At 46.3% G+C, this 56816-nt stretch overlaps 2 protein-coding genes across 2 annotated transcripts; both read right to left on the bottom strand.

Moving 5' to 3' along the window:
* Positions 1 to 12604: 12604 nt before the first annotated feature.
* On the bottom strand, positions 12605 to 31601 carry ZNF180 (zinc finger protein 180). The gene is made up of 5 exons (XM_044911368.1): positions 31574 to 31601; positions 27061 to 27146; positions 19892 to 19966; positions 15438 to 15564; positions 12605 to 14379 (listed from the first exon to the last, which is right to left on the bottom strand). The coding sequence occupies exons 1-5, from the start codon at positions 31599 to 31601 to the stop codon at positions 12638 to 12640; spliced, it is 2058 nt and encodes a 685-aa protein (XP_044767303.1). The 3' UTR covers positions 12605 to 12637.
* Positions 31602 to 41681: 10080 nt separating this feature from the next.
* On the bottom strand, positions 41682 to 52429 carry CEACAM20 (CEA cell adhesion molecule 20). Its single transcript, XM_021681062.1, has 7 exons — positions 52378 to 52429; positions 50104 to 50256; positions 49330 to 49608; positions 48581 to 48862; positions 47082 to 47360; positions 44088 to 44366; positions 41682 to 41800 (listed from the first exon to the last, which is right to left on the bottom strand). Exons 1-7 carry the CDS (start codon positions 52427 to 52429, stop codon positions 41682 to 41684), a joined length of 1443 nt encoding a protein of 480 aa, XP_021536737.1.
* Positions 52430 to 56816: the final 4387 nt, after the last annotated feature.

The following is a 56816-nucleotide window of genomic DNA, read 5'->3' as shown; positions in this document are numbered from 1 at the left end:
CACAGAAATCTGGAGATGGTTAGAGAGTAGCTAGGTGACTTGGGAGATTCTCTAAGTGACGTGGGTGAAGTGCTTGGTGATGAAAGTAAAAGATACAGTATATTGTTGGTAGATATGATGACTCCGAAGAAGCCCCAGAAGACAGAGCAGACCCCAGTGGCTTTGGTAATTGTCTAGCATCTTTGGAGAGGGCAATGTGAAGTGGAATGTGGGTAATGATGGGGGTGAATTTGGTGAACTTCTGGGGGAGGATGGTACATAGACCAGCGACCCCAGGGAGGAGTTTCACATTATGGATGTGTTCCTGGTAGAGGGGAATGAGAAGCTGCCTGAGGTTGGCATGTAGTTTGCAGTGTCTGGGCTGAGGGACCCTTCAGAGGAGCCAGATCCACTCTCCTCAGATGCAATCACGACTGCAGCTCCCTTCCTGCTCCTTCTCTGACCCCAGAAATGGAGAGTAGCGGTGTGTGTGTGTGTTGCGGGGGGTGGTGGGGGTGTCCTCTGAACAAACGCGAGAATAAACGAACGAAACACACAGACAGACTTACTTACGAAGTGTTCGGTCCTGTCCTCTGAATTAGATTCCACGCAGGTAGAACTCTGGAAGAAACGAGCGCAGGGAGCTCGGGCAAACGGCTCTGAACGCCGCTCTCCTGGGGAAGATCTGAGCGGAGGAAGACCAGGGCGAGCTTTAATACCAGTGGGCGGGGCCTGGGCGGGGCCTGGGCGCGGCTTTACACCTGCTGCCCGCACATCACTTCAGCGACCAGACTCCGCCCAGCAGAAACTTGATGTCATGTTTAAAGTTTGAGACAAACTTTGATTTGATTTCATGTTTACAGTTTGGAACAATTTTTTTTTTAAGATTTTTTAAAATTTATTTATTTGACAGAGAGAGACACAGCGAGAGAGGGAACACAAGCAGGGGGAGTGGGAGAGGGAGAAGCAGACTCCCCGCCGAGGAGGGAGCCCGATGTGGGGCTTGATCCCAGGACCCTGGGATCATGACCTGAGCCGAAGGCAGTCGCTTAACCGACTGAGCCACCCAGGAGCCCAGTTTGGAACAATTTAAGGTAAGAACTTAGAACTTTTGTGAGCCAAATATAAATTAACTCCATTGAAACATTTAAAACCATTCTAGCGCTGTGATTCTGATTGTGAGCCTGGACCAAAGGCATTGTTGCAAACGCTCAAACCCCAGCCAAGATCTGCTGAATCAGAAACCCTGGGGTCGGGTTTCTGGGGACTCAGAAATCTGTGTTATAAGAAACCCACCCTCCTGATATTGATGCATGGCAAAGTTTGAGAACCACCTGTGTGAGGGAAAATAAATTTTGTCTTTTAAAGTTAAGATACATTTGTAAAAATAAAATTCTTATCTGGGGAAATAGGAGCTAGGTGGGTAGGGATTGATTGCATTCGGTGATTAGGTTAGGAATTTGAACCAGTGGTTCCAGATAATCAGATCCTCTAATTCATTGTTTAAATTATACGAAATTGTTTTAAATTGTTTAAGTTATGCTAATTACTGAGAATTGCAATACTCAAGTGGGCCAGATAAGTGATTTTTTTAAAAAATATTTATTTATTTATTTATTTATTTGAGAGAGAGAGAGTGCAGGGGGGCTGATTCCAGGACCGTGAAATCATGACCTGAGCCAAAATCAAGAGTCTGCTGCGTAACCAGCTAAGCCACCAGGTGCCCTGTGACAGCTAAGTGATTTTATGTAAATATTTACATCAGAACGTAAATCTTATTTTCCACCCTCATTTGCTTGTGGGCTCATTCAGGGTCAACCCCTTCCTGTTCCTTGGGTTGGTGTCTCAATTCCAAAGACTTTCAGAGACATTAAGGGGGAGAAGGAGGTTATGTCTGAAACTCTTCCACCATCCATCACCTTGTTAAAGAAATATCAACATTTGTTTTATTCTTTCATTATAATTATTTTCCAAGCTTCCTGAAATGAATTATAAGACTTTAATTTCTGCTTCTCTGTTTAACATATAGGATAAATGTTGGTGACGTCCCATGATCTGCTGTCATTCTATTTTAAATTTGATGAATTTTCTCAAAAAAAATTTTTTGAGATTTTTTTTTTTTTTTAGATTTTATTTATTTATTTGACAGAGACACAGCAAGAGAGGCAACACAAGCAGGGGGAGTGGGAGAGGCAGAAGCAGGCTTCCCGCCGAGCAGGGAGCCCGATGCAGGCCTCCATCCCAGGACCCTGGAATCATGACCCGAACCAAAGGCAGATGCCCAACGACTGAGCCACCCAGGCGCCCCGAATTTTCTCATTTCTTTTAACCCTAGATCACAGCTGATATTTTTAATCTTTATTTATTGTGTCAAATCCAACTTATGAACCATGAAACTTTTTAAAGATATTGGAAACATTCTTTTTGCTTAGTAAATGATTCCTTTTACATCAATAGGCATTTATAAAGATGTCCATCACTTTTATATAACATTCAACACGTTAAATCAGGATCTCTAATATTCAACCACATAATTCCTTCCTTTACATGATACATATAATGAGTATGAGGTCAGTTAAAATATCCCCCCTGAGCATCTGTTTCTCTTTACCCCCTTTGTGCTTCCTGGAGATAGGGCAAAGTGAGCCGGACAGACTTGGAACTTTGTTCAACCCAGATCCATCTCTACAATGTGGCAGAAATTGATCCAAGTTCATTTCAAAACATGACCCTCTTTTATGTTTTCCAGTACTAATGACATTATCTTCATCTTTTCCTAACTTTCAATATTTTTCTGTGATTTGGGGGTGCAGGGGGATTATTTAAATACTTGGGATTAAAATCATAGATTATACTGCATATTTGTGAAAGACAGCCCTGGGCTATGTGATTGTGTCCCTGCTCCCGACCAGACCATTATTTTCAGAATTCAACAACCCTGCATCTACTTACTCTACTCAGACTTCTACTTTGCAGTGGTTGCGATCTCTGCCTGATCATGTCAGGTAATACGTGGGCTTCAAATCCTGAGTTGCATATTTTGAAGATTCCTCCAGGCATTCTGATGCGTCTTCCTAGGAGAATATTCTCTTCTGATTAAAACTACTAGACCACAGAGAATGTGGCAGAACAGGGATAGGGATAAAACCTGGGAATTATAATTGAATGTGGCAGACATGAGGCCATTTGGGTCCTGTTCTACCAGGAGCAGAAGGTAATTTTTGGCCAAGGGGGAAATAACAGCTCCACAGAGGAAATTTTTTGTTTGTTTCTCTGTTAAGCTGAGTAACAGATTTTTATCCCATAGACATGTAGGATCCGATGTCAGTTGTTGGTCAGACAATCCATTACAAACTCTTTGTAAAACATTTTATCTAATTTTATTTTAAAGATTTTATTTATTTGTGTGTGAGAGAGAGAGCACACAAGCAGGGAGAAGCAGAGGCAGAGGGAGAAGCAGGCTCCCAGCTGAGCAAGGAGCCTGATGTGGGACTCAATCCCAGGACCCTGGATCATGACCTGAGCTGACAGCAGATGCTGAACTGACTGAGGCACCCAGGCATCCCTTTGTAAAACACTTTAAATGTCTTCATGATATTTCTATCATGGATAAGCCAAATTTTTCTATCCATTTTGCTAATGTTGACATTTCCTTTTTTCTTTACCAATTTTTCATTATTATATTGTATTGATGCTCCATGGGCATTTATCCTCGTCAAGAGAAATGACTGGAGCAAAGGATCTAAGTATTTGAGTGGCTCTTGATTATATTGTTAAATTACTTTCTAGGAAGGCTTTCTCAACTTCCGTTCTTTTAGCAGCATGAATGGAAGTGTGGGTCTTACCAAACCGTGCCTTCTGTACCTCCCATCTCTGGAATTGGACTACACAATTTTAAAAAACCCTTTTTTTTTTTTAAGATTTTATTTATTTATTTGACAGAGACAGAGACAGCGAGAGCAGGAACACAAGCAGGGGGAGTGGGAGAGGGAGAAGCAGGCTTCCCGCTGAGCTGGGAGTCCGATGTGGGGCTCGATCCCAGGACCCTGGGATCATGACCTGAGCCAAAGGCAGTCGCTTAACCAACTGAGCCACCCAGGCGCCCAAAAAACCCTTCTTTTTAATTTGATATCACAAATGAGGTTAAACCTTATTTTCATACATCTTATCACTGAGTCAGTTTTGTGTGTGTATATGTGTATATGTGTTCGAGGAAGGTGGATAGGTGATATTTTCATTGTAGAAAATGGAGTCAAGAAAAGCCTTTTGGACTCATCTCTGAAGCAAAACTTTGCTGGAGAGTCATCTTTGGTGATCATACAAGACAGGTTCTGGCCCCACCTGTTGAAGGTCCTCAAAGGGCTGATTTTGGAGTGCCTGGGTGCTCAGGGACTGACTCTATTTTAGCTCAGCTCATCATCTCAGGATCATGAGATCCAGCCTCACATCAGGCTCTGCATTCAGTGCAGTCTGCTTAGGATTCTCTCTCTCTCCTGCTGTGCCTCTCCCCACCCTGCTTGCCCGCATCCACACTCTCTTTCTAAGACAAATAAGATAAAAACAGAGAGGGAGGCAAACCATGAGACCCTTAACTATAGGAAACAAACTGAGGGTTGCTGGAGGGGAGGTAGGTAGGGGGATGGGGTAACTGGGTGATGGGCATTGAGGAGAGCATGTGATGTAATGAGCACTGGGTGTTATATGCCACTGATGAATCACTAAATTCTATCCCTGAAACTAATAATACACTATATGTTAACTAAAGTGAGTTTAAATACAAAATCCTAAAAATAAGTAAGTAAAATCTTAAAAAAGGGGGGGGGGTAATTTTTCTCTCCAGTTCCTGGGGTGTCGGCTAGATGCTCTCACTTACTCTACCCAGTAGATATTAAGGACAAAAATTATGGAGCAAGGAGACCTTGAGATGGGAGATTCATTTTTAAGTTGCTTTCATTAGTAAGTTTCAGCATCGTGATTACAGTGGATCTAGGAGGCATTGCAAATAGCCCTACTGATTTATTTAGATGAACAGATACAATTCTTTATAAAAATGCCCAGTCTTTTCCCCTCCCCAGGAATAACATGGATCTTTTCGGGTAAATTAAATGTTTTTATCAATGCTGTGGTGACCTGGATTCAAAGGGTGCAAACTTTGCCAGTAAAATTACACCGAGAGTCAGCTGGCTGACTGGGAAGAGATGCTAACCACATATGCTCCAACCCAGGATAGGGTAGTAGAAAACCAATTATCGTCTAATTTGTTCCAGAGGGGTGGTAGATGGTGTACTGTTTTCCTCAAGAGGAAGTAAACCCATATTTCAGTCAGGTTCTTGCGTATCTGGCTGGGTGATATGAGGTCCTCCAACCTTGAACAATGGGAGCAACTGTTAGAAGCAGGGGGATTAAGGAAACCATTCTGGAAAGAGAAACATCAACTGGAATCCCATTTAGATATTTGGTTCCTAAGTCCATATATCTAATGTGTACTTTAGAGTTGGCATTTGTATTTTTCCCCTTTATAGCTTATCTCCTGGATGATTAATCCACACTTGGCCTTCCCCACTCCCCACCTCCATGTGATGAGATGGGCCAATAATTAAAACCTTTTTTTCTTGTTTTCTTCCTAAGCTTTAACAAAGAGCAAATAAGGGCTCTTGCTGAAGGTGAACTGCCAGTAATTCCAACCACTTTTTGAAAATCTTGTCCCTTCAGTGATAAATATGACCAAATATACCTGAGGTTGGGCCCATTTATTAATGGTTTTTATATGTTCTTACACAGCCCGTGGGCCTATCCACCAGAGAGGCAAGTAATAAAAACGCCAACTTCTGAGTGTCAGTGAGAGGCCTGAGCTGGAATTTTAGATGTGAGATCAAACAGTTTCCAGGTCATCAGTCTAGTGAAGGTTCTGTTTCCTGTATGGACCTACATTAAGCCTTTTTTATCATTCGTCCAAAACTTTGATGTTGACCAACACTTGCCTGCAGGAAATTTGGACTGATCAACACAAAACATCTTTTGTGAAGACTATTATAAGTTTGGTCCTGTCATGGACTGAATGTTTATGTTCCCCCCCCACTACCACCACCCAAATTCACAGGTTGAAATCCTAACCCCCAATGTGATGGTATTAGGAGATAGGAGCCTTTGGGCCATGATTAGTTCATGAGGGTGAATTCGCCACAAATGGGATTAGTGCCCTTATAGAAGAGATTCCAGAGACCCCTCTTGTCCTTCTGCCATATGAAAACACAGCAAGAAAATGACCGCCTGTGAACCAGGAAGTGAGTCCTCACCAGTCACTGAATCTGCTGGTGCTTTCCTCTTATTGTTTAAACCATCCAGTCTACAGTATTTTTGTTACACCAGCCTAAACGGACTAAGGTGGTGCCTTGCTTAGGCACTCCCATATAGACCTACCTTGGTCTAGTGGTCTGTGACTAATGGTTTCTCAATGCTCGGTGTTCCTGCCTGGCTGGTAGGCATTCCACTTGGGTTAGGGGTCCCTATAGCCTCTGTAACACCACCAAAGTGTCTCTGAACATGTTTTTACCTATTATCCACAAGATAGTACAAGCCCATTTCTATTTTTCTGCCTTAAGCTAAGTTACTCACCGAGTCCTTGTTCTACATCGCTGCTGCAGGATTGCTGGTTCCACGGGATAAATGTGTAACCCAAGAAGCTGTGCAGCCTTTCATAGTGCTAATGCTGCTGATTCCAATTTAACGCCAGTTTTAACCTAGTCTCCATCTCCTACTTAAACATTTGTATTCTAGTTCAGTGTTTTCTGACCAATTTGAATGTCTCATGAACACAAATCCACAATTTTAGCTTCATTTAAAGCTAGAGACTTTAGTTTTCCTTTTATTAAAAAAATACAACTGGATTTGATCCAGGAATAGCATAAAACAATACCCCCCCATACACACAGTAGTCATCCCCTCTTCAGTCATAATTGGATACTCATACACAGGTAGAAGCTGCACTACATGGGGATCTGTGGTGACTGGGTATCCAACTTCTTGGGAGCACATCTTGGAATTGGCTGTATTGTATACAGGTCGAGATAACAAATGCTATCAGCAACACCTAAAATCTATCCACCAGATTACAAAAAGAGATTTCAACTCCCTCTACCCCAGGGCAACATAAATACTAAAGCAGAGAGTACACCTAGTATCAATGGTGGAATCCCAATACAATTAGTAGAGAATAGTAATATCAGAGAATACAAATAAACGGCTTTGGTATTTTATCAGAAAAATATCCTTTGGCTTTTCTACAGGTTTGGTTCTTTTTTAACCTAATCCCCGCTACTAAAATTTCAGCGCATTCCACTTATGATCATATCACATATTATTACTATTTTACATTGTATAATGACAGGTGGTGACTACACTTATGATGAGCACTGAATTGAATAATGCATAGAATTGTCTAATCAATATGCTATACACCTGAAACTAATGTAACATTGTATGTTAATTATACTTCCATTTAAAAAATAGCAAATCCAGGTTACTGGCCTGTCTTTAAGGTTTTTCAAAAGTACAGAAAAATCATGTACTTACACCCATAGAAAGTTCCAGCCTGCCACAAAATGTCCCATAGGAGTAGCGTGGTCCTTGTCGGTTCAGAAAGTGAGTAATGGTGGAGAAAAATGTGGACAAACCAAATAGAAAACAAGAGGGAGAGTTTATGGTCAGAAGATTCAGGAACCTGTCTGATCTGCAATGAACCAAAGGCAGAGGTATCAACTATCCAGACCTGAACAAACACGGTCAGAGAATGAACTTGTAGAACCTGGGCAAGAAAAAGGAACAACATCCAAGCAAATATCCAAATTTCAAGAACTTGATCCAACATCTAAATTCGAGGAATGCTCCCTGAAGGACTGAGGAAATGATCATGAAGACTGTCATGACCTCAGAATGAACATTCATTCAATAGAACATAAAAGTTGTTAAAGAGTCCAGACAGGTGATATTAGTACAGAAAGGTTTATCAATCACTAACCCATTTCCACCTAAATACCATCCTCAGTGGACCACAAATCAATACCACATTGGCGAGAAGACAGAAAATCCAACTTTACTGTTTCAACATGAACATCCGCTTGGCAAATGCCAAAATCGATGTTTTAAATGGAACAGTACTATTTTTTTTTAATATATGTATTTTTTAAAGATTTTATTTATTTATTTGACAGAGAGAGACACAGTGAGAGAGGGAATACAAGCAGGGGAAGTGGGAGAGGGAGAAGCAGGCTTCCCGCTGAGCAGGGAGCCCGATGCGGGGCTCGATCCCAGGACCTGGAATCATGACCTGAGCCGAAGGCAGACGCTTAACGACTGAGCCACCCAGGTGCCCCGGAACAGTACTATTTTTACAGCAAAATCTATAAAATTCACTAATTCTGTTACACCTCAAGCTAATCCAAATAAGGATTAAATTAACCTAAGCAGTAAAAACTGTCACTGACTTGTTCCTAGTTTTACAAAAAAGTTTTAAGAGCTTTTGAATCTCTACTGGCAACAACCAAAGTTACTTAATATTAGCTTGCTAATTTGACCTGGTTTTATATCTCCCCCTTTCTCATGCCCAGCATCTGAACTCTTTTTACATGACAATTTTTTCACTAGAAAACAAATGGACATCACCCAGAGATCCCAGACTTAGAAGTGGATGTAATGATGTGAAGCTCTGTGTTATCCCTACATGGGGAAGACAGTGATTTGTCTTTGATTTTGAGAGATAGCTGTATTATGTTACATGGGAGGCTCTATATACATATTTAAATCAAAGTATAGAAGGTGAAGAAAATGTTGACTTATGGGTTAGGCAGAAGAGAGGGCTATACTGGAAATTTTCCTTGCTGCTGCTTTGCAAATGAATAAAATTCTACAAATGACGGATTCTCTACTTAATTAGTATGAGTGGAAGGTCAAGTTCACCTACCACTACAAGCTCCAGGAAATACAAGGGCTAGTGCCTCTGAATTCTTAAACTACCACGTAGCACAGCTTAGGATCCACCAGACCTAGGCACTCGCCTCAGACTTGGAATCAAAATAAATCAATGTAGAGATATACTAAGAAAATTAAGAAACTTTGGGAACGTTAAGGAACTCTCATAGGGCTCCACAGCATAAGTCTGGCAATCGTTTCTATAAATCCCTGAACATGATCTTACCGCTTCTTGCCAATTCTTGGACTCACCTAATATCCTTTCAATAAACTCCTTTTTCTGAATCAATTGGCTAGCGTTGGCGCACGTGCTTCCCAACTAAGAACCCAGGTTGCTACAATTTGTAAAGAATAATGTGCTATTCACTGATGTGATCCGTTGAGTCTTCTACAGTGAAACAGTCCGGGGGCAACCTCTGTCAACAAACTGGAAAAAAATACTTATTTTTCAGGATAAAGTTCTAAAGGCATAGGTAATTTAACTGGTCTTGTCAGGTATGTTAAGTAAGACACACAGAATAGATGCGATTGATTGCGCGCAAAATCCAAATGAAATTTAAAAATACAAAAGTGTATCTGAAAACAGTATTTAAAAATCTGGATCTCCCCTCTCCTAGCTGAAATCTCGCTCTCAAAAACGAAAAACAAAAAACAAAAAACACATTTATCTTTTCAAGCCTAGAAGTAAGCTGAAACATCAAACCACAAAATGAGGTGGGGAGAGTACAAAAGCAGTAGAAGCCGAGCAGGAGCGTGAGAGGACACATAACTACAGTTAACACTGCTATATGGTATATTTCAAAGTTGCTAGAGAGTAAATCTTAAGGGTTCTCATCAGCAGGGAAAACAAAAAACCCCATGGTTCTGTCTCTGCATGAGACAATGAATGTTAACTGTGATAATCATTTCACAATATATGTAAATCAAGTCATGCTGTGTACCCTAAACTTACACAGTGCTGTACGTCAACTGTATCTCAGGAACGCTGGGGAAGTGAAAAATTGGTTCTAGGAGAGTATTTCCTAACATCTAGGTATTTTGGGCACTTTTCACTTATTTCTAATTTTACTGGAGTATGGTGAAAGAAATTTGGCTTGTAAAATCACTATAAATTCTTCCAGGGCAAAGTACAGCTTTATTTTTGTGGATTTTACACAGACAAAAAATTTTTATGCAAGGGACATATGTAATTAAAACAAGCTATTGAGTCCCCTTTTTAACCTTAAATTTTAGGTTCAGAAGTTTAATTACATATTTTGGCATGCTGTCACATGCCTTAAACTTATTATTGATAATAATTTCAATCAATAATCAATAAAAACTGATGATAATTTTTGGTCGACTATCTTTAAATTAAGAGTATTTTTCCTACAAGGGAAATTATTGAGCAAATAATATAAATTAACATTTTTGTTTATTAATTGAATCTATCTTATTTCAATGCACTTGGCAATCCTTAATCCCCACTCAGAAACTGATAGAATACTTATGACGTAGTGCACACAGACTTACATATTCAAGCTGGCCAGAAATACACACACACATACACACTTCAAAAATTTTGCAGTTTTAAAAATTTCACTCTCAATGAAATATTTTCAATGTTTACTGAAGAGATTACTTTGCAATAAATCACTTCCCAAACTTGAAAATATTCAGAGCCCTCATTCTTCGCCCAGTTGGCTTTATACTCATTTGTACAATCATGGCTTCTTGCCTTCAAAGTAAGATTCAAGATGCCCAATGAAAATCATCCTAGCACTGGTATTGTTGGGTTTTCTTTTGAAGATTTTATTTAATTTGACAGAGAGAGACAGTGAGAGAGGGAACACAAGAAGGAGGAGTGGGAGAGGGAGACGCAGGCTTCCCACTGAGCAGGGAGCCTGATGTGGGGCTTGATCCCAGGACCTTGGGATCATGACCTGAGCCGAAGGCAGATGCTTAACGACTGAGCCACCCAGGCTCCCCACTGGTATTGGTTTTATCTGTAATTTGGGGGGGGGGGGCGGAGAAGAAGCCTATTCAGGTCCTGTTGCTAAATTAGGACTTTTCACCATTTTATATCCTCCCCAAAAGACAATGCATGGAGAACCCTGCTATTCCTCTGTGCATTCATCGACTGACTGAAGAGGTCTCAGGGTATGTGCGGAGCTAGTTTTCAGCCATCAATAACTGTTCCCCAGAAATTCGATCACTGCCATGTGTGCTGTACTCTGGCTTAATCCTCAGAGAGATGGCTCCTCTTAGGGTCATCTCATGGGGACAGAATTTTACTGAGGGTGACCACTATCAGATGTCACTTTGGGTTTCTCTTTCTTCCTCCAGGGAATTCATCTCTGTTCTCTGGTCTCCCATTTCAGCTCTCAGCTTACTTTTTATTACCTCTCTAGGATCAGAGGTTTCAGGTCCGTGATAATCCATAGGATTAGAATTTACGATTTAGGGGTAAAGGCCAGAAAGACATATGAACCACATCTTAGAAACTAACAAATAGCTACAAATCTTACCTAAAATCATTCTTGCAAGCTTAATTTAGGTGATAAGCACTTAGCCATGACAATGCTCTCTCATTCAGAAAACTCTCACATTAGGAAACATATTCCAGAGGGGAAAAAAAGACAAGACTACATGGGGGAAGGCAGACCCTTAAAAACAGAGCTCCTTTATACTGCTTTGGAAATACAAAAAATATGCCCTCTACACAGCCTGCATATTCTCAGTCCCTCATATAGAACCCTTCTGGCCTAAATTTCAAGTTCCCCATTCTCAGGGAAATATTTTCAATGAGGAAAATCCCTGGGAATCCAAGTCCGAAGGAGTGACCTACTCAAACTAATCCAAATGGAAATTTCAGAACCCTGAGGGATCTCTTTTATCTAGCAACCTAGTCTTTCCTAAATGGTCAAAGATGGAAATCTTTGGTTTACTTTTTGTTTCTGACTAATTTTTACTTCTCATATTACTTACTATAGTAAAACAGCACACATTCCAAAAGAGAAAGCCAGGTATAAACCTAAAAATCAAATAGATACACCCAGAAACCCTTTCAATTCTGATCCATACACAAGTATCACAATGGTTCTGGAAATTGCTGTTCTATACTCTTGGCCTGCATTTTTTTTTTTCACTTCATATCATAGCCATTTTCCTAATCTTCATGAAATTTTCACATAGAAAGTGCTGAATAAAATAGATTACAAAGTACCTACTGGGAAAATCATGTCATAAAATGGTACTGAAATACCATTTTCCAGCCTAGGTTCCAATAACTATAGCAATTTTCCAATGTTCTCAACAAGCCCACCAGTGTTTGCATTCTCACTCTTTATTGTTAAAGAGGTCTACCTCACTTGCAATCACTCCACAGTAAGTTGTCCACGTAATGGTAATTTCCTCAGATTCAGGTCAGAGTGCTTTCTGCAAGGAAAAGTGCCAATATTTATTAGTTATGTGGCAATGTGTCATAAGGGCCAAGTTTGATTTTTTAATACAAAATTGTTGAAGTAAAATATGTGATTCATTGTTTTTCTTTCTTCTCCAGAATGAACTTCCAGATACACAATAACAGAAGGTTGACATTTGAAAGAAAAAAAAAAGAAAGAAAAGAAAGAAGGAAGGAAGGAGAAAGAAATGCAAGAAAAAGGAAAAGAAAAAAAAAAAAGAAATATACTCTGGCTGAAAGATTTCCAAACTAGTTACACTCATAGGGTTTCTCCTCAGTGTGAGTTGCCTGATGCCTAATAAGTTTAGAACTATTAATGAAAGCTTTCCCACACTGATTACATGTAAAGGGCTTTTCTCCAGTATGAGTTCTTTGATGTACAATAAGTCGAGCACTCAAGCTGAATGTTTTCCCACACTGATTACATTCATAGGGTTTCTCTCCAGTATGAGTTCTTTGATGTTGAGTAAGGCATGAACTCTGCCTGAAGGACTTCCCACACTGACTGCACTCATAGGGCTTTTCTCCAGTATGAGTTCTCTGATGCACAACAAGAACATAACTCTGGCTAAAGGACTTCCCACACTGGTTACATTCATAGGGTTTTTCTCCAGTATGAGTTCTCTGATGCATAACAAGGTGAGAACTGCGGTTGAAAGATTTTCCACACTCATTACATTCATAGGGTTTCTCTCCAGTATGAGTTCTCTGATGTGCAACAAGCTGAGAGCTCCAGCTGAAGGATTTTCCACACTGATTACATTCAAAGGGTTTTTCTCCTGTGTGAGTTCTCTGATGGGCGACAAGTTTATAACTCTGACTAAAGGACTTTCCACACTGATTGCACTCGTAGGGCTTCTCTCCAGTATGAATTCTTTGATGTGCAATAAGTTTATAGCTCTGGATAAAGGATTTCCCACACTGATTGCATTCATAGGGCTTCTCTCCGGTGTGAGTTCTTTGATGGGCAATAAGTTTGTAGCTCTGCCTGAAGGACTTCCCACACTGATTGCACTCATAGGGCTTCTCTCCAGTATGAGTTCTCTGATGCACCACGAGAACATAGCTCTGGCTAAAAGATTTCCCACACTGATTACATCTGTAAGGTTTCTCTCCAGTATGAGTTCTCTGGTGAGAAACAAGGTGAGAACTCCGGCTGAAGGATTTCCCACACTCGTTACATTCATAAGGTTTCTCCCCAGTGTGAGTTCTCTGATGTGCAACAAGATGAGAGCTCCAGCTGAAGGATTTCCCACACTGATTACATTCAAAGGGTTTCTCTTCAGAATGGTTTCTCATGTTTTGAGCAAGGGATGAACTCTGGGAGGTTTGACTACAGTTATATTGACTCTCTTCAACAGGTATTCTCTGTTGTTCATTACGGGATATACTGTGGTTCAAAACTTGCCCACATTCCTTAAAATCTAAGGATCTTCCTCTTGCGTGTATTTTCTGATGTATATTTAGGGGTACATCATGGCTAAAAGATTGAATACTGTCACTAAATCCATAGGATTTATCTTCTGTTTGAGTCCTTGTAAACTGAATAAGGTGAATGTTCTGGTGAGGGTTTCCACATTCATTATTCTCACAGAGTTTCTCACTGTCATTAATCATCTCATGAGTGTTTACAATGGAATTATAATGCAATTTTTTAACATGTGAGGCATGTTTATGAAAATGGTTTCTTATGGGTATCATCTGGGGTGAAAGAAGACTGGAATTCAGACCACTCTTCTCAAGTTCATCACTTTTATGGACTCTCTCATAAGTAATCGCTTTCCTGTGAGTAAATGCCATTTCTTTCAAAAGTCTCTCTTGTTTTTCCTGTTGCTTTTCCAACTGGCCCTTACAATCCTGAACTTCTTCACATGAAGATAACCAAGGATCATCTCTTGTCAACCTTTCTAACTTTACTCCACGGGATGGTTCATCATCAAAAATGTTCTGCTTTGATGTTGATTCTCTTCTTCCAAGTGCCATTGCCAAGTCTAGAAGAAAGCAAAATAAAACATTCTAGCCGAAGAATGTTAGAGCTGGAATACTGGGAAAGAAGCTGACAAACAAATATGCAGAATATATATGGATTTGTTTTCAGCTATGGACCTATAACCTGGATTAAGAAAACAGAAGGGTGGGATGAAGCAGTGAGCAGAAAAGTACACAGCCCAACAATACAACAATATTAAAATTCAGTGTTTCTGAATAAAAAGACTTTAGATGCCAAATATCTCCATATTCCAAAATAAGATCACCTGTGCAGAATCTACAGAATAACAAAACAATTTTGCAAGTCTTAGCAAAAACACCAGAGTCCTTTCTACCCTCTTTAGTGCTAGATACATGTAGAGAACAGTATCTACATTTCTAGGAATTTCTGGAGGCATGTGTCAGTAAGACATGGGCAAACTACTTTGTGAACCAAGAAAAAGAATATCCCAGGTTCCCTAAATGCCTCAGCAGTTTTAAGGCCTGATGGATTCCTATGGTTCCAAGTGAGAGAGAACGGAGATTAACTCAGAAGCAGAAGCCTGTGTGGCTACTAGGTCAAGCACAGAGAGTACGTCTGGGAAAAGTGGCAATGTATACAGTCCATTAGGAGTGGGAGATGGAGAAATATGTAGTATGCCCTATGGGGATTTCTGAAATTAACCTTCAATACCTGTAATGATTCCTAAGTGTCTGTTTCTCACCTGATATGTATGTTGGGAAATGTTAATACTCATCCCCTTGCTCCCACAAGGAGATTGCATCTGGTTTGAAAAGCTGATAGGGACCAATATAGGACTTGGGGTGTTTGGGCTGCGGACAAAAGAAAATCACTGCAGAATTTGGTCCCAGTCTTTGGCCTTTAGGAACTATGAAGACTGAACAAGCTCAAACCCAAGAAGCAGTTCCTTTGCTACTCTACAAATTAAAATTAAATCTTCATTGGGGAATAAAAAGGACACATGTAATCTATGTGTGGTCAAAATCATCCTGACCTCTGAACTCCACAGCTCTTAATCAACTGGAATCATTTCAATATACAAACTTCATTAATTCTTACCCCAAGAGACCAGGTCCCTGTGGTTCTCTAGGATCACATCTCTAGGATCACACCTCTGATTAGGGTTCAAAGTGCCCTCTTCCTTCTGAGTGAAGTCCACAGTCACAATTTTGAAGTTCACTCCTTCCTAAAACAGGACACACATTCCTGCTCAGCTGGGTATCATTTTCTTCCAATGTTCACAAAGGAGGAAAAGTCTGACAAATGGTAGAAGGAAAACTTGGCCTGGAAATTGTCCTGACTGTCCAAAGGAAGATCTAGTCAAGGTATACAGGTGTCTTTTATGTAAGGCCCTTTGGGTTTTGGATGCTGGACCTGTTTATACCCCAGAGAGGAACACCGGATCAGAACAGATATGAATTGTTTTCTCTCTTGTTCACCTTGAAGAAAATGCTTATTCTGATTTTTGCCCTGGTGAATATGAAATTCCCACTTAGGAATTCCCTCCAAATTCCCAAGAAGCTAACAAAACAGGGTCAGCACACTTTTTCTGTCAAAGGTCAGAGAGTCAACATTTTAGGCTTTGCAAGCCAGAGTCTCTATCACAACTACTCAGCTCTCCTGCAGCAAGAAAGCAGGCACAGAAAATATATAAGCAAATGGGTGTGGCTGTATTACAATAAAGTTTTATTTACAAAAGCAGGCAATGGGCCATATTTGGCCCATAGGCTTTACTTAACTGATGCCTAAAATAGAAGATGAAATGTAGGCCTTAATGAAAGGCAGCATGTATAGGTTAAGAGCACTGGATTTGGAAAAGGGATGGGTTTTCTCATCTATTAAGAGCAAAGGTTGGGGCACCTGGGTGGCTCAGTAGGTTAAGTGTCTGCCTTCAGCTCAGGTCATGATCCCAGGGTCCTGGGATGGAGCCCCACTTTGGGCTCAACGGGGAGTCTGCTTCTCCCTCCGCCCCTCCCCCTGCCCCTGGCTCACGCTCTCTCTCTTAAATAAATTTTCTTAAAAATCTAAAAAAAAAAAAAAAAGAGCAAAGGTCTGAATTTAAAATATATATATATATCTAATCTGACCATCTGTCTTCTAAGGTGAGTTTATCCCATTTGTATTTATTAGGCTTAATCATACCCAACTCATTGGGTTGTTTGGCGAATTAATTGTATGATATATGTAAAGCTATTAGCAACTTACTGAACAAAAAGACAAATGCTGGCAAATGGGATCGATGGGTGATGGGTATCAAGGAAGGCACTTGTTATGATGAGCGCTGGGTGTTGTATGTAAGTGAGGAAATTTTAAGAAAAGATTATTAGATCTGAGAACTCTGAACAATTAAGTGACAGCCAATGTGACCTTTATCTTGAACTCTCAGGCTTGAGAGGACAGTTCCATTTTGTCCACACTCAGAGCTGCATTGTAAAGCCTTCAGGAGACACACTGTCGCTACTGTCATGCAGAGGGGGTCCCTTGGACTGCCTCCTCTCAGCAAGAAAGGACCCGTTTCCAAGACTACTGGGCAGGAATTTTGATCCAATAAAGTGCTGAGGGTGATCTGTCCTTACCCAAAGGCAGCAAAGGCTGGGAAAGTGGAACGCCACTTGTCACTAAAGGCTTTTTAAATAGACCTGGTGTTCCTGAGCTGTGGTGCATGAACAGGACAAAGTCCCTGAGTCCCACATAACCCCATGCAAAATGCTGCTGTACCTGCATTTTTCTAAGTTGGGACCCATAAATTTCACCGAAACCTCAGGAAGTTTTCATGATTAGCCCAAAACAGGATTCAGATATATCATTTGCACTCTGCCACCTATGTTGAATATGGATCTATAGGTACTGTTTTTCAAGCTCCAATTCATACTTCCTTTTCATAAACACTCCCCTTCACTGTTTAACGCAGGTCCCTTTAATATCAAGCTTGTTCAGGGGCACCTGGGTGGCTCAGTCGGTTAAGTGTCTGACTTCAGCTCCGGTCATGATCTCGGGGTCCTGGGCTCGGGCCCCGCGTCAGGCTCCCTGTTCAGGAGGGAGTCTGCTTGGCCCTCTGCCCCTCCCCCCGCTTGTCCTCGCTCTCTCTCTCAAATAAATAAATAAAACCTTAAAAAATATATCTGGCTTATTCAAAGGTCAAATAAATAATACCAAACTAGATTAGCACCCCTCCCTCCGACTCCACCCCCAGCTATATGTTCCATAAGTTCCATGGATTTCTATCCTAAGACTCACCACATGTTCTGTTCATTTGCATAATGGTCATCTTTGTCACAAGGCTTCAATCCATGAGGGCAGGGGTAAAGTAGTGACCGTTTGTAACTATAACTCCAGTGCTTAGCATAGTGTTGGTGTACAGTAGTTATGAAATATATATATTTGGCAAATGATTTCAATGAGTGAATCCATAGTATCAACAGACTTCGTAATATATCAAAATAATCTGATTTTTGGTCCGAATTCTGATTTAAGTCCTCTCTCTCACCTGAATCTCAGAGGCCTATCACACACCTATTTGAAAAGTCCCTTCAACGTGTGGATACTGGTTTTTCTCCACTTTTATCTCCGTTTATTCTATCCTTCTTCTCACCTGCTCCAACTCCCCACTCCTCAAAATTCCTTCCCAAACCCTTCAACTGTGTCCTTGGGCACTCTACTTCTAAATAACGAAACCCTACAGCTTCAACACCATCACCAAATATTCCCTCTATATCCCCGTGTTAATGGAAACCTACCTTTTCCCCCAATGACACCCTCCTCTGCAGGCCCCACAGGCTCACAGTCGCTCAGCATCAAAGGGGGAGGATGTGTATCCCCCTAGTCACGCTGAAACTCACGCCATTTACCTTACTTCTTGGACCTTTGTCCTACCAACCACCTGAACACTAACCCCCATCCACGGGAAATGTATAATACCTCGGATGCATCCTCTACTTTAAGAACTTATCTTGTCTTGCACTGTCTCTAGCATCCATTTGTAGAGTTCTCTGATAATAATATAACACTAATTGACTTTTTAATTTTTTTAAAGATTTATTTACTTATTTTTGAGGGGAGGGGTAGAGGGAAAGGGAGACAGAATTTTAAGCAGACTCCGTGCTGAGCACCGAACCCAATGCAGGGCTCGATCTCATGACCCTGAGATCAGGACCTGAGCCGAAGCCAAGAGTCAAACGCTTAACTGACTGCCCCACCCAGAAGCCCCTAAAACTAACTGACTTTAATGAGGCACTTTCTGTGCGCTATCAGGCTGTGAGCTAAGCATGTTGCATCAACTATCATTCATTGAATTCTCACAAGGTCCCTGAGAGAAAATACTAGCAGCAGCACCTTTTCTTCCGATGAAGAGCTAGAAGGATAAATTAACACGTATGTCTGAAGTCAGTGGCTGGGACGCAGCCTCCAACTTTGCCTAACGTGTGTTCTCAGTCATCAATGCCTAGCGCTAGCCCAACTCCCAGCCCCTAGAACTGCTCCTCAGCACCCTGCTCTTACGGTGAGACCCCAGACCTTGAAATCACCATAAAGTACTCCGTCTCTCAAGTCACACAGACAGAACGCTCTACAACATCAGATTGCTCTCCCTTACTCGTTTCATTCTTTGATGGTTTGGGGCCATTACTCAACTCAAGTATCTACTATTACTATCCACTGGTCTATATTCCCATTTAATGCCCCTTTTATCTTTTCCATCTTGATTATTCCATTTAGAGTAATTAGATCATTCATTTTAATCTTTCTATTTGTTCTATTCAAAAATCCTCTTTCAAATAGTACCTTGCCCTATGGGGCTTTCACTGAATGTACCTGGCTACAAGAACGAACCTGAATGTCAATCTACGATCTAAAGAAAGTAGGTTCCAGAATGCCACTGGGAAAGAAAACTCCCAAGAGCAGCTGTATAGAGTACTATCAGTGGTCACTACCTCGGAATGATCCTTTCGGACTGACCGGCAACCCTGTTATACCTCCTGGAGCCGCTTGTCTCTCGTAATCCAATAGTACTGTTTTTCAGCCCTCTCCACCCATGTCAAGCACCTCTCCATTCCAATTCCCAGCCCCATACCCAACAGATAACCACCTGACTGCTCCCAGAGAAGAATCCGAGCGTTCCAAGAATTCCCTCACCCTCATTCTTCCCATACGGGTCGGTCCTCCCTCCTTGGCAGAGCCAACATGTTCACCTTAAAGATTTCCTCTGGTGCTAATCAAGGACTCTGCTTTGCCGTTTTAACTCCTCTCTCGCCACTTCCGTCTTTCTGCAACCCACTGAAATAGAGTCAAATCTTTTCAATCCTTTAAAGGGGAAAAAAAAAAAAGCCCTCAACTTCAAACCTCCTTGCAGCCATCACTCTCTTCAATCTTTAGCATGAGAACTGACCACGTTTTTTGTAAAAGCTGTCCAACTGTACCTCCGTTTCCTCCCTTTCTGCTCACCTCCTGGCTCACTCAAGCTGGGCCCTGCTGTCAACTGGCCATGCACATTTCTCAGTGGAGAGAGGCCAACTCACCTGGGATGGAAGGGCCAGTGACCCAGCATCTTCTCTCTCGACCTTGATGATAATCTCTGGAGGAAGGAGAGAGTCCTAAGAAAGCAAAACAGATGAGGAAAAGGAAAATAACCAGGAAGCTAAGTTGTGACTCAAAACTCCCACTGTGAGTAGGCTAGGATTCGAAAAACCACCTGTTTTTAACACATCCCACCTACAATACTTCTGCTCCCTCCCATTGGTAAGCTCAAGCTAGCCATGTGGAGAGACAGGGGACATCTGAAGGGGCAATGAGGCACCGGACATGGGCATGAGGTCCTTGTGGATCTTCTAGGCCAGCCCAGCTACCAGTTACATGGAACTGAGTGACTCGACACAATGTGGGCAAAAAGAACTGTAAAACCGTGTTGTCGGAATTCCTGGATCACAGAATTATAAGAAAATAAAAAAGAACACGGCATGACCAAAGAATCATAAAGAAAACAGGTCCAAAAAGTAACTTCATAAAACGTTTGGCAGAAAGCACCACACACAACAAAGGCACCATCAACAAGAATCCATACTATTAAGACTTGGTCTAAATCAGTAAGAAAAAGGTACCTTTGAGAGTACAAGGGACAAAGGGATATGCACGTGCAACTCAACTACGAAGAAATAAGATGGCCAGTGAATACACCAAAAGATGCTCACCTCTTTAAATCAGATAATAGCAAATCTCTATTTCTGTAACTACCTACCTCTCTGTATTAGAGGCTATCAGTTCACGCTGATACCTCTAATTACCGTTCAACAGCGCATTTTATTCTAGCCTTCCTGCTTTCTGTTTCTGCACCTTACCCGGCTCCCATTATCCTCTTTCTATTTACTTATTTGCTCAGACCGCTCTGTGTAACCGAAATCCCGACCGCGTGGACTGTTTCTTCTGCCTGTTGCTAAGGACTCCCACCCTGGTGGCCGGCCAGTCAAGAGCATCATACCCCATCAGTGGGGGTTTACGTTGCTACAACCTTCCTGCAGGGTTGCACCCACATGCCCGAGCTCTCCCTCCCTCTCCCCCTCCTTCCCCCCTCTCCTTCCCTCCTCTGCGTGCTGGAGCTGCCTCAATGTAAAGAAGGCCCGAGGTGGGGCGCCTGGGTGGCTCGATCATTAAGCATCTGCTTTCGGCTCAGGTCAGGATCCCAGGGTCCTGGGATTGAGCCCCACATCGGGCTCCCTGCTCTGCGGGAAGTGTGCTTCTCCCTCTCCCATTCCCCCTGCTTGTGTTCCCTCTCTCACTGTGTCTCTCTCTGTCAAATAAATAAATAAAATCTTTAAAAAAAAAAAAAAGAAGACCCGAGGAGAAAGTTCAGCTGCTAAGTTGCCTGTGTTACTGCCCAGCATAAACAGCAGGATGGTTCATCCACCTTACAGTGGCCGCCTGGGCATCGCTAAAGAGCTCCAGGTGCCAAAGAACAAGAACGAAGAAACCACACTCACAAGGCCACAATAACAATTTCAAAACTTCAAAACAGATGATCCAGGGGAGCCACCAAGTTTTGACTCGTGTATCATGGGAACTCGGCTGCGGAGAGAAATCACATTCCTGATGTGCAACAATGCCAAACAAGTCTTCCCTTGCTACAAAAGTGGTTGACATTAAATTCTAATGACGTAAGAGCCAGAAGTTAACGCATCCTGTAATATAGATAAACAAATGCCCAAGGAAATGAGAATTTTTCAAAAAAGGGAAACTTACAAACACTAGACTGTATTTTAAATTATTATCCTCTTTCTGGGTTTTGTTGTTGTTGCTGTGTTTTGTCTTGAAACAGCTGAGATAAGTTAAGAAATGACGCCAAGAGGGGTGCCTGGGTGGCTCAGTTGGTTAAGCGACTGCCTTCGGCTCAGGTCATGATCCTGGAGTCCCGGGATCGAGTCCCACATCGGGCTCCCTGCTCGGTGGGGGGTCTGCTTCTCCCTCTGACCCTCTTCCCTCTTGTGCTCTCTGTCTCTCATTCTCTCTCTCAAATAAATAAATAAAATCTTAAAAAAAAAAAAAAAAAAGAAATGACGCCAAGAACTGAACAAGCTGATGTTTCTAACTCAGCGGGTACTTGGTAGAAACTAAACTCCAGCATGTTCCTTGTCTGCTGCAACTGCTGAGACAATCTTACTTGGGGAATATGGGTGCACCCTCTCTTTCATCAAGAGTGTTTCCAACACCTTTTGAGTTAAAAGTTCTCTTCGGAAGGAGAACAAAAGGGAGACCAGTCTGCTCAGAGTCAACTCCGCCTCAATGTCCTTCCCCGCCCCCACCCAAGCAGCCGAAGCCATCCCTGTCCCCTGCTTTCGCTCCTTTGCATCACCATGTCCTCACACCTCTGGGTTTTGTCCACTTCCACTAGAGCGGGCTCCGTAAGAGCGGGGCTCTTGTCTCCTGTTCAGCACAGCTTCACTGTGCTTAAATCGGTACTGACACAGACTGGGCACTTCGTACACGTATGTGGACAATAAAACCACCACCGAGAGAAGGTACGTGGAACGTGGTCCCGGGAGGCACCAAATCACTGCGGAGCTCCCAGGTGCTCCGCTGGTTAGAAGAAACCTCTCATGGGCACCCTTGTTCCTCTAAAATTCAAAGCACCAGCCTCCAGAACCTACTCCTACTGACTTATCCAAACTAAATGTTCAAAAACCACCTTGTCACCAAGTGTGTGAACACCCACCCACTCTGGATTACTATTTTAGGAACATTCCCTGTATTTGTATCTTAGCTGCTGCAGTTTCCTCCAGATAATGTCACTGGTCACCTGCCAGGTATGTTTCAACAACCACAGAGTACTCAACATAGAACATCTCATAAATTTTTTTTAAAAAGATTTATTTATCTGAGAGAGAGAGAGCGCACGCAGGGGGAGGGGCAGAGGGAGAGGGAGAGAGAGAGAATCCTCAAGCAGACTCCCCACTGAGCGTGGAGCCTGACACAGGGCTCAATCTCACGACCCTGAGATCATAATCTGAGCCGAATCAAGAGACAGACACTTAATGACTAAGCCCCCCCCACCAGGTGCCCCAATTATCTAAACATTTTTGAAGGGAGGAGTAATATGTCTCTTTCACCAACACAGAGATTAATGGTCATAACGTTTAGCAAACTTTTTAAGTCCATGAAGTTCACCAGAGATGGTCCAAGCGCCAACTGCCTGATCCAAACTCTGCCCCTTTCCTCTGCCCCACGGCTCAAAGTCTCATCATTCAGGCCACCTCTTCCAGGAAGCGTTCCCGGACAGCACACAGTCTCTTCTTCCCTTAGGATTTCTTAGCTGTTTTATCTTTACTGTAACAGTAAAATCACTCTCTCCTTGTATTATTGCTTCCATTTCTACACCTCTCCCCTGGGTCACGAGCTTGGTGCTGTAAAGAACTATTTTTCATCTTTGTACTCTCAGTATTGAGTAGGAGCACAATGTGAGTTATCAGAATTTGACAGGATTAGACATATGGGCATGATTTGGGGAATATGAATGGAATTAAAAGCCTTTTATTTTTTTTCACTATTAACTATTTATTTACAGCTTTACAGAGGTATGCTTGACAAAAACTATCTATTTAAGGTGAACGTGATTTTTTTTAGATATGTGGACACTATGAAATGAGTACCACAATCAAGCTAATTAATGTGTCCAGCAACTCACACAGTTATGATTTTTTTTTTTTTTTGGTATGATGAGAACACTTAAGATCAATTCTGCATGTTGAGACTGAAAGGGGACAGATGAGGCTTTACCACCCGCATTGCAGGGTTCTGGTCTCAGCCCCCGATGGCAGGCAGGGCCTTCCCTGTCCCAGCTACTACCAATATGTAAGAGATTGAAATCTCTCAAGTGATGTCCAGCAGGCTGGCTCACTGGACTCACCTCCCTCACTTAGCGCCAAGACTTGGGCTCCCCTGATTTCTCTTCCTGCTGGGGCTTTAACTGGTATCCATCAGGCAAGGTACTTGTGCATCTTCTGATGATTAAAACTTACTAGAGGACACTCAGAGTTGAGAAGTGTGCCAGCCAGCCTCCAAGACGGTCCCCAATGGCCCCCACCCTCCTGGAATTTACACCCTATGTAGTCCTTGCCCACGTGATACCAGTGGGTCTGTGTGACCAACAGATTACAGAAGAAGTGATGCTGGGACGCCTGGGCGGCTCAGTCAGTTAAGTGTCTGCCTTCGGCTCAGGTCATGATCTCAGGGTCCTCAGATGGAGCCCCATGTCAGGCTCCCTTCTCAGTGGGGAGTCTGCTTCTCCCTCTGCTCCTCTCCCACCCCCACCCCCACTCATGCTCTTTCTCTCTCTCTCATATAAATAAATCTTAAAAAAAAGAAAAAGAAAAAGTGATGCTGTGTCACTTCTGAGATCAGATGATAAAAGACACTGTGGCCTCCATCTTGGCTGTGTGCAATTAAGCGCTCTCTCTCTTCTCTCTCTCTTTCTCAGGTCCTTTGCTCCAGGAGAAACCAGCAGCCCTGGGGAGAGGTCTGTGTGGTGTGGAACTAAGGCTTCTCGTCAACAGCCACGTGAGTGAGCTGGCAAGGGGGTCCTCCTACCCAGTCAAGCCTTCTGAAGAGAGCAGCCCGGGCCGACAATTTGCCGCAACCTCATCAGAGATGCTGAGCACCAGAAACATCCAGAGAAGCTGCTCCCAGGTTCCTGACCCTGAGAAACTGTGTGCGATCATAAATTTTGGTTGTTTTAAGCTGCTGAGTTTTGGGGTATGAAACCACAGATGACTAATAAAAGAAGGAAGATGTTTCTGCTTTTCCTGCATAGCCTTGGAATATACAAGAAGCGCATTCGCATCCGTGACAACTAGGTCAGCCTTCTCCCTAGCACCTCACATGGGGCCTTAGACTGGCTAGGCAATCAATGACTATGTGATGAAGGTAAAAATTAGAATGAACAGATTGCTAGTTCAGTCGTGTAACAGAGAAAAAAATGGCAAAAGGACTATGAAGGTTCCCAGAAAAATACCAGAAGTCACTAGCTTAAAGTAGAATGCCAATGGTCACAATCAAAGCACACTTAACTTGTAGTTTTGGCAAAGTGTGAATGTACTTATGTAAATTTAAATGCCTAACTCCCTCTAAAACTCTTGCACTATTAGTAGTTAAATCTGGGGGAAGTCAAAAGTTACACATGGATTTTCAACTATACAAGAGGGTCGGTGTCCCTAACCCCCGCATTGTTCAAGGGTCAACCGAACAGGGAATCATACACAAAAACATTTACAAAAGTGCTATTTGTAACAGCAAAACACGGAACACTAAATATCTATTAACAGTAAGCCCATAAATTCTGGGGTTATTTCTGTGGAAATCTGGGTGCCAGGCGTGCATATTGGTATCAGAATGTCACTATTCCCAGGCCCTGACAGTGGACGGAAATAGGATTATATGTGTGTATCTACACACACACACACACACACACACACACACACACAGCTCTACATATTTCTACATCTACATCTACTGAAAACCACGAGCCACATCAATACCTACAATCCCCACTGAACACTAAAGTTCGTTCCACTGTTGTTCTCGCCACATCTGATTGTGGGAACCCCGGCTTCCATGAGCCTTATGATATTTACTCACCTGGCCAACCTACACCCCTGTGGGTAACTCATCTGCCGCTCCCTCTCCCACACAGATGCTCCTCAGCCCCCCTGGACTTGGCCGTCCTCACCCTCCTCACCCTCCTCGGGCTCTGACTCTGCAGGCAGGTGGCCTCTTCTTAGGGACTCACTCTCATGCCATTTGGACTTGGACTCCACACAGATGCCCTCGACTTCTGGCCTGGGCTCGGGCTGTCATACCCCACACTGGTCTTCCCTCATGCGTTGATAACCTCAACCTGCTTCAGTTGTGACGCACCACACCGAGAGGTGCCCCGAACCCCGGCATGGGTGTACATCTTACACCACATGGGTCACCCTTTGCATGGACTCATGCACTTGGGCTGTCCCCTCTGTGGACACCCTTCTCACCTGCTCTGGCTGTCTCACCCCAAAGCAGATCCCCCCCCCACCAGACACACTCACCTCACCCCACTTGGGCTCTGACTCTCGATGCCACCTTCCTCACCCTGTTTGGTCACTGATGCCCCCACACATGGACACCCTCCTCACCCCACAGGATGGAGCCCTCCCTCAACCACAGACCCCTACCCAGCTGTGCCCCACCTAATGGCTTCAGGATTGAACTATTTAGGAAGGGGGAGGTGAAATTCTAACTGAACATTTTTAAAGAAGTTAAATGTTTTCAAAGAATATTTGTCATAGGAAAATGCTTTAAACTGTTCATTTCTTAACCTTAAAATGTGCTATACGAAGCAGAAAATGATAGATAAGAAATGAAAACATAAAGTCACTCAGGATGTAACTTGCACATCTTTGTTAACTGGCATATTTATACTCTTCTAACACATTTTCTATACACACACAAACTACATCCCTTTTTAAAAAGATGATCATTCCTGGGGGAACCTGGGTGGTGCAGTCGGTTAAGCATCTGACTCTTGGTTTCAGCTTGGGTCATGATCTCATGGTCATGAGATCAAGCCCCACATTGGGCTCCACACTCAGCAGAGTCTGCTTGGGATTCTCTCTCTCCCTCTCCCTTTGCCTCTTCCCCCGCTCACATGTGATCTCTCTCTCCCTCTCTCTAAATAAATAATCTTTAAAAAAAAAAAAAGATGATCGTTTCTAAACGTTATTTACTTAACATCGATCCTACATATCTTTTTATGTTGGGAAATACGCATTACCACATCAATGTCCACAGCATGTTCCATTTCATGGTCTCTCCATAACTCTTTAACACTTCTCCTGCATGGCCCATTCTCAAACAATTTTTTCCAATTGCTCGTTCCCAAGCAAAACGGGGAGTTGCTGCCCCAGGGGAATCAGTACTCTAAGGGCCTCTGATACAGGGTGCCCAACTCCTCCCGGGAAGAATTATCTGGGTTAAAATGGTGAGGAAATGCAGGGAGCCTCCTAAAACGTAGAGTGTCTCAAGTCAGGAGAGACCAAAAGCCCCCCAAACACTGCCAAGAGAGCCAGGTCAGCTCCCGAGCCTGGAGGGTTGGGCTGTGGGGCCGGGGGTGGGGTGGGGAGCAAGCTCTAAGCTCTGGGTCTCTTCGAGGAAGGCAAGTTCCACTCACCTGTGCACAGGTCTTCAGGGGCTCTGGGGGCTTCTCATCCTGCTCTTCCATGCTCTCCTCCAGGCATAGGCAGAGGCCTGAGGGTCCTGAGCCACAAGGGTAGAAGCCCTTAGAAGACCATCCTAGTGCAGGTCCACCGTGGCGCCCCCCTCCCTGGATTAGTCTCCACTTCCAGGATGCATTCCCCGTGGCAAGCTTGCCTCTAGAGGTTTCTACCTGAAAAGCTGTGCATGCACCTAGAGTCCCTCAGTGCCTCTCCCAGGCCAAGACTCTGCAGCTCCAACCCGGTGCCTCTCCACTACCCAGGGCGCCCCTCGGGTCCCTAAGACTCTGCAGCTCCAACCTGGTGCCCCCACTATCACAGGCCTCTGGACCCCCTAACCATAAGTCATGCCCAAACACAGCCTTCTGCCCACCACCAAAATCTGCAGTACACGTCAGTCCCTCCCTGCCCCACTGGGTTGTGGAATCCTCACAAATGCCCAGCACATTGAGGACCCCCTAGTGTGCACTGCTCCCCCACCATGACCTCAGTCTGAAGCCCTAAACCAGCACCCCTTCCTTGGGCAAGGAGCTGGGCTTCTGGGATTGACCACCCAGAATCACACTCCCTGACTGAATGCATGAAGCTCGTGACACAGCCCCACCCCTCCCAGGATCCGACCCCTCCATTAACCTGGCCTGACCCTCTCGCGACCTGTCATGAATCGCCTCCCACTTCCTGCTCAAATAACCAAGCATATTCATGGAGCTTGGCTGCACCATTCTGCGGTCTACTGGCCCCTACCAGAACAGCACCAGCTGGATCCCCAGCCCCAAACCCTCCTGAGCCCCGAACATGTAGCTCAGACCTGGTCCCTCCACCAACATGGGTATCCTCAGGCCTGAATCAGCAACAGAGCCGGCATGGGCCTGGGAGCTTCCTGACAAACCCCAGCACGTGCCACCCCCTCTGAGGCCCAGAACGTGGACCTCGGCTGTCTTTGTGCCAGCTCAATATTTCTGGGTGTGAGCTAGAACAGCCCCTGGCAAATCCGAGCCCACACACCATCTTACCAACCCTACCCCATCCTCTCCCTCTTACCCACACCCCCTTACCCCCACCAGATTCTCACTCCAACAGTACAGTGTGGGTTCACAATGCAGCTGTGTCCTGAACTTGCACACACACCATTTCCTCGACCAACATCCATAGGCCCCTACTTGAGCCACACCTGCCCAAATGTCCTTCTGGGCACCTGCTGCTTAGGAAGATCCTGTCTTCCCACCAACCTGGGTACCGCCAGGCTGTGATTAATGCACCCTCTGCACAAAGACCCCAGTACCCTCTAATTCCCACCTCCAGCCTCCTGTTTCCCGTCCAAATACCTGTGTGTGTGCACAAGGGGACATGGAGCAGCCCTAATCCTCTGCAGCCCCGAATCTGCAGGTGCTCCCTCCACTCACTTGGGCATCCTCAGGCAGTACCAGGGTCCTAGGACTGCCCATGTCTCCCCATTCTGCCCAAATGCCAGGTGTCCCAAGACCAGAACCTGCAGCTCCAGCAGCGACTGCCCCAGGCCGCCCACCTAGGTTCCTTCCTCCTGCTGGCACAACACAGAGCAGGCTCACTCCCAGAATCTGCACCCAGGACCTGGGCCTTCCACCAGCCCGAGAGTGCTGTGCAGTCCCTGCTCCTGAGATGAGAAGCTGCATCTCCCACTCTTTACCTCAATACCCAAGATACCTCAAGTACCCACAAGCCTCTGGAGGATTCTAGGGTCACCTGCCCCACTGCCTGCTCACACACCAGAATATCAGAACACCCAAACAGTAGCTTGAGCAAAGAATTCCAGAGTCAGCCCCGGGACTTGAGCACTCACTATCTGGGGGGTTCTCAAGCTCACAACAGAGCAGCTCCCATGGGAACCAGGCCCTTTTGCTTCCTCCAGTCCAAATGTGAGCCCCTGAATGCCAGAGTACAGCCCCCTCCAGGTCCAAATCTGCAGCCCAGACTCTGTCCCCCAGTCCCTGGGCATTCTCGTGCCTGCAAGCAGAGCAGCCCCTGAGCAAAGGTCTTGAGAATGCCTACTTTGAGATCATGCTGGCAGCACCCTGCTTCCTTACCAAAGAGCTGTCAATTTCATTGCAGCTTTGTTCTTCCTGGACGCCAATTCTGCACCTCCAATCCAAAGTCTCCACCAAACCTGAATGCCCTAGCGCCTGGCGCTATCCCAGGATTACCAGTCCAAATTCCTGCTTCCCATTCAAACACCCCCAGCACGTGCAGGGAGCGGTCTGCCCAGAACCCACCTCCCGGCCCTGGTCCCTCCTTCAACCTAGGAGTCTGCAGCCCATCAACGATCCTCAGAGGGTTCGCTCAAGCAGCACCGCCTCTTCTGGAGCAAGAATCAGCAGCTCAAACCTGGTCTCTCCACTACCCAGGGCGCCCCTCGGGTCCCCAAGCCAATCGCCCAGAATCTCACCTCCCACCCCCTGCTTCCTACTCAAACGCCTGCTCAAAATACAGGCATAGTGGCAGAGCCCCTCTCCTCCAAATCTGCTGTTGAGTACTCCATCAACCCGGGCTTCAGTCCTCTGAGCCTGCACTAAACCGGCCTGGCATTGGAGGAGGGGAAGGCGGGGTTCTCAGGATCTCCCCACATCCCTGCATATGGCCTGTCTTCACCAACCCGGGCATTCTCAGGCCTGGGACAAGAGCACTACCCTATCAAGCACTCGCGCAGGCCCTCAGTCCCGAATCTGCAGCTGCACCAGTATCTCCACCTACTTCGGGGACCCAAGGCTAAAGAGCCTCCCGCGAAGGTCCCAGGTCGCCCACCCAACACTCCCAACCCCAGGTTCCCGCCTATACCCTGCGCATGCGCGCACGGGACACCCAGCGCCGCCCCGCCCCTCACCGACCTCGGCGTCCACGGGCTCGCGGCCGAGGCCCGGCCTGTCCCAGCTTCAGGGCCCGGCACGGCTCTGCGGCAGGACGAGGTCGGGTTAAGCAACCCCCGGCGCCGATTCTGCACACTACAGACTCGGGTAAAGTTAGTTCGGTCCCCCTCCCCTAGTCGGCATCCGCAGGGCCGCTCGGCTGATGTCCGAGCCCAGGTGCGCGGCGACTGCAGGCACCAGCGCGCGCGGGACAATGGCTGCGTTTCTGGCCGAACCCGGAAGTACGTTTGGGCTCGGTGAGCCGGGACTACAATTCCCAGAAGCCTCAGCGGCGCCGGCGGCGATTAGGCGGGAGTCCAGCTCCTCCCGGAGGCGAGCGTGGGGATTACGGCCAGACGCGCCCGGTTGGGGTAGCTGCTGGGGGCTGTGACCGTGTGTGCCCTAGTTTTTGCGGGGCGCCGAGACGAGGAGCAGGACCTGGAGGTCCAGGTCTGGGCCCCTATGCGTAGGCAGTGGCTAACTTGGGAAAGGCTGGCCTGGGACCGACTGGACGCCCAGGAGCGGCCGTGGAAACGGGATCCGATGAAAGGGCGGGGACCCCTCCCGGGCGCCCGCTGCTGTCAGACGCTTCGCGCGCGCAGTTTCCTTTTTGGTCCTCGAGCCCAAAGATGGTGGCTACAAGCCCGCTACACAGTCCAGGGAGCTCCTGTCAAGTCCTTCAAGAATCTGACTTGCTGATATGTTTTTGTAGCTCATGATAGTAAAATAGCAAGAATCCTTTTTTTTTTTTTTTAATTGAGTTCTTTCTCTGCCTATAAGGCTTTACGGATCTGTTCTCTATCCCTCCCCTTCGCTTTTTGCCTCATCTCCTGACCATTTTTCTCTCTCAGTTCCAGCCACGCTGGCCTTTCCACCTTCTCCAGCAACTCCCTTAGGCTCCCACCTCGGGACCTTTGCATGTGTTGTTCATGCTGGCCGGCAGGCTCTTACTTTGAGGATTCCCCTGGATTCCAGCCATCTAGTCTTTAGGCAGATGTCATTTTGTCATAAGGCATTCCCCCATCAACCGTTGTAAACTCGCAAACAAACCCTTCACTCCCCACGTACTCCCTGCTTCCCTCATCTTTATTCTCTAGAGAACTTTTCACTAACAATCATATGTTGTAGGTATTTATTTGGTCTGTTACCTGCTTTCACCACTAGACTGTCAACTCCGTGAGGGAAAGGATTTGTATCCACCTTGATCAGTGCCGTATCCCCAGCATCCTAGGGTACCTGACACATAATAGATGCTCAGTAAATACTTGGTTTTGAATAAATAAAGGTTCTTGGCCCTTTGTTAAACACCTTAACATCTCGTTAATTGGTGCAATCACCCTGTGAGAAAACAGTGATGTTTATTTCCACCCCACCAGGGAGAAGCTGATAATTGGAGCCCTGCTGTATGAAAATATGGCATTTTAAAGGTTTTCTTTTTTATTGCTGTCAAAATACTCCTGTAGTTTTCTTCACATAACTTCTAACTTTTAACAACAAATTATTGCTATTTGAAATGTAATCTCTACCCCCCAAATTTCTTATGATTGGTTATTGTGGTTCATTTTTTATTTTTTTAAAGATTTTTACTTACTTGAGAGCATGCACGTGCACACGCGCATGCGAGAAAGTGAGAGAGAGAGAGAGGCGGACTCCCTGCTTAGCAGAGAGCCCAACACGGGGCCCGATCCCTGGACCCCAAGGTCATGACCTGAGCTGAAGGTAGATGCTTAACTGACTGAGCCACCTGGCGCCCCCGAAATGTTAGGAATTCTTACAGTATTTCCTTTGATACTCTTGGCTTTTCTAGTGAGACAATCATCTACAGATAATTATTTCATCTCTTCCTTGCCAATATTTTTAACCAGATATTTCCTTGCATTTGGATTGTGTCGGCTATCATTTTCACAACAGTATCAGTAGAAGTGACATTCTTGCTTGTGTTCTCTTTTTAATGGGCATCCCTCTAACGTTGAGGGTTAAATATAGTTGTTTTTTAAATGGAAGTAGGCAACTTACTGGGTTTTTTTAACTTTTTGTTACATAAATTTCTAGCATGAAAGTAGAGAGACTAGTTAAAGGGCACCCCCTTTGGCCTGTCATGCAACTTAATTTTCCACTGGATCTTTTCTCATCTCTAGCCCCACCTGTGCTTTCCAGTGTCCTCCTCCTCCAGTGGTTTTGAAGCAAATCCTACACATTATTTCATTTCATCTGTAAGTGTTTCAGTATGTGCTCAAAAAACAGGGACTGGTTTTAAAAACAAAACTTCAGTACAAAATAGATATGCATCATGGGGCACCTGGGTGGCTCAGTCAGTTGAGCATCCAACTCTTGATTTCAGCTCAGGTCTTGATCTCAGGGTCATGGGATCCAGCCTCAGATCTGGCTCCACGCCCAGTGGAGATCCTCTCTCTCCCTCTGCCCCTCCCCACCCACTAGGATGCTCTCTCTCTCTCTCTCTCTCTCTCAAAAAAAGATAAGCGTCAAACCGTTAGGCACAGAGAACGCAAAATTACTATGATTAGCAGATAGGATTACAAACCACAAGACCCAAGAGAATTAACTAAAAGAAATGAACATCAAAGAGAGGCTAGAAAGGCATCGAATGTGAAACAGATAATGGTAAATATTTATGTACCACTCTGTGCCAGGTACTGCTGTAACATCCTTATAAACGTTTCTCACTTAGTCCTCATAGTAATTCATACAAGGTTGGACTGTTATTTCCATTTTACGGAAGATGACATTGAGGCCCAGAGGTGTTAAGTAACTTACCCTGGATTGTATTGTGAGGGCAGAGCTGGGATTGAGTCCAAGAAGTCTGATGCTAGAGTTCATGATCTTAATTCTTACATTATATTGCCCCTTGCCCACCTATCAATATCTTTCCTCTACATAAGCAATACTAAGTTTGCAAACAAGACAGGACAGTTTATATTTATTCATAATAGAAGCAAAAAAAAAGGAAGCGTAAGAAGAAATCTTCAAAACCCCAATGAGAGACATAAAAGACATAGAATCGCCATACAAGCTGTGTTGTAAAGATGTAAAATATTGCAGAATGATCTACAGATTCAGTATGCAAATATGACAAAATCATGATGGGATGCTTTGACCATGAGCTCATCTTCCCCTTTTTTCTGTACTTTTTCCATTTTTTTAAAAATGTAAGATATTCAGACATTAATGCATTAGTAATATATGATTTAAAACTGACTTCGCCTTTTGTTTGCTCTTCTTTTCTTCTTCTTTCAAAATGAACAAGATGGTAAGTTTTACTTCCAGGAGCACCCAAATCCTGACCTAACCTGAATGTTACAGAGACTTCAGAAGAGTTACTACTGAGGAACAGGAACTCATTCTAGGGAGATGCTCATCAAACCCGCAGGTTTCTCTATCAGCCAAGTTTCATATTGAGGTTCTATTGGCCAGGATTTGGGTGAGGACACAACATGTACTGAGAAACAAGAAGGTCATGAATCCATTTGCTCTAAATGCTGGATGATAAAGGCAAGAGTCACTAGAGGGGGAGCATAACCTGTCCCTGGGATACTGGGGAGTGGCAGGTTCTTGGCAGTGGGGAGGAAAAAAGACAGTCCTTTTCCTTTGCTCAAGCCTCTTCTCAAACTATAAACATTGGAGGGACCCAAGGCTTAGTTAGTTATTAGCCCCTAATCTTCTCTGTCTTTATCCACTTTCTTTGCAATCTGTAGGGGAAAGGGTTAACTCAACAGGTCTAGGGTATTCAAACCCAAGAAGGGCCTATTTCCATGACTAGCTCTTGGTTAGCTTCTAGGAACTGAGCTCTTGTAATGTTCTATCTGATAAAAGGTTTTTGCATGCCTGAGGCCTTGAGCCATGCTGTACCAGCTTGTCCATAGTTTATACAAACAACATACTCTATGGTGAACACCAACTTTTCTTCTATAGGGGTCTGGAGCTTCAGTGACAGATCAGTCTTACAGTATATGCCCATGTGACTGACCTCCTATAAAAACCCTGAACACTCAGGTTCAGGGTGAGCTTCCCAGGTTGGCAACCCTTCACAAGTGTTGTCATACATCATTGCTGGGGAATTCTCCGGTGACTCTACTGAGAAAGGACACTGGAAGTTTGCGTGTAGTGTCCTCCAGACTTCACCCCATGCACCTTTCCCTTTGCTGACTTTATTCTCTCTCTTTTTGCTATAATAAACCACAACCATGAGTATAACAACTTCTGGGTCCTTTGAATCCTTCTAGCAAATCATTGAGCCTGAGGCTGGTCTTGGAGAACCCTGACACAAGATCTCCTACAGCCTCATAACTTTAAACCCCACCGACAACTCCCAGATGTTTATCTCTCCCACCCTGTTCTATCTAGACTTTTATGAACAACTGCCTGTTTTATTCTCCAGCTAATCTATTTTTGACATGCCTAAAGCAAATTCTTGATTTTCCTTCTTTATCCCGAATGTGCTCCTCCCTCATCGTTGCCTCAGAAAGTGGCCAACCAGTCATCCAGGTGCTCTGGCCAGAAAGGAGTCCTTGACTCCTCACTCTGTCTTCACCAAATCTGACTTTCACCACCTCCACCCGCAAATCCCTTGGGATTCTAAGCATCTTGCATCTGCTCCTCCCCCAGGTGCCTCAGTCTCTCGTGTCATTCTGTTTTTTCCTGTCATCTTCTCTTAATAGCTCCTTGTCTCTCATCCTCTGCCATGCTTTGAAAAGACTGGCCCCTGTATACATCCCCTGCTCATCTCTGGCTGGCTCACACCCCCACACCCAGCTGCTGTGTCCATCCCCAGTGTTTGCCCATCCTTGTGATACAGTTATAGCATCTGTAGCTGCTGGGTCTTGAACCTTGGCCCGCTAATTCTGGGTCACTTTTTCCCTGTCTTTATTGCTTTTAAAGAAACATGAATCAAAAGCCCAAGATTTGGTGGGAGCTAGGGTCCAGAGCTTGAAAAACACATTAAAACAATGTCACAAGGTCTACAAAGAGAATGGCTGGAATATAATAGGCACCCAACAAATTTCACTGAATATGTGATTGAGCATGATTCCTCCAGGATTTCTGGAGAAAGGAAGTCTGCTTCCGTTAGACTCAGGGGTTGATTTGGCAGTAAATGCTGTGTTCTGGATTCACAAGCACCTGTTACACAAAGAGAAAAGATGAGTTCCATTTTCTGGGTAGGCCTTTCTGGTCTACTTGCTATATTTAGTCCAAGGCCCAGGTACTCTGGCACTGTTCTCCATCCTTGGAAATTCCAAAGATCTTTCTCCTATATCACTGCACTTCAGTCATGTTGGCACCTCTGTGTTCCTATAATGGCCCATATGCTTCCCTACCACAGAGGACACACTCTAAAGTGTCCCCCATAATCCTCACCTCCTGGTATTCATGCCCTTATGTCATCCCCTTCCCTTGAGGGCAAGACCTGTGACTTGCACCTAACCAGTAGAATATGGCAAAATGGCAGGATGTGCATGATGGCAGGTATTGATTCTGTTACGTAAGATTGCAACTTCTGTCTTGGCTTTGAAAAAGTAAGATGCAATGGTGTGAGCTGCCTATGGAGAGGGCCACATGGCAAAGGACGGAAGGCAGCCTCCAGCTGACAGCCAATAAGAACCTGAGGCCCTTGTTATGACAGCCTGCAAGGAACTGAAGGCTGCCAAATAACCACGTGAGCTTGGAAGTGGCTCCTTCCCCAGTCAAGCCTCAGATGAGACCTGAGCCTGGGCCAACAGCTTGATTACAGCCTTGCAGAAGGCCCATCTAAGCGGTGCTTGGACTCCGGACAGAACCTTTGAGACAATAACATATGCTGTGCTAAGCTGCTACATTTGTGGTAATTTGTTATGCAGCAACAGATTATAATACACCCACCTCCGAGCCTTTTCACTTAATGTCCCTCGACTTGGAATGCTCCACTCCATATCCTTTCCATGGTTTGTTCCTTCTCATCCCTCCAGAATGTAGCACACATTCAGTTTGGTGACCCAACACTCTTCCCCATATCTTATCCCTTGTCTACTTCTATTGACAAGACTAGGAAACATAATACCTCACTCTCTCTTTGCAACAAGGAATACCATGTGACAGAATTCTGGCCAAGGGGATAGAAGAGGAATTTCCTTAAGTGAGACTTCTAGGAAGAGCTTTTGCTTTATTGATAAAAGGGAACAAATGGAGCTCTCCTCCCCAGACCCTGATGAAGAGAGGGACCTAAAAGGCTGATTGTACCAGTTCATAGCTGACTGAAGAGCTGACAAGCCTAAACACAATCCATACGGTGGCCTGAGCCAGTCTGATTCTCCTCTGTAGAATTTGAACCTGGAAACCCTTAAATAGTAAAAGAGGATGGTGTTACATGTAATTTGAAGTTATAGAGGAATAGTGACCAGGAAGCTTGCATAGGAATTCAATCTGGACTGAGAACAATGGAGCAAATTCATTGCTCAGCAATGATGAGCAACTGCATAAGAGAGAAAAGCTTCCTGATAACATTCCAGTCCTTGGACACCCACACATCATTTCTGAAATTGAGTTATCTGAGATTCCCCAGTGTTCTCTCAATTACTTTCAGAGGGTTTGTCTTTTTATTAAAATCCCTGACTATGGAGGCGCCTGGCTGGCTTAGTTGGTAGAGCATGAGACTCTTGATCCTGGGGTCATGAGTTCAAGCCCCACATTGGGTGTGGAGCCTACTTTAAAAAAAAAAAAAAAAAAGATAATGCTTAAAATCCCTGACTATGATATATAAGACATTCACGTCTTTTGAGGATGGTTCATCTGTCAATTAGTCTACTGCCAGCCACCCTCCAATATACCCTCCACAGTAACTGGTCTGCCCTCTGGAAGAACAGGGAACACATTTGTTTCTCTACTGAAAGGCAGGACTTCAGACACTAAATTATTGGAGTTCTGTGTCTCTAAACTTTCTTTTTTCCAAATCTGTCCTGGCCTCCCTCTTTTGCCTCCTAAAAGTCTGAATGGTCACTGACTCCTTCAGAGGATACTGTCTAAAGTCCATCCCTGGGCATGGAGTAATCTGACTAGTCCTGAATGTGGAAGTTATCACTTGTGTTTTCTGAAACAACTTCACTAATCCTTAGAACCAGAAAGCCATTACCTGAGTTATCTCAACTTCCAGCGGGAAGCTCAGCTTCCCATTTGCCTGAATGAGCTAATAGCTTTCTTCCTTTTGCGTGATAAAACTGATGATGCTTTTTTTTTTTTTAATTTGACTACCAGGAAAGTCAAAGACAAATGAGAAATATAGGGACAGATACTATTGTAGGTCCAGCAGATTAACTTTCTTATCCATGCCTTGACTTGCTGCTATTATTAAAAGTATTTTCCTAATTGTGGTTCCTATTTGTAATTTAGCACCATTATATAGGGCGGTATATAAGCTTGCTGTGAATCGCCTCAAGTCCCCCATGGGAGAAATGCAGAGAGGTAAATATGGAAAAAAAAATTAGAAAAGGAAACAAATCAAAAGGGATAGATGGTTATCAATGCACTGAAAGGGGTGGGAATGGAGAGAAATGAAATATGGAACAGAAACTGAAGTCAGGGAGAGGAAAGGAATAAATGGCAAAGGGTCCAAAAAAATGTAAATGAAAGAAATGGAATAAATAGAAAAATCGGGGGTGCCTGGGTGGCTCAGTCGGTTAAGCGTCTGCCTTTGGCTCAGGTCATAATCCTGGGGTCCTGGGATCAAGTCCCAAGTCGGGCTCCCTGCTTAGCGGGGAGTCTACTTCTCCCTCTCCATCTGACCCTCCCCCCCTGCTCGTGCTCACTTTCTCTCTCTCTCTCTCTCAAATAAATAAATAAAATCTTTAAAAAATAATAAATAGAAAAATAATAGTGGAAAGGAATGAAAAGGAAAAGAATGAAGTAAAATAAGCTGGTGTGGAAAGGAGAGGAATGACATGGAGCATAGGATTAGAACTGAATGGACAAGAATGTCAGGGGAAGGCATCCGAGGAGAGGAAAAGAAGGCAAGTGACAAAAAGTAATATGACAAAGGGCAACTGGGAGTTCAGGAATGGCAATACAGGAATGAAACTGGAGCGCTGCAGAATCTAGGATGAAGAGATGGAGTTGAATGCAGCTCATGCAGTGGCGTGGAAGGGAAGGAACGGAAGGAACCAGAAAGCAGGGAGCTAAATGGGAAGGAAAGTAGCATGGGCTATGGAAGGGAATATGACGGGAGAGAAGGAAGGGAGCATGGGATGGGATCCGATGGAGGAGAAGGAGTGGAAGAGGACAGAATGGATGGGCACGGGAAACAGTGAATAAAACTGAGCAGAAGAGGGAGGCACAGTGGAAAGGAAATGGAGGGAGAAGAAGGAAAGAAGTGGAAGGGAAAGGAAGAGAGTGGGGAGGTACTGTATGGAGGGGGAAGAAAGGGAATGCTCTGGAATGAAATGAAAGCCAGGTGTATGGCACTGTGTAAACAGGGATACTGAACAGAAAGGAGCGGGATGGGGGGAGCCAGAATGTGTAGGATGGAAGGGATGAACCAAGGGGAGTTAAAGGGAAAAAATAAAAATGAAGAAAATGCAATAGAAATGAGTGGGAAAGAATGGAACGGACATAAGGAAGAGATGGAAAGGAATGGAATGGGATGACACAAGAGGAAAAGAAGGAATTTTATGGAAAGAAACAAAAGAAATGGAGTGTAGAGGGATGGAGTGGAATGGACGTAAATAGCATGGCAAGCAAATGGTTGGAATAAAGTGGGGGAAAAAATGGAGTAAAGCTTGGGTGGCTCAGTCAGTTGAGTGTCCAACTCTTGGTTTCCACTCAGGTGGTGATCTCAGGGCTGTGAGATTGAGCCCCGCGTTGGGCTCTGCACCCAACAGTGCTGGGGGGTGCCTGCTGGAGATTCTCTCCCTCTGCCCCTCCCCCGCTCAAGCTCTTGGGGATGTTCTCTCTCAAAAAAAAAAAAAAATGGAGTAAAGTGAAATGGATAGAAAGGAAATGGGTGGTGTAAGAGTGCCCACAATACTGACTCCATCTTGTTCAGGTCTGCGAGATGACCTTGCATGGGGCTACGTGTTCCAGGCCCCTTGCAGGTGAAGGTATGCCCCCACCGAATAGGGGAAGGCTTGTTCTGGTCTTCCCTAAAGTTGTTCAGATAACTGGTAGAGATAACATAGTTTCTTCTGGTGTACAGGTGGTGGCAAGAGGTCTGTTAAGCGTTAGACCCTGTGAATTCACTCTATAAATTCTGTTGGCTAAGATCAGGACTTTATGGAGAATTGCTGCACTGCAGCAATTTGTTCTCTGGTCTCAGAGTGCCTTCTCAATTTGGGGGATACATTCCTGTGCCTCCTCCACCTTCTAACAGGTGGGGTGAAAATAAGTGTGATGGAAACATGGAACAGAGTAAAATCGAGTGGACTGGAAAGGAACCGAATGAAATGAAGTAGAACAGGATAGGATGGAATGAAAGGAATGGAACTGAAAAATAATGAAGGGAAAATTCTCTTGATAGTTTATCCTACAGACTTTTCAGCAAGGAGGAAGAAGCAGGTTGGTGACAGCTCTCAACCTATCCAAAGATTCAGGGTGGCATAAAATTACCTCATAGCTTGACTCTGGGTTTCCTTTTGGTAGAATGGGGGCCAGTGGATCCAATGCAACTTTGGGCATTGGTTTTCTGGGGCCATGATAATAGTTCCTGGAGTTTGCTGATGGTGGATCCTTCTGCAGGTGAATGGAGAGATCGGTTAGGGACCACAGGAACAGATTGCCTTAAAATTACAGAAAGTGCCAGCCTGCAATCTTCAGTGATCCCCGAGAGGAACAGGTTTCACTAAGTCCTTACAAAGAATCAGAAATGGATATAAGTTTAGGATCCAGAGCCAAGCCCCTGCTCTAGAATTCTGTCATTTCACCTGGCTATCTTTGCAACCTCTACCCCAAAACATCCTTTGCACCCAGCATGTGCTAGCTAGTGCCATCTCGTTTGCAAGCCAATTCAGAGCCCTGGAGGTAAAAGGAACACAGTAGGAGCCAGAGACCTAGAATCTGATCCAGCTGCCTCTGAGGCCTCAGGCCACTTTCTCCTCATCCCTGGCCTTGCAATGTACAATGAAGATTTATACAGGATGGTTTCTCAGACTTGTCAAACACAACATTCTGATTGTATTCCCACTGCAGCTTTTTAAAATCAAACCCAGCAGGGCCAACATACCTCATAAAATTGCTCTGGGGGGTCTGGTGGCAGCACCTGGGGGAAAAGAAAGTAGTGAAGAGGTCATGGGCTTGGGATGGGGACCATTCCCAGAAATTCTCAGAAACAGTTTTGGCCTCAGAGGCAGTTACATCCCTCCTGATTCCCAGAGGAGCTCAAGGCATTGTTGAAGGGCAAGAAAACAAGGAGAAGAGATGGAAAGCCAGGGAGGATCTTGGGATCCCCAGAGAAGGCAGGGGAGGAGATGCAGAAAGACTAAAACTAACACTGGGTATCCTCAAGAGAACACGCCTCACTCCCCAACCCAAGAGGTGGGACTGGAACGGCCCTGCTGGGCTGGGGAAGGACCAGATAGTCAGGGGAGCACGAAGGGTCCCTCTGGAGCACTGCTCACCTTCTTGGCTCCAGCCTGTCCTTGAGGTTCAGGTAAGTTGGCATATATGGGCCTTGGACAGTCTAGAGAAAGGGAATGCCAGCCTGGGGCTGGAGTTAGGAAGAGATGTGAGGGAAGGGGCTGTTTCTCCAGGTCACGCCTATCCCCAGAAAGGTAGTGGCAGAAACCTACCTTCCTTCCTTCCTCCCCAGGACTCCCCATTACATCTCTAGTGACCCTGACCTGGAAATATCCTGGAAATCTAGTTCTGCATTAGATAAGGCTGTTTGATAAGATGGATGAGGACAGAAATCTAAGACCTAGCCCCAGTGGGCCCTCTGTAGTGTGGAGTTTATCCTTTCTCCTTCCTGGGCGTGGATTTCCTCTCTGCAAAACTGAGCTGGATTGGACAGTCTCTAGGGCTTCCATTTCGGGGTGGGGGAGTATCCTTCCAGAATCCTAGCCCAGAGATGTCAAAAATGTTTTCATTTTGCCTTGTCAGCTCCCATCCATCAGTAGAGCATGCATGAAGCACTGTGCTGAGGTGGGTTATAAGGCTGACTTTGGGTTCAGCAGGGATGAGTGTTGTGATTGATTCTCTCTTCCTACAGCAATCAACTAGCAAAGTTTTCCGAGGGTGAGGAAGGAGAGAATGGCAACCTATTTTTTCCCTATTTTTTGCTGTGGCTGTTGGAACAGGCAGAACTCCTCAGAGTTCTCGGCTCCAATCTCATCCATGATCACTAGTGGCAAAGCTGGGAGCAGAGGCCCAGGCTCCCAGGATCAGCCCCTTCCCCAACCCCCACTGCTGCCCTTGGCATCAGCTATGAGGTCACTTACTGGAACAGGACTCTGCATGGGGCCCCTCTGCAGAGGTGGGTGTTGCTCCCTCCTGGATGGGGTCCTCTACTTTTTTCCTTGAGAACCTGAAACCCCAAATCCCTCATTCTTCTGCCTCCAGTCCTTGCCATCTTCACAGGCCCTACCCATCTCCCACATCCATTCTTGGGCATTGTCCCAACCCCCCTGAGTTCCCCAGTTGCTACAGACACAGCTCAGCACCATGGTCAGCAACACTTCGGCCAGGCAGGCCCCCTGCAGGCCACGTCCCTTACCCCATTCCCAGCTTTACCGTCTGGCGTTTCTGTTGTAGAGGAAATAGCCCAGCCCTGTGGATAGGGCAATGACAGTCAAGATCCCCAGAGCAATGCCAGCAATGACTCTTGCAGACAGGGATGACCTGGGACCTGGGCAAGGAGAAAGAGTCAGGACCCTGGTCTGACACACCCTCATGCCTGCCCCCGTCCCCATTCCCAAGCTGTGGCTTTATCTTTACTGTCACTTGATGAACATGTGTTTTCCAGTCACCGGGAGGCAGCATTTTGTGGTATTAATAGCATCATTTCTGGTGTCAAATGGCCTATTCATATCTCAGCTGTGTGACTTTGACCATGCTACTTAACCTCTCTGTGCTTCAGTTGTCTCCTCTGTAAGACAGGGATAATAGTGTCAGTGGTTGCTGAAAAGATTCAGCATAAGAGTATTCGTGTTCAAAATATGGAATGTTCAACATGCTCAAGATAGGACAATATTTAGGCCCATGGAAAGCGATCAGTAAATGTTGGTGGGATGACAATACTGCTTGGGATAATGGATCAAATATGGCTTTCAGAGGAAAGGGCTTTGAAAGCCAGAAACCTGGCTTTCCCCCATTTTCCTCCTCATTTTCATACCTGAGTCACCTTTGACTCTCTGGGGCCCTGGGACCACGGACAAGTGACATCCCCTTCTGAGTCTGATTTCCTCATCTGTAAAGTGAGGGAAATGGTACCCACCACACTATGATGATGTGAAGATGAAATGAGATCGTGAATGTTCATGCTGCACACACCACAGGTGATTGATTAATAAATAGCAGCTGTAATCATTAACATGGGCCTGTGTTTTCCCATCCAGCTTCTGCCCAGAAGCCTTCCCAAAGGGGTGAAGTCCAGCCACAGGGATTAGGAAGGCAGCCATGAGGATCAGGGGTGAGAGGAAGGAGCTCTCTGATTTGGAGGGGCAGGAGGGGGCCTCCAGGATGTGTTGGGGGTTCTTAGTTTCATTCTTTGAGCCTTCATTTCTTTCTATGTCAAACAAGCATAGCCATTCATAACCCTATAGGCTTTGAGGGCATTAAGTGAGATCCCACATAGGAGTAAGAGCACCATGCCTGACACAGAGTCAGTACTTGATAAAAGACCAGGATATGATCCGATGATGACGATGATGATACAAGCTGCCATCCACCAAGCTCTAAGCTCCAAGAGCCCATCATACATGATCTCGTTCAAATCCTACAACACCCCCATGACCATCAACCGTATTCACTGCTTCCTCCTCTGAGCCTCTGTTTCTCCATTCATCAAATGGTCTTAACGAGACCAGAGTTGTTTTGAAGATTCAATTAGGTAGTTTGGGAATGTGCCTAGGGTCCTCCCCTCGGTGACAACTAAGAACAGGACTCCTGAGGAGGTCAGCCTGGTTTCAAACCCTAGGACGGGTCTCAGTCTCTCCTACACAACAGAGATGCCAGGAGGCCTCACTCAGAGCTGGCTGGCAGTGGGCACCCAAGAAGTGTTTGCTGATACTGTATGTGGAAAGGTTTGTTTCGGGCATTCAGCATAGGCTCAATAAAGAATAATTTTATTTGTTTAATAAACACAATATGCCCGGCACTGCCATTAAAACCTTACAAATGTTGGTTAATTTTCAATGACCCTATGATATAAGCACAACTGTTACTTTTTTTACCCACAAGGAATCAGAGGTCCAGAGAGGTTAAGCAACATGCCCAAGATCACACAGCCAATAAGCATTAGAGCTGGGATACAAAACTCTGGCTAATAGCGACACCGTGCTGCCCTCTCGATAACTCAATATAGAAATACAGGGACTCGCTGCCAGTCACACCAAGCTGTTACTAATATAATTCCTATAATTAGGGGCACCTGGGTGGCTCAGTCGGTTAAGCATCTGCCTTCAGCTCGGGTAATGATCTCAGGGTCCCGGGATCGAGCCCCATGTCAGGCTCCCTGCTCAGCGGGAAGTCTACTCTCCCTCTCCCTTTGCCCTTCCCCCTGCTTGCTTGTGCTCTCTCTCTCTCTTTCTCGCTCTCTCAAATAGAATCTTTAAAATATATATAATTCCTATAATTAATATAATTCCTACCAGTTCACTCCTTCGCTCATTGACTATCTCCCTGACTCACTGTGCTTCTAAACAACTCTGGAAGGTAAGGCATCACAACCCCCATTTCCAGGTAAAAAAAAAAAAAAAAACCTGAGGCTCCGAGCAGCCTGGAGGGTTTTCCAGGGCACACAGCTAGGAAGGAGAGGTTCTAGCTCCCAAGCATTACAGGCTGGGATTCGGCAGCTCCAGATTGGGAACCCGCCCCACACAGTACACTTGTTGTCACACTAGAAGACTAGATAGTGAGGCTGGCATCAGGGAAAGCCATTTGGACCCCAGGGGAAGGGACACTGAGGCACTTACCTACCACTCTGACCAGGACGGAGGCAGAGCGGGCCAGGTGGGTCAGTGGGTTGGAGGCCGTGCAGTTGTAGATGCCCTGGTCTTCCCAGGTCAGGGCCCCGATGATTAAGTGCTTGCCCATATACACGGTGGTGGAGTGTTCAAGGGTCCAGTGAAACTTGGCGCCCGGCTGGGACTCCGCCTGACACTGCAGGGTCAGGCTGGAGTTGAGCTCCGCCTTGATGGTGCTGACCACTCCAGATGCTGCCCCTCTGGTGATGTCCACTCGATCAGGGCCGTCTGTGTGCAAAGCCAAACATCAAGCACCCACCCTCCACTGCCGAGTTTTCCTGTTCTGCCCGCCCTGCTTCCACACTGGATGCTTTACCCCTTCCCCCCTTCCCCTTTTTGATTCTAACTAACAGAATTCTAGGTTATAGCCTAGAGAACAAAGGCTCTTCTAACCCACAGTTGAAAGGAATCTCGGCAAGATGTTCCCTTTTCCTCCTTAGCTGCCAAGCAGGCAGACTGTAGTTCACAGCATGGAGGGGAGAAACCCAAAGCAAAACAACATCAAAATAAAAAACAAACCCCCTGCCCTTGCAAAAGCGAGCTCTCACCAATGAACCTCATAACGCATCCAGGCTTCCCAAATTGTTGCTGTGTCCTGTGAACATAGCCCCACGCTTCCAAAAACTTTACCATTCTGATGGACTTCCTTACTGAAGAGCAAATGGCCCTGTTGCAATATTTAAATTTACATCCATGTATTCTCCAAAGTAGAGACACTTTCAGAGTTCCCTCCTAAAGCCAGAAGGAGGTCATTGGCACTTGGCCCTCCTCCCACAAACGTGAAGGAAACAAACGAAATGGCTGTTGAGTTTTCCATGCTAACCAAGGGCTGAGTCTTTGTCTTATTTAAATTAACGTGAACTACTGGAAAGAAGGACGCAAAGAGTTTCTAGTTGGGACACTCCGGGAAAGGAGGAAAATCCTGGCCTCATCCCCTCCTAGGTATCCTTTGATATTCTCCCCATCCAAACCCCATGGCCACCAGGATCCCTCAGGGTCTTCCCATCCCGGTGTCAAATCCTCCACACAGCAGCCAGAGCAGCTCCCTAAGTACAAACTTGACACTATCCCTCCCATGCTCAGAGCCCTCCATGGCTCCCCAGTACCCTTAGGACAAAGGCCATGGCTGAAGAGCTCATTCACAATCTTGCCCTTGCAGACCCCTCCAGCCTCACCTCTCACCTCTCCACACCTCCCACTCTCGATTCAGAAATAAGATCCTACTCGGATGTTCCATCTTTATCATGTTTCCTCTTACTTCAGAGCCTTCACACATTCTCTTCCTTCTCTGGAATGCTCTTCTCTTCCCTGAGTCTGCTCTACCTAGCTAACTTACTCGTCCTCTGGATCTCATGGAAGACACCCCCTCTCATGATGAGCCTTCCCACATCCCCCAGACAGGTGGGGGCTTCCTTTGGGTTCCCCAGATCCTGCTGTCCCATGGCAGCACTCTTGATGCTGTATTTTTTTCTTGGCCTGAATATTGACCTCCCCATCCCAAGCAGCCTGGGAGCTCCAAAAGTCACGGCTGTTACTTACCAAGCACCCCACATTTGCTCAGCAGAGAGGGAGAGCAAAAGAGCAGTTTTTGGTTTCATGACTGAAGTGGGAACAGAAGAAGAGAGCAGCAGTGCATGTAACCCCCACCCCCATATGCCCCATTATTTAACACGTATACACGTGGACCCTACTTTCTCTCCTTGCAGGTGCCTCTTCACTTCAGCTCGTGGCCACTAACCCATGTGAGTAGCTCAGGCAAAAAACCTTGGAGTCAGTCCCTTTCTCTTTCACCTGTGTCAATGGCAGCAAATCCTGAGTTCTAGATTCCAAATGAATCCATGGTCCCATGGTCTGACCACTTCTCATTTCCCAGACGGACAACTGTGGCCATCCTGAGAAGGTGGCTTGCAGACTTCTGATGGCAGGAGTTTCAATAACCAAGTGCCCAGCCCCTGAAATCCACTGCCTGCTCTCCCACGGGCTACACCCGACCTGTACCTGAGCATGTTGGGGAAACTGAGGCAGGCCCCTTCCTGGGAGATACGGGGCTCCCCAGCAGCCTTGCTGATGTTCTTCAGACTGCATGGTGGTTTCCACACTTCTGCCCAACCTTCTCTCCCTCCCCCTCCCCTGATTGCTCAGGGTTGGACAGGCATCTCGGTCAGTGGCTCCCCCAGCCTTCCAAGGCTCCCTCCCTACGTTTCTGCACAGGAGCATTCCTCCTACTAAAGTCCTTGCACGTGTCACCCCTTTAATCCTACCTTGGGGTCGGCCTCTCCAAGGACCCGAACAAACACAACACTTTCTCAACCTCCTCCCTCTCCCCTGCTTCCACCCCCATAGACAAGGGCCCAGGATGCCCTGTGAGAACCTAAGTCTGATCCTCTTCTCCCTCCCCTCAGAGCCTTCTGTTGCTCCCAGTGCCCTCGCCATGGCTCATGGGGCCCTGCAGGATCTGCCCCCACCCTTTTACCTCCAGACCTCTCCTATTCTGTCCTCCCCCTCATTCACCTGTCTGGTCACCTTGGCCTCCTTGGGTTCCTGCTCATCACCCACCTCACATGCTGCTCCCTCCCCCTGGCTCTCTCTTTCCTTAGCAGCCTGCAGTGTTCCTCCTCAGGGAGGCCTCCCCTGACTACCCCACGTGACTAAGACTGCAACCCCTTCCCCTCCCAGCTTTCCCTGTCCCTCCTGCTGCCCTCGTGTTTCTCCTCAGCCCCGCCCGACACACCGTGCCTCTCCCTTGCTTAGCTGTTTAAAGTGTGTCTCCCCACTAGAATGTAAGCCCCACAAGGGCGGCTGCTTTGCCTTGTCCCATGCCCAGACACGCCTGGCACAGAGCAGGTATTCAATAATTGTGGAACGAATGGCTAGGAGGAACAACTGAAAGGGAAGGAGGGAGGGAGGGAGAGAGGAGGACGAGGCCCAGCTTGGGTGACTCACAGCTGATGGTGAGCGTGAGGGGCTTGCTTCGTGCCTGGCTGCCCCAGTTCCAGACTTCACACTCGTAGGGTCCTGTGTCATCTCGCTGGAGACCGTGGATGACCAGGCTCCTGTTGTCGGCCGACAGCACCAGGTGCTTGCTAGGCAAGAGGGCCTGGCCCCTCAGGAACCACAGGACTCCAGCCCCCTTGTGGGAGGTCTGGCAGGTCAGGGTCACGGAGCTGGCATTTTCCACGAGATTTAGGCTTGGGGACACAATGTTAGGCTTGGTCAGCATTTCTGGAAACACACACAGAGACGCGGGGTGCGGGTCAGGGACCCTTCCCCAGTCTCCTGCCCAGGCAGGCACCATAGGGCTTTCCAGGGACATGTGTGTATGTGTTGTGGATGGTGTGTGTGTGTGTGTTCTTTGCCTATGACTGCATGATATGGGAGGTAGGAGTGTGTGCTGTGTGACAATTATGTGAGTGTGTGTATGGTGAGGGCGTGGTGTATGGACATGTCGTGTGTGTTTTAATTTTGTGTCTGTTGTATGTGTGTGTTGTGTATATGTGTTTTGTGACTATGAGGTATGTATTCACTCTGTATGTATTGTGTGTGTATATTTTCTGCATGTATGTTCTGTGTGGTACTGTGTTATGCATATGTGTTGTATGGTGTTCTAGACGCCTTGTGTATGACTGTGTGGTGTGGGAATATGTATATACGGAGTATGTGTAATGTGTATCAGTTCTGCGCATGTGCTGAGGGTATGGAACGTACAGTATGTGGGTATTTTCTGTGTTGTATGTGAGGCTGCTGAGCGACTGTAATGTGTGTTGTGTGTATGTTATATATATTGTGTGTATGTTTTATATGAGCGTGTGTTGTGTGTTTGCGGTACTGTTCATTGTGTCTGTGTTGTGTGTGAGGTACGTATGTCTGCGTTTTATGCGAGTACATCCTGTGTGCAGTATATGTGTTGTGTGTATGTGTGAGTGTATTGCTTGTATGTGTTGGGGGTTTGTGTGAACAGTATGAGCATGTGATGTAGGTCAATGCTGTGTTATGTACTGTGTTATAGGTTTCTGTTGTGTGCGTGTTGTATGTGCTTTGCATGTATGTTGTATGTTGGCAGGGTTGTGTGTATTTATTGTGTGTGAATTGCGTGTGTCTTGTGTGTGTTGTGCACATGTGTGAGTGTTCTGTGCATATGTGGTTGTTATTTGTGTGCTGAGATGTGTGAATATTGTGTTAGGGTTTGTATGTATAGAGGATCAACCCCCCCCCACCACCAACTTTCAGAGAAGCAAAGAATGGACAACCCATAGACAGCCAACCAGGTCTTGTGGAAGATGGGCCAAGCCAGGAGCCAGGTCCTTCCCTGTGGTCAGAGCCCCGTTCTGCCACCAGCCACGTAGGAAATCCCCACTTTTCTGTGTCCTCCTCAACCTCTGGGATATTGGTGTAGCTCGGATTCTCAGAGGAACAAAGGAGAGGAACAGGAAAAAGAGCCTCACCAAGGACTCGGACTTCAAGAGCACCCAGGCGGAGCAGGTGGGTGGCACGGTTGGACACCAAGCACCTGTACGTGCCTTCATGTTCCGTGGACACAGCCTGGATGGTGAATGTTCTCGTGGTGGAAGACAGAGTGACGTTATTGTTGAGAAACCAGGAATAGGCAGGAGGTGGGTGAGACGGTGTTTCCACAGAGAAGGTCACACTGGAGCCCTCTATCACCTCAACCACCTCCCCGCTGGATACACCAGAATCCAACTTGATTTCAAATGGGTCAGGACCATCTGGGAGGACAAGAACAATCATAGCAGGAATGATCACATCAGCAAAGTCTCTCTTAGGGAGACCTCAGGAGTCAGTAAATATTAATATTTCTCTTCTCCCCATCCAAGCTCTGGATCAATTACAAAGGAGATACAGGAGTCTAATGGAAATTAAATGTCAGCCTTAATCCTGGGTAAAGTGGGATTGTAAGACACATCTAACGTATGCCAGAAAATGCTCTTTCCTTGCCCCTACCCAGGCAAGGTTTTGTAGCAAACATCTGAAGGTTAAGGAACTTAGTTTTAGATATCTTAACCTGGATGTCCCCAGTAGAGTCCAAGTAGAGACATCAAACAGTTACTTACACATCTGGAGGCCAAGGGTAGACAAGTCCACATTTGGATGGTATCTGAAGCTGTGAGACTGAATGAAATCACCAAGAAAGGGGGTGTTAGTGAGGGGCTGGGGAGAATGGAAAGGGACTCACAGTTCACAGTCAGGAAGGTGGGATCACTGCTCTGGACCTGGTAGAAACCCTGAGCTTTGCATTTGTAAGTCGCAGAGTCCTCCTGCTGCACAGTGAGGATGGTGAGTTTCTTGCCGTCTGTAGACAGCAGCATGCGCTCATGGAACACCAGGGGGAGATCGTTGGAGAACCAGTGGATGGTAACGTTGGCATCCTTGGTGTTACAGTAGAGGGTCACCTGTTCCCTCTGCTCTATGGCAGTGTCCGGGCTGATTGAAATGGTGGGCCTGCCGGGCAGTTCTGCACAGGGAGAAAGAGAGAGAAGGAGACAGAGGCAGAGACACAGACAGAAGAGCACCAAGCCAAATGTAGCCACAGAGGGACCCAGAGAGACTGGACTGGAATTGCCAGAAGGCAAATGAGCTCAATGCCTGGACGCAAATGCTAGACCTACTGCTCATTTTAAGTGTGATCACGGGCAACTTGCTTCCCCTCTCTGAGCCTCACTGAAGAGGATTGTACAAACGAAGCGGAAGGATCTGGGATATGACAATGGGTCAATTAATTTCAGCTGTAAGGAGACTCACGTTTGTAACAGGGATGCCAGCCAGATCCTACTGCCCACTTCTTAGCCAACCTTTCCCACCCACAACCATGCCAGCCACACTCCACCCCTCTACCCCTGCCCCCAATACAACTGATCTGTCCGGTTGTTGCCCGACTTTGGGCATGGAATCCTGATGGGTGCTTTAGGTATGAAGGCAGGGATCAGAATGATAACCTTATTTTCTGTGCCCACATCTCTGGATCTGCCACGAGTCTGGGGTGCCCAGGGGGTCCCAGACCTAGATGGAACAACATCCTTCTCACCTTGGGTGGTGGTAAGTGGGGTGGCATCAAGGGTGAACTGGACTGCAGCTGGTGGACTCCACATGGTCAAAAGCAAGGCTGGTGGGGGAGAGAGAAGAGGCATTCAGAGAGGGGGCAGTGTGTTGGGGGTGTCCAGTTATGGACTTCATAGAGAGAGGTCTAGGTCATGGACATGGCACTTCACCCCTAGAGGCTTGACTCCTAGCACTACTCACTGGCCATGTGACTTGTGGCATGTTTTTAATCTTCTTGAGCCTCAATTTGTCCAGCTGTAGAATGGACATAACATCACCTGCAGCCCAGGGTTGTTGCGTTGAGGTGATGAATATTGGCAAGTTGTAATGGGGGCCCCTGAGGGTCACTGTGCTCTCTCCATTGATGCTCACCCTGCAGGAGATACATGATCAGTCTCCTCTTTCCACACAGAGGGAAAGAGATGCTCAGAGAGGTGGAGTCCCTTTCCAAGACCATTATACTAAGTGGCAGAAGCCAAACTTGAACCTGGCCGGCCAGCACCTAAAGAGTGTGTTCTTAACACTGCATAATTCCTCCTGTCAGCCCAGGGATGGGCACAGAGCTTATCCCTCATAAACAGGAACTTCTATTATCTCTGGTGGGGGAAATAAATCTTTGGTACTTCAGCAGACTTGCCCTCAGGCGGAGATTTCCCTCCCATAGGGAGGAAAAGGGAACAAGATAGCAAGAGTTGTTGGTGTTCCATTTGGCCAATCTGCATTCAGGCTTGAGGAGACCGTGGACCCCCCACCCCCAGCCCCTGTGCTCATGTGCAGCTGACCTTGACAGCCCCCCAAGCCTCCCCTCAGCCCAATTCACAGGGGCTGGCAGCCATGTTTCTCTCCAGCCCTCACTGGACCCCAGTCTGGCCCGAGCGCTGCCCCATTCCCTGCTCAGTCAGTGGTTAAGGGCATGGGCTCTTAGGATATTTGGAAAAAAAATACTGACTCTAATGCTTCCTCGGTCTATGATCATGGGCAAGAGGCTCTCTCTTTGTGAGCCTCAGTTTCTTCAACAGCGAAATGGGGAGAATAGAACTTAGTTCATGGGGTTGTTGTGAGGCTTGATGAGATATCAGATGTGATGTGCTTAAAACTGTTCATAGTAAGTGCTAGTCACTATTATTATTATGATTATTTCTATGTTTGTATTTTCTGCCTGTAATATTGCTAGAGGTTAAGTCCACAGGCTCAAAGCCTGACTGCCTATATGTGAATCCCAGCTTTGCCTTTTTTTTTTGGCAAGTCATGTCCCCTCTCTGAGTCTCAGTTTCCCCATCTGTAAAATGGAGTAATAATAGTTCCCACCTCATATAACTATAGTAAGGATAACAGAAATACTATGAGTGAAAGCATCAACGGTGCGTCTCATCACACCCATTTGAGATACACCTCCTCTGCAGACAGCCGTTACCTGGCCCCTTCCCTCCCGCCTCCTCCCCACAGGGTCCTGCCTTCTGTGCACAGGGGGAAGCAAACTCACAGCCCCTCGGGGGACCCCAGAGCCCCCGCAGCCTGCCAGGGTCAGCCAGGGGGGGAAGAGCTGGTCTCAGGGCCACACAGCAAAGCAGGGCTGAGTTTTGCACACCACGCATTGCGAAATCATTTCTTTGCCTCCAAAATGCTTTTTCTTATCAAAATAGTCTCGTTTCGTCCTTTTGCCTCCAAGACTCTAAGCATCAATGTCACATCCATCCCGTGTTCTGATTGAGGTGTGACCTGGCCACGCGGGGCTGGCACATCCTCCCTCTGCCCGTCTTCTCCTGTCTGCTATGTTCCAGCTCTTTCCATACCTCTCTCTGGATCTCTCTCTCTCCACGACTCCCCCCAATCTGTTTCTCTGTGTGACTGTACATTTTTCTTTCTGTCTCTGTCTGTCCTCTGTCTCCCTCTCTCCTATCTGTCCCTCCCTGTTCTTCCCTCTGCTACAGTTTCTCCTGTCATTTTCACGCTCTGCCTCTGTGTCCCCCTATTTCTCTCTAGGTCTCTGATTCTGTGGTTCTATCTCTTTCTGTACATATGTCATTATCTCTGGTCTCTCTCTACCTTTGTCAATCTCTTTTGTATTTATATTTCTGTGTGTGTGTGTGTATCTCTATTTCTCTTTGTGTCTCTGTCTCTCTTTTGTGTGCACACACACACACACACCATCCCCAGCTCCCTCTGAAGGGAGCAGTGCACTCACCTGCAAGCAGGATTCCCGCCCAGTGGTGGCCCCATAAGTCAGCGAGCCCCATGGGTCCTGGCACCTGACCAGTATGCCCCGGCTTGCACACACAGACGCTGTCTTCACTCCAGCCGCACCCCTCCAGCTCCCTCTTCTTCCCCTCTGCCCTGCTGCAACCTCACTGTGATGAGAGTGGCTCCCAGGACAGACAGGGGTGGTGGCGGCGGGGAGGAACTTTGGACCCACCTCCCCCCTCTACCCCAGGGCTCGCTTTCCTTCCTCTGTCCAGCACAGAGAACGAGAGCCCCAGGAATCCCGGGGTTTCCACCAGGGTGGAAAAGAAGAAAGAAATCCCCGCCTTTTGGCCCTGAGTCCCCTTGAGAATTACATCCCCCTCCTCCTAAGCCCCCCTCCACGCCCCTTTGCCAGGATGCAGGAGCAATCCGGGGAGAAGGGGTGCCATGGAGGGACAACTGGAGAATGTTAGAGTTAAGGAGACCAGGAACCGAGATAATGACAGTCAATAGTGACGATAACAAAACAATAATGGTGGCTCCTGGTTGTTGATAGCTTAATAAAATCAGGCTCGGTGCCAAACTCGCCATGAGCAGCCTGGAAATATTAAGTGAGCTGAAATGATACTGGTCATAAACAAACAGCAGGAAGCTCAGAGTGAGCTGGGCTGGGAGAACCCCAGGGGGTGCCTGACCCCGCCTGGGGAGAAGGGGCAAGGAGGGTTTCCTGAAAGAGCAGACATCTGAGCTGAGACCGGAGGACACAGTAAAGGTTCAATACAGGAGAGGTGTTTTTTTTTAAATTCCCTATGGGCAAGACAAGCTATTGTTCTTTGGGAGCATCCAGACCAGGAAGATTTAATGTAATCAACTGGGTTAGGGAACAACCATTAACAACCATTAATCCATGTATTCATTCATTCACTAACAAATATTCCCTGAACTCCTCTTTTGTGCTGATCCCTGTGGCTTAGTAGCTTTGGGGGCACAGTAGAGACCAAGACATCCCCAGCCCTGCCAGTATGAGCTCACACGCCTGTCCTCAGTCAGTGCCAACCCAGCGTGCACAGGGCTGAGCTGGGGGAGCCCAGAGGCGGCGCCTGACCCAGACTGCAGGCCAGGGAGGACTTCCTGGAGGAGAGGACATCAAGCTGGAGGCCTGGAAGATGCAGGAGTGGGTCAGGCGAGAGTCTGGTGGGCAGAGGGGGCAGCATGCGGGAGATTGCTGAGTTTGAGGCACAGAAGGAAGTTCAGGCCCCAGAACAGAGGAAGTGAGAGGGTGGGTGGTTCAAGGTAAGGCTGAGAAAACTCTAAAATGATTACCTAGGGCAAGAGAGGCACCTTGGCATCACGAGGAGAACTCGGTCACCCAGCTGCCTCAGCTTGCTGCTTGTCTGGGTCTCCGTCATACCACAGGCAGTCACCAAGTATCTGCTTCAGGGACACGTGAGGCTGAGCAAACTGGCTCTGGAGACAAACTGAGGGGATGCAAATCCTGGCCCCTCCACTTGCCAGCCGTGTAGCCCTGGGCATGTCAATCTGCCTCCCTCGTGACCACTTTCCTTGGCTCTAAGATGGGGTGGGGATGTTTTTGGCTCTTCAGAGGCTCTACAGCTATGAGAGCCAGGCTGTGTCTGAGTTCTCCACACCCCTGCTGTGGTTTGTTGGGAAAGTTACGTCACCTGTGAGCTTCCTTGTCCCATCTGCAGACCGGGACAAACAAGATGTCTGTGAGGATGAAATGATTTAGTGCTGGGAAAGTGCCTGGCACGGAGTAAGCGTTCAGTACGTGTGAATCTCCTCTACGTGTTGGGACTGTGATGACAGCAGCCCCTGGGAGGAAGTGCGCCCTCACTCAGTCATTCAACACACACGTCCTGAGCACCTCCTGTGCCTGCTCCAGGTGCTCGGGACGAAATGGACAGAAAACCCGGTTCCAGGGCGGAGAGAGATGATAAACAATGAGCATAATAAATCGGTCAGCTATGTGAAATATCAAGTGATACAGGCTAAGGAAAAATGACAAGTCGGGCGCCTGGGTGGCTCAGTTGGTTGAGCATCTGCCTTTGGCTCAGGTCATGATCTCAGGGTCCTGGGATCGAGCCCCATGTTGGGCTCCCTGCTCAGTGGGGAGTCTGCTTCTCCCTCTCCCTCTGCTCCTGCTCTCTCTCTGTCAAATAAATTAATAAAATCTTTAAAGAAAAATGAAAAGTCAAGTAGGTTAGGGGATAGTTTTATTCCATCTCGTAGTTAAGAACACCAAAGCTCATGGAGGGGAGATGACTTGCCTAGGGTCAGGCCACAGGTTCTGGTCTACCTGGCTCTTAACCTCCATCTGTCCTGCCTTCCAAGGTCCTAATGTGGCTTCTGGCTACACCCAGCCTCATCTCCTCTGTACACCCAGATCAATTAACACCTGTGGCCACATCAGCCCACCACGCTCCCACTGTCGGCAGCTCCCTGTGCCGGGTGCACCTGGCACTCAAGGCCTCCATTTTCCATCTTGTTCTTCCCAGGGTTTCTGGGTCTTCTGACGATCCACCCACTCCTCAGCTGGGCTTCCCTCCTGATTCCTCTGCTCAGTCCTGCTCCCATCCCGAGGCCCTCTCCTCTCCCTCCCCTCCACCCCACCCAAGAGGACAGAGCCGCCACTGGAGTGGACTTCTCAAGTCTGCCCCTTCACACAAGAGCAGGGTTTTCTCTCCCAAAATCCCCTTCTCACCCTCCCCAGGACAGGTTCTCTGTTTTCTCACCCCATGAAGAAAGAGGAACTTCCTGGGCCCCTCCCTGTTGTACAACTTTCGCTTTGTTTCTGACAGGTGAAAATAAACCCAGGGCCCTCCTGCCCCCACACCCTCACCTACCTCACCACCTGCCCCCACACCCACCTCATGCAGGCTGGTTCAAGGCTGTGTCTTGCTAGGCATGGCCTCGACTGACCTCCCAACCCATACTGCCTCCCTATGGCTGCCCTCCCCCACCCCACTTCACTCAGCAAAGATTTATTTGGCCCTACTCTGTGCCAGGCACTGTTTTAGGTGCTTAGATCACACCAGCAAATGAAACAAATACAGACCTCTGCCCTTAAAGAAATCACCTTTTAACAAGTATCATATGATCTCACTGATATGAGGAATTTGAGGAACAAGACAGAGGAGCATGGGGGAAGGGAGGAAAAAATGAAACAAGATGAAACCAGAGAGGGAGACAAACCATAAGAGACTCTTAATCTCAGGAAACAGTCTGAGGGTTGCTGGAGTGGTGGGGGGTGGGAGGGATGGGGTGGCTGGGTGATAAGACCTTGGGGAGGGTATGTGCTATGGTGAGTGCTGTGAATTGTGTAAGACTGTTGAATCACAGACCTGTACCTTTGACACAAATAATACATTATAGGTTTAAAAAAAAAAGAAGAGTAGGAAGGGAAAAATGAAGGGGGAAAATCGGAGGGGGAGAGGAACCATGAGAGACGATGGACTCTGAGAAACAAACTGAGGGTTTTAGAGGGGAGGGGGGTGGGAGGATGGGTTAGCCTGGTGATGGGTATTAAGGAGGGCACGTATTGCATGGAGCACTGAGTGTTATACGCAAACAATGAATCATGGAACAATACATCAAAAACAAATGATGTAATGTATGGTGACTAACATAACATAATAAAATAAAATTTAAAAAACCAAACCACAACAAACAAAAAAAAAGAAATCACCTTTTATGCAAGGATGGGCAGAGGCAGAGAGAGACAGACAATAGGCAGGACATGTGATTAAATAACTGAATCATCTATGTTAGAAAGTGCTGCATGACATGAGGGGTCAGGGCAAGGGGCCACCGGGCTGGACGGACATGCAGGACGCAGGACAACCCTGGGAGACTCACCGAGTCTCAAGCAACTTGAAGGAAGTGACAAGGTGAATCAAGCACGTGTCTGGGGGCTCCTGGGAATTAATTCACTTCTGAAAAAATGGAGGCGGGGTCCCAAAGAGCCATCCCCTGCTTCCTGTAATTAAATAACTGTGTGGAGCGCCTGGGTCGCTCAGTCAGCAAAGCGTCTGTTTGGGCGAAGGTCGTGATCTCAGGGTCCTGGGATCGAGCCCCATGTTGGGCTCCCTGCTCAGCGGGGAGTCTGCTTCTCCCTCTCCTGCTCCCCACTGCTTGTGCTCTCTATCAAATAAATGAATGAATGAATGAATGAATGAATGAATGAGTGAATAACTCTGTGAGTTCCCTATTGATGCCATAACAGATCATAACAAACCACCACAAACTCAGTGGTTTAAAACAACATAAATTCATTATGTCACAGATCTGTGGGTCAGAAGTCCAGCCTGACTCTGCAAGTTTCACCACTGACATCAAGTTGTCACCGGCTGGGCCCCCTTGTGAGTGGGAAGAATCCACTCGCAAGCTCATTCAGGGTGTTGGCAGGACCCAGTTCCTTGGAGT

Source organism: Neomonachus schauinslandi, chromosome 16 (assembly GCF_002201575.2).
Source record: "Neomonachus schauinslandi chromosome 16, ASM220157v2, whole genome shotgun sequence".
NCBI classification, from domain to species: Eukaryota; Metazoa; Chordata; class Mammalia; order Carnivora; family Phocidae; genus Neomonachus; species Neomonachus schauinslandi.
This window is presented reverse-complemented; position numbering and strand designations above follow the sequence as displayed.

Coding starts and splice junctions, on each gene's coding strand:
- ZNF180 (XM_044911368.1), bottom strand. CDS start 31,601: ATGCGCGTGTGCACGTGCATGCTCTCAA. Junction 15,565..19,891: donor CACTGGCCCTTCCATCCCAG/GTGAGTTGGCCT, acceptor GTCCTGTTTTAG/GAAGGAGTGAACTTCAAAAT. Junction 14,380..15,437: donor CAGGGACCTGGTCTCTTGGG/GTAAGAATTAAT, acceptor GCTTTCTTCTAG/ACTTGGCAATGGCACTTGGA.
- CEACAM20 (XM_021681062.1), bottom strand. CDS start 52,429: ATGGGGCTCGCTGACTTATGGGGCCACCACTGGGCGGGAATCCTGCTT. Junction 47,361..48,580: donor TCTTGAAGTCCGAGTCCTTG/GTGAGGCTCTTT, acceptor GTGTGTTTCCAG/AAATGCTGACCAAGCCTAAC. Junction 41,801..44,087: donor CGTCCTGGTCAGAGTGGTAG/GTAAGTGCCTCA, acceptor CTCCTTGCCCAG/GTCCCAGGTCATCCCTGTCT.